Source organism: Oryza sativa, chromosome 5 (genome assembly GCF_034140825.1).
Source record: "Oryza sativa Japonica Group chromosome 5, ASM3414082v1".
In the NCBI taxonomy this organism is placed as follows: Eukaryota; Viridiplantae; Streptophyta; class Magnoliopsida; order Poales; family Poaceae; genus Oryza; species Oryza sativa.
This window is the reverse complement of record NC_089039.1, coordinates 5,923,902-5,994,490: the sequence shown is the minus strand read 5'-3', so window position 1 is coordinate 5,994,490 and position 70,589 is coordinate 5,923,902. Positions and strand designations below refer to the sequence as shown.

At 41.0% G+C, this 70,589-nt stretch overlaps 6 protein-coding genes, 1 long non-coding RNA gene and 1 pseudogene across 13 annotated transcripts in view; 3 read left to right on the top strand and 5 right to left on the bottom strand.

Moving 5' to 3' along the window:
• The window catches only part of LOC4338045 (diacylglycerol O-acyltransferase 1-1-like), a 6,800-nt gene extending 6,150 nt beyond the window's left edge, over window positions 1-650 (bottom strand). For 3 of the 4 annotated variants that reach the window (XR_010741206.1, XR_001546044.3, XR_010741205.1), the window contains exon 1: window positions 141-650. Coding sequence is in view for 1 of the 4 variants with exons in the window: in NM_001420252.1 (NP_001407181.1) it covers window positions 141-560 (420 nt within the window). In the remaining 3 variants the exon portion in view is untranslated. The remainder of the gene's footprint in view (window positions 1-140) is intronic. The other variant, NM_001420252.1, reaches the window with a different exon arrangement.
• Window positions 651-6,213: 5,563 nt separating this feature from the next.
• On the bottom strand, window positions 6,214-9,805 carry LOC4338044 (uncharacterized). 2 transcript variants are annotated; one of them, XM_015783918.3, is made up of 2 exons: window positions 9,524-9,805; window positions 6,214-7,490 (listed from the first exon to the last, which is right to left on the bottom strand). In XM_015783918.3, the coding sequence occupies exon 2, from the start codon at window positions 7,376-7,378 to the stop codon at window positions 6,371-6,373; it is 1,008 nt and encodes a 335-aa protein (XP_015639404.1). In that variant the 5' UTR covers window positions 7,379-7,490; window positions 9,524-9,805; the 3' UTR covers window positions 6,214-6,370. The 2 variants fall into 2 exon arrangements, with proteins under 2 accessions (XP_015639404.1, XP_015639405.1); XM_015783919.3 differs by lacking the exon at window positions 9,524-9,805 and adding an exon at window positions 7,626-7,750.
• Window positions 9,806-16,162: 6,357 nt separating this feature from the next.
• LOC107275928 (1-aminocyclopropane-1-carboxylate synthase 3-like) lies at window positions 16,163-18,426 on the top strand. Its single transcript, XM_015783917.3, has 4 exons — window positions 16,163-16,461; window positions 16,586-16,705; window positions 16,824-16,984; window positions 17,125-18,426. Exons 1-4 carry the CDS (start codon window positions 16,288-16,290, stop codon window positions 18,026-18,028), a joined length of 1,359 nt encoding a protein of 452 aa, XP_015639403.1. The 5' UTR covers window positions 16,163-16,287; the 3' UTR covers window positions 18,029-18,426.
• Window positions 18,427-25,724: 7,298 nt separating this feature from the next.
• LOC4338043 (lysine-specific demethylase JMJ703-like) lies at window positions 25,725-32,442 on the bottom strand. Its single transcript, NM_001420247.1, has 12 exons — window positions 32,221-32,442; window positions 31,490-31,818; window positions 31,308-31,388; window positions 31,146-31,223; window positions 30,573-31,040; window positions 29,997-30,221; window positions 29,711-29,872; window positions 28,793-29,161; window positions 27,273-28,713; window positions 26,962-27,065; window positions 26,686-26,883; window positions 25,725-26,388 (listed from the first exon to the last, which is right to left on the bottom strand). Exons 2-12 carry the CDS (start codon window positions 31,814-31,816, stop codon window positions 26,125-26,127), a joined length of 3,717 nt encoding a protein of 1,238 aa, NP_001407176.1. The 5' UTR covers window positions 31,817-31,818; window positions 32,221-32,442; the 3' UTR covers window positions 25,725-26,124.
• A 7,729-nt stretch (window positions 32,443-40,171) lies between these two features.
• LOC136356538 (protein FAR1-RELATED SEQUENCE 5-like) lies at window positions 40,172-42,913 on the bottom strand (annotated as a pseudogene).
• Window positions 42,914-43,606: 693 nt separating this feature from the next.
• Window positions 43,607-46,053, top strand: LOC4338042 (uncharacterized). Its single transcript, XR_001545692.2, has 4 exons — window positions 43,607-44,214; window positions 44,284-44,416; window positions 45,001-45,091; window positions 45,836-46,053. It is a non-coding gene; the product is annotated as an uncharacterized lncRNA (long non-coding RNA).
• A 10,580-nt stretch (window positions 46,054-56,633) lies between these two features.
• Window positions 56,634-59,522, top strand: LOC4338041 (protein NDL2). Of its 2 annotated transcripts, none has more exons than XM_015783959.3 (11): window positions 56,634-56,768; window positions 57,348-57,447; window positions 57,546-57,643; window positions 57,764-57,852; window positions 57,945-58,005; window positions 58,094-58,180; window positions 58,264-58,341; window positions 58,433-58,489; window positions 58,580-58,635; window positions 58,720-58,855; window positions 58,948-59,522. In XM_015783959.3, the coding sequence occupies exons 1-11, from the start codon at window positions 56,691-56,693 to the stop codon at window positions 59,167-59,169; spliced, it is 1,062 nt and encodes a 353-aa protein (XP_015639445.1). In that variant the 5' UTR covers window positions 56,634-56,690; the 3' UTR covers window positions 59,170-59,522. The 2 variants fall into 2 exon arrangements, with proteins under 2 accessions (XP_015639445.1, XP_015639444.1); XM_015783958.3 differs by having other exon boundaries at window positions 57,752-57,852.
• Window positions 59,489-65,668, bottom strand: LOC4338040 (ABC transporter C family member 8). Of its 2 annotated transcripts, none has more exons than XM_015783956.3 (12): window positions 65,549-65,668; window positions 63,335-65,337; window positions 62,912-63,232; window positions 62,737-62,823; window positions 62,061-62,663; window positions 61,800-61,964; window positions 61,409-61,703; window positions 61,110-61,324; window positions 60,718-61,023; window positions 60,381-60,444; window positions 60,021-60,260; window positions 59,489-59,888 (listed from the first exon to the last, which is right to left on the bottom strand). In XM_015783956.3, exons 1-12 carry the CDS (start codon window positions 65,613-65,615, stop codon window positions 59,791-59,793), a joined length of 4,464 nt encoding a protein of 1,487 aa, XP_015639442.1. In that variant the 5' UTR covers window positions 65,616-65,668; the 3' UTR covers window positions 59,489-59,790. The 2 variants fall into 2 exon arrangements, with proteins under 2 accessions (XP_015639442.1, XP_015639443.1); XM_015783957.3 differs by having other exon boundaries at window positions 65,552-65,668.
• Between the last annotated feature and the right edge of the window lie 4,921 nt (window positions 65,669-70,589).

Below are 70,589 nucleotides of genomic sequence, written 5' to 3'. Positions count from 1 at the left end.
AATCACATCGAAACGACTGGATTATCGTTATACGACAACCATAACGGATGATTAAATGGAATAAGAGGAAGGAAATCGAATTGCGCGTGCCCATTTCGACGGGGATTGGGGGGAGGGGTGGGAGAGCGGCGCGGGCTGACCTGCTTGAAGATGGCGTCGGAGCTGAGGGGGCTCTCCTTGGCCTTGCGGTGCACCGGCGCCGCCGCGCGGAACGTGAACGCGGAGAAGTCCCCACCGCCGCCACGGCCACCACCGCCCCCGGCGGCGGAGGACGCCTCCGCCCCGTTGGAGTCGCCGCCACGGCGGCGGGACGGGGACGAGGACGAGGACGAGGAGGGCTCCCCGGAGGCGGCCTCGTCCCCGGAGTCGCCCCCGAAGCTGGCCCGCGCGGCCGCCGCGGCCCCCGAGCGGATCCTGCGACGGAGCGCCGCCGCGAAGCCCTCGACGATGGCCCCGCTGCCTCCCCGCGGGCGCGGGGGCCGGCGGTGGTGGTGCGCGGGCGCCGCCGGCGCGTGTGCTTCCCCTCCGCCGCCGTCGCCGTCGCCATCGGAGCCCACCATTGGAGGGGTGGAGGGAGAAGGGGAGACGTCGCGAGGGAGACGAGAGGTGAGGAGAGACGCGGGACGACGCGGCGGTGGCGGTGACGAATCAGAGAGGAGGAGGAGGACGAGGCCTTTCTGGGCTCTGGCTCTGGGTGCGTGGGGCCCACGTGTCAGTGATGTGCGGGAGTGATTGGGGCCCACGCGTCGGTGAGTGTGGGATTCGATGTGCGGGGAATGATTCTCTGTGTTCGTGAGAGAGAGCAGAGCAGGTAGGGAAAGGTAGGAAGAAGGGAAGTATTAGTCGTAGTAGTACTTCACTTGCGTAAGTAAGCCGAGGTGACCGCTCATCTTTCTAGAGCGGTTGCGTTTGGTGTCTTTGTTACTATGGTACTGTATGTTGTTGTAGTACACGTTAACGGAGTCAACTAGATATAAATAACTCTGTTGAGTTACGTACCATTCCAATAAAAAATGGAAGTTACTAAAAAAGACGGACAATTCACTAATATATTTCAATACATCCAGTTACATGAGAAGGCTCCCTCATATCTCAGCCATGGTGTCGATGCTACTAATCGGCAATACAAGAAGGCATACTGCACGAGAGCTAAAGTAGATGGATTGAATTGCAAAAAAATTATAAAAGTTTAGGCCCTTGTCAATAGGTAACACCATTCTCATGTTTGAGATTTCTACTTGTCGGGTGTTGTTTGAGATTTCTACCTGTCGGGTGTTGTATTGATCTGATGATCTTAAGTGTGGTTATATCCTTAAGGGGGCCTACTACCCATCTTATATAGGTCAGGAAGGCAGGATTACATATAAAAGTTAACTAAATACAACATATATTTTACAATATTCTGAATCCAGGATTGTAGGCTGTTTCCTTTAATACTTAAGGAAACATAATGCCCAAGTCTTAATCCGTTACATATTATAGAGATATAAAATATCCCCTATAACCAGTCCGATAAACCAACTATGTGGGTATATAGTACTCATAATCTCCACACGTGGAATAGAAGTGGATTGTATTTTTTTTTGATTAATTGTGTGCCAACCTAGATTCATACTTGAGATATATGGTTCTGATACCGTATTGAGTGACATGCATCGATCAATTTCACACAAAATACTAAGCTAATAGAGAAAGACGAGCAATCAACTAGTTCCAATACTCTCACGTATTTTATATTCGGGTTTAAGTGCATTGTTTTAGGCTTCGTTCGACAAGGAAAATTAGCTTGGTTTTTCCGCAACACACAAAACGAAAACAATCGTTAACGTATGATTAATCGAGTAGTAACTATCATAAACTTGAGAAATGGATCTACTTGATTTTTAAAAACAAATTTCTATATAGAAAGTTTTGCATATCGTTTAGCAGTTCGGGAAGCGTGTTTATGGAAACGAGATACAAGCCAAACAAAAAAGTTGATTCATACTCAACCTTAGTATTTCTTTAATTTCTTTGTGGTTACACATGAGTCTATTTTGCAAAATTGAACTATCATGATACCAACATGTTTGGCATGATTCTAGTTCCATCGCTTTTGGAGTTAGAACCCAACCAAACGGTTTCAACTGCACTTGAAAACAGAATAAAGTGGGTTGTGTGGGCTGAAAAATAAATAAACGGGGTAGAGTGGGGTTCGAGCCGCTCAACAGTTACACTCCAGACTATGCTATAATTAGATTTAGAAGTTGGAGCTCTTTAAGACGTATATTGTAAAACTATAAATTTAATAACAAATCTATCATAAACCAAAAATTTAGAATAAGTTATTACAAAACTACAGATGCAATAACAAAGGGTTTGCTTGAATTGCATCCATTCTCAACCTTACCTAAAAAAGGGTAATGGTAATATTTTGCTAAACATTTGAAAATGCCAATATTTTGGAAAGGCTAAACAAAAGCTTTGTACTAACTTTACCAAAAAAAATTGACAACAAACCACAACCAACTTTATTAAATTTTTTGCTTTGCTTTGCTTTCTTTCTTTTTTTTTGCATGGTTGAGAATAGATGCAATCCAAGCTAGCTCAATGGTATCACAAAACTGTAGCTTTTATGGTTTAAATACTAATATTATCATTCTATTGGATTCATAGAATTTTAGAGTTTTATGATTGAATTAGTGCTAAATCTTAATGGTTCCTTTCAATTTAAGTCATTTCAAAGGAACTTTTAGAATTTCAATCATTGGAAAAATTTTCATTCGATCTTATTTAGGATCAAAGGAATATCATTGGTAAAATTATTATGAATTTGACTCCTAGTATGTCTTAATTCCATACGAATCTAAGCATGGATGCATACATCATGTTTTTATTTTTCTGTGAGAAGTCACATGCATTCTCCGCTATTCTCTCTTTCACAAAACAATTGTAAAATCAAAGTGTGTTTGATTCTTATTCTGTGATGAACAATTGGCAGCTGAGATTATTGGTTTTGATATTTGGAGATTATTAGTGAAGTGGTTTTGGACATGCTTGGATTTGCAGGTGATTTACAGGTGTTGCTAATTGTCGGGTCCAGTCAGATCGGGCACTAGTTGCCGGTCAGACCGGTGCTATGCGAGCGGTCTGACCGGCCAGCCCGCGGTCTGACCGGCCGACTCTGTGTCGGTTTCGGTTTCGGGTTGTTTCATTGGATATCCGTGGATGTTTCGTGTTTATGGCTTCTAGATGGATACTATGCGTATGTAATACTGTTGTTTGCTAACAATGAGTCAAGTTGGAGATAGTTTGGTCTCGGAATATGGTTTCTTTGTTTGATTCATGTGTAGGTGCCTTGATGCCTCAGGAGAGTATTTCCGGTGATGGATCGGGAGTCAACTTGGAGATAAGGTGACGTCCGGACGGTCAGATATCATGCGGGATACTTAGGCTAAAGATCAATGCACGTGGTTGGTGAAGATTCCATCTGGCATACGATGGAGATATTGTGTACGTATGGGATGCGGAGTCAAATTTGGAAGGAGTCCAAATTTGGTATGATTGAAGTTTGTAAAGTTGGTTTTTTATACGGAAAGGTTTCCTAGGTGAATTAGGACTTCTTGTATGAGTTTGGTTCGTGGCTTTAGGCTGCCTATCTCATGTATAAATAGAGAGGGAGCGTGAGGCTTCCCTGTATCGCTTTTGAGAGCATTGTGTTGAGAGATTAGTTAGGGTTTCGAGTTTAGTCGAGATTTTCGTGAGGAGTGTTGTTGTTGCACTTTGTAAACATAGATAGAAGTAATAAAGTTGCCATCTACATCAAGAGTTCTTCAATTTGTGTTTGCTCGGGTTCGGCGGTCTAACCGGCGAGACACCGGCGGTCAGACCGGCGGCATTGCGACGGTCAGACCGGTGGCATTGCGATGGTCAGACCGGCGAGTATACAATGATCAGACTGGCGACGGCGACAGAAGGCAGAGAAGACTCTAGGGCGGTCAGACCGGGTGACCTACATCGGTCAGACCGGCGGCACAAGCACGGTCAGACCGATGGGACAACTCCGGTCAGACTGATCTACATCGATTCGAGGGTAACTTATAATTCTGCTAAAAGTTTTGGTTTTTGGGTACTCCAACCATTCACCCCCCCTCTTGTTGGCTTAGTTCTTGTTGTTCGATCCTACAACAATTTCATCCAAAATTTCTATGTTTCATTTCATATAAACCATCCAAACACATCTAAAGGAATATTATGAAGTAAATTAATTGCAATCAGAGAAACTGAGAAAATTGAGGACCAAGCTAATAAATAGCATATAGTGGGTCGGTAGTGGATTGGTGCCTATGTAGTGGGTCACGCATAGGGGACACTAAGTTCCTGTAGAGGCATTTAATTATCACACATATTTGAGAGTATACATCATGAATAAATGAATAATGACATTATAAAACACTAACAAAGCAAGTAAGAAACAAACTAGTGATATATCAATACAGTATAACCTATAAGGATAAGTAGAGATTTAGTAGCACTTGAAAAGTTGGTGTCTTGTTCCAACATAAACTAAATTAAGAAGAAAACATGATATTCTACTTGTTAGATGTGACTACTCACAATAATACAATACTTTGGGAGACAAAACAACTAGCAAGCTCGTCATTTATTATGATTTAGTGGTTATATAAAATATGCTCACACTGTAACTGCTTGCTAAATCGAATCGTGACCACTATAGCAGCCCGCTAAATCAAAATAGTAGCCACTAAGTTCCAACATGCTATTTCCAGTCTGCTACATCATAGAGGTAGCGGTAGAGGCTACTACCACTATAGCGCCTGCCATGAACGCTATTTATTAGCTTGTTGAGGACTTAATAATAGTACAAATTGGTTGTTGCTTTGATTTTGGAGGAATAGGTGGCACAGAGCGTCTGAGAGCAACCGCCGATGATGTATATCAAGGAAGAGAAAAGGATAAAAAGGACAAGAGAATATCGTTAGATTAGTTTAGGCTGCCTCGCGTTATCCTACGTCCTGCGAACTAGAATTGGGCTTTTATGCAAAGGTTAAGACTTTGGGGTCTATATGCACATGTGCCCAATCCTATGCCCCTATTGAGTTGTGCCCAAGGCCATCACACCACATGCCATGCCCTAGAGCACAATCTTCAGCGCGAGACATCGCCTCATCGACTCGCCTCCTCGCCTCATGTAGCTAGAGAATTTAAATGAATGAATCAACTCTCTCATCGCCTCGTCACTTAGTGCTAGACTCTTCGTCTCCACTTCACGGGTACACAGTCAATCTTAGAAAAAAAAAGGCAAAATGATGCCAATTAAAGTCAAAGGTACTAGTACAACCAATCAGTACAGTTTCCGAACCAGATAACACGCACAAATCACAACACACAATGGACAACTCACACGGTCAATTGCCCAACCCATAGTAAAGCAGTCAACTATCAAATAGCAAATATGAAAAATAGGAAAAACTTTTATGTCTCTTTTTAATAGGTTTAAAAGCCAAGACGGGAAAACAAAATTTGATGACAAAAGAACTCTAAAATTGCGTTTAAAAATTTAAATTTTGGTTGTGGCTGGTAAGTCAAGATGATGCACCATCCATCGAAAATGAGTTGATTTCTGGTTATGCACCAATAAATCAACTTTTAATATAAAAATAGGGGGAGTTATTGCAAACCATTGGCGGTGTTCGTTAAAATGCAATTTGAAAACATAAACGTGTATTAGCAAGACCAGAAAACATAGATGTAAACCAGAAAGGAAGGGATAAATATAGAGAAGAGTAGAGAGCATGAACATCATCAGCCCATGATCACACTAACACATCGATCATGAGCAATGAAAACAAAGTAGACCAAATACCACAAACCATTGGTACTCGGTTTGTAAAAGCCGACCGGTATTAGCCGGATTTTGTATGGCATTAACGAAAGTTTATATTTTCGGTTTTTACCGGTTTTCGGTCGGTTTCCATAAAACGGTGGACAGTGTGGTTGGAAATTCCGGAAAAAATTTCGGACCCCTCCGATACGATATTATTTCGGCCGAAATTTTTAATTTTTTTAATTTTTCCATAAATTTTGGTAATATTTGTTCAAATTCAACTAAATTTTATTCAAAATTTTGGATTGAAATATTTCGGTGAGCACCGATCAAATCGGCTAAACTAAAGGTTTAACCCTGGTGGACAGCAGTGAATTGCACGGTTGTTTGTTTATCACCAAATATCTCTATAATAAAAACCTTGTCTACATACACGCAGATTCTGGTCGGTTCACTTCAACAACATCGCAACACATTCAAAACCAAGATCGCGTTCAAATCGCCCTACATTGGCGCGCAATGCCCCCAATCTCCCGCCAAATTTTAGCACCGGCAATTCTCGCCGCCGCAGCAGAACACGCCGCAGCCGCCGCCGCACCCGCATCGAGGCCACCACACCGACGGCGGCGACGGCCAGCAGCATCGGAACAGGCACCACCCTCCCTGCGCCGCCGCGTCCGGGCTCTTCGCCGCCTCCTTCCCTTCCGTCGCCGGCGCCGCCGCCTCCGTGGGGAAGACGGCGGAGGGGTTGGTGATCTCGCCGGAGACGATCTCGGCGTCGGGGGCGAACCGGACGGACTTCCTGTTCTTGCCGGCGGCGATGGTGGTGCACCTGGCGCAGGAGCCGCTCACGCAAAGGCCCCCGCCCCCGCCGCCGCCGCCGGCGGCGGCGGCGGCGGCGGCGGCCGAGGTAGAGGAGGGGATGCGGTGGAACCCTCCACCGGAGGCGTCGTAGAAGAGGTCGCCGCTGCTGCTGTGGTTGCTGCTGTTGTAGCGCGCGCTGAGGTCGCCGGAGTGGCGGAGGTTGATGCTGAACAGCGAGTCGTTGGAGGCGACGCTCCAGTCGCCGCCGCCGCCGCCGCCGCCGGAGCTCGTCGACCCCGTCCGGAAAATCGACGACGGGAGCCTCTTCGGATCATACCCTCCGCTGCCGCCGGCGACGGCGAGCTGCTGCTGCTCGTGCGACGCCATCATCGTCTGCACGGCCGGTGCCCGCGTCGCCGCCGCCGCCGCGGTGATGCGGTCGAGGTCGGCCGCCTCGAGCTGGATGAAGCTCTCGTAGGACGACGCCGAGGAGGAGAAGGACGACTGCTTGTCCATGATCTCCGGGATGCTCTCGCACGACAGCGACTTGCCGGACATCGCAGCGTGGTAGCTCCTCGACGACGTCGACGACGACGGCGACGACAGCGACGCGGCCGCCGACGAGAAGGAGCAGGAGGAGTGCGACAGCTCGCGCCCATGCATCGTCGTCAGCACCGCCGCCGGCGCCGGCGCCGCAGCCACCGCGAGCAGGCCAGCACCGCCGCCGCCATGATCCATGGACTCCATTGACACGTCCGGCAAGGTCGTCACCGATCGCTACCTCCTCTGTTCGCCGCCGCCGCCGCGCTGCCGTCCCTTGTTGATCACGATCGCAATCGGCGGCGATGACGCCGCTGATCTGAAAACAATTCACACAACAAAACCAATCAAATCAATATCAAAACGGACACGACAAATCAAAGAAAACATTAGCGTTAACACAAATTGGGAAAAAAAGAAACCAAATCTTTGCGCGAGATCAGCATCATCTTACCTGCGATCGATGAAGAAGAAGGTGGGCATGGGTACGGGGGGGGGGGGGGGGAATGGCCGGAGCTCGAGGATGAACAAGCCAAAGAAATGGAGCTCCGACAAGAGGCATTGGCGCGAGGGTGCTGTGCTTTTATATGCTGGGCGACGATCGGAGGAGGAAGAAGGCCGTTAATTGGAGGCAAAAAATGGGCGCTGCCGTCTTCGCTGGTGGCCGGACTACTTTTGGCATGGAAACCATGAAACGAAACAAGGAGGAAGAAAACCCAACAACAGCGTGTGCATGCCATCCTGGAACTCATTTGAGCTTCTCCCTTTCTATGGCCTAAATTTTGCTCAATTTTGTAGCCTTTAAAAACAAGGTGATTTGGAGGGAGAGATGTCCCTCCAAACATTCTTTTAAAGAAGAAATTTGAGCGTGTTGAGGATCGAAAACGGGATCTCAGGGTTAAAATTACACACCCTTACCACTGTCTTATCAAGTGCATCTCTATTTTTGTAGCCTTTGAATCGGTCGCATCAACAATTGCACAATTGAAATCTAATTATCTAAGTTTTTTCTTACTTCAGTTGGCTTTACTTTCTGAATGGATGAATGGATGGTGTTGCTATGTATGCTTTATCTTTGAGTAAATTTCACAAAATTACAAGTATTTTAGCTGAATTATCATAAAACTACATATTTAACATGATGTATCATGAAACTACATATTTAGCACTAAATTTGTCATAGAACTACATATTTAAGATGGTGTATCACAAAACTACAGATTTAATAACAAATTTATCACAAAACTACATGTTTAATATCAAGTTAATAACAAAACTTGGACATTAATAACTCAAACTTGGACATTTTTTGATAAATTTATTGTTAAATATGATGTGATAATTTAGTCAAAGTATCCGTAATTTTATAAAATTTATTCTTTGGTATTGGGGATGTTATTTCCCTTCAACTCTATTTATAATCCTCATAAATATAAATAAAATTATGAGTTTTTTTTTAAAAAAAAACTAATTCATGAGACGTCAGGTTCGCTCTTCCGGTGATCTTTCTTTATTATAGTCAAGTGGTGGAGCTACAGGACTTAAACTAGGATCCTAGCAATCTACCTCGAACTGAGATTGAAGTTCCAAAAAACAGAGTAATGCACACAAGGTGTTTGGTGCTGCGGTAAAGCGACTGCTTTTAGGTTTTTATCTTTGATTTGCTATTTTAAGAAGTAACAAAACGAGGTGGGCATGATGCCATGATCCCCACATCACACTCGAGTAGCGACAAATGCCACATCAGACGTCGCGAAACATGGTACACGACACGACACTAAAGAAAAAAAAATCCAACATTCTCCCCCCTGATCTTGTTGTCCTGTTTTCACCTCATCGACGCCGATCAACCTAGGCATCTCTTCAAACGTAGGGATTGATTTAGTGAAATGGGAGATGGAAGGACGCTGGGAAAAAAAAGAAAGAAGAAAGGAGGCAAGAAGCTAGGAGACATTGATGCGTAAATGATTATGACTTGGCAGTACTAGGCAAGATCAGAAGGGTCACTATGGCGGTGTCAAAGGATGGAGATCAGATTTAAGTAAAACTCAGTAGAAAAAAGATAGTCTTAATAAAGAAAGAGGAATATAGAGGAGGCATAACTTTTTTTTTATATACATAAATGATATAAATTGTATGAAGTATGCACTAATGTATGCCAAATTCTATTTTATAGGATTGTAGAGTCAAATAATAAGTACGGTTAAGTTTTATAGGTAGCCAAGTGAACCTACATTGTAGGATTGGTATCGGTTTTCGCTAAATCAATAAATCTTTGTTATAAAATGCTTATGAGATTTGTCAAACATCACTTTGACCAAAAGTTTAGAAAAGGAAAAAAACTATTCTAACCTTACTAAGTGTGTCAGATCTGTACTCCGGTGATGATTGTAGCCTCAGATTTTCTCCCAAGTCTAGAGGGATGGTTGCTTCGACGACCTTGAGATGTATGGTGAGGTGGTGATGGCGTTATTGAGGCCCCGCATGAGGAAGCTAATAGTGAGCAGGGTGACTTATGAGGTTCATGAGCAAATGTAGTTAGGAAAAACAACAAATCTAGTAGGGGGAGACATCGGAGATGAGGAAGGAGGACGAAGAGGGGATTCTTGCCAGTGTTGAAGAAGGGGAAATGGGGATAGGATATAGCAGAGGGTGCCAGCGCAAAAGAAAGAGGAAAGAAGAGGTAGGTAGAGGGTGGCGTGGCGTGCCTTTATTGTCTAGGTGCACGAGTGATACAATGGGCTAGTTTAGGATTACCCGTGGAAGAGGAGAAGATCACGGACCGTTTGATCAACATCAATGGCCCAAAGTTGATTGTTTTTTCTTTCTAAAATTATTTGTAGAATCAATAAATCTTTGTTCTAAAAGCTTATGGGATTTGTCAAACATTGCTTTGGACAAGAGTTAAAGAAAAAAGGGGTAAAAACTATTCTAACCTTACTAAATACGTTAGGTCTATACTCTGGTGATGATTGTAGCATCGGATCTCGTCGGGCCTAGAGGGATGGTTGCTCTGACGACCTTGAGATGCATGGTGAGGCAACAATGGCGTTGTTGAGGCCCCGCATGAGGAAACTGATAGTGAGTAGGGTCGCTTATGAAGTCTACGAGAAAAAGTAGTTATGAGACAACAACAAATCTAGTACTGGGAGATGTTGGGATGAGGAAGCAGGACCCATAGGGGATTTCTGCTAGCGTTGAAGAAAGCGAAATGGGGATAGGACATAGCGAGGGAGTCAACATGCAAGAAAGAGGAATGAAGAGGTAGGTAGAGAGTGGCGCGGCGCGCCTTTATTGTCTAGGGGCATGAGTGATACAATGAGCTACTCTAGGGTTACCCACGGAAGAGGAGAAGGTCATGGACCGTCTGATCAACATCAATGGTCCAAAATTTAATTGTTTTTTTTTCTGGAAACAAATTCATAGTTGGGTTGGCAGTCCATATATCTCCCTACAACTCAATTGATGGCCCACAGTGCAACCCAAACCAACAAACTGGTCTAAGCCCAATAAAGCATTGTTAACTAGTCTAATCTTTATAGAGCCCATAAAGTAACCATAAACATAGCCCCAATGCAACTTAGTACAATGATGGGCCCAAAATTTTCTCCTGGTGCTTCATGCAGGCTGGATCACTTGTAAGTTGTAACATAAACTAAGAGCATTTTTATGCCCTTTGGGCTTGAAGAGGTACATGGGTAACATCATATCGTTTTATCTCCCCAAGATGAAAGGCAATGACACCTTTGCTTCTGAAGGTGACAAACTCTCTACATTACGAGTGAAAAGAGAGCTTTTTCATGTAAGTTGTGACTTAGTATCCTGAACTCTCTCACTCAAAAGTAAAGATACAGTATTCTCATTGAAAGGATTTCAAATTTTTACATATAGACATTGCAATGTATATATCTAGTATTAGGCCTCCTTTGGAACACAACAAATTTTAAGGATTTTTTTTTGCAGTAACTGAAATGATACTTGTGAAAATCCTATTAAATTCCTTATGTTCCAAAGACGAACTCAGGTTAAACAATTTGCCTTTCTTTTTCATAATTTTCAGGCTATTTCTAGTTACTCGTATTAGTATGTTATAAAACCTATAGAAATATTGTTTCACCGTGATATAAAAAGATAATCCTCCGTTCCAAAATATAAATATTCAGATTCATTTTTAAAAACACGCAGAAGTCGTACTTATATTGGAACATAGATAGTAGGATTTAGTGGCCACGAAACATCACTGTTGTGACCAAGGAGAGACAGCAACAAATTAAACATGTACATTGATCAAACTATATATTTTTTTAATAGGACTATAAATTAGCATACATGCATATAGTCCTAATTGGGGTTTCTAGAAATGGTACAAAGCGGCTACATGCAGTTCATGAGTTCCAAGTCAAATTGAGCTAATTGGAAACCCTATCTACAGCTTGGATACAAAGAGATAACACACGGTATGCAAAGATATATAAATTTGCACGTTTGCCAACTCGAGACAACACGGATATTCTGGTCGGCATGGAGATAACATCATCATCAGCTGATAGCATGACAGAGCATACTAGCTTAATTAGTATGCAAGTCAATTAGCAAATGGAAGCTTCTAAAACACAGTTAAGCACACCCTTGCTTTGCTTCTAAAAAGGAAGTATTCACACACACACATTCCTTGATTATTACAGAAGCCTTGATAGATTTGACTCTATCTTGTGAGCTAAAGCTTTGAATATATTAGAAAATAATTTTCGAACTCAGCTGTAATTGTGTGTTGCCAACTGTTTGGTGTTCAAAACCGTGTGCTGTGTCAAGAGTAATAATCAATATGAAATAAAATACTCACAGATAACAAATAAAGCTTGCAAAAGAAAATGTTATAGATAAACCTATCCTAAATAGCATCAACTGTGTGTATCATGTAGGATCGTAAAGGGTCTTCCCCATTCCAGAAGCTAGCAATTAAGGTGAGGAGTTCTCCCACTTGTATATTAGGCCTCTCCCCCTTCACACATTGGTGCCCCTCAGCCCTTCGCGGCCACTTCACCGTTTCCCCATGGTTCCTCAGGTATACGAGCCCTGTAGGCCGCAGGCACTCACGGTCCATTAGGCCTTCACACACTACGTCCCTCGGGCCAGAGATATTGAATTAGCCAGACTCTGATACCAATTGTAGGATCGTAAAGGGTCTTCCCTATCCTAAAAGCTAGCCATTGAGGTGATGAGCTCCCCCACTTATATATCAGGTCCCTTGCCCTTACACAACTAATGTGGGACTATTCAACATATCATAATTCTACGATCTACTATTGAGTGGCGTATCTAGGATTTTTATATTGGTGACCCAACTTATATACCTTTTTAAAATCAATACCCTAAATATAATAAGGTTAGAAGTATAAATTATTCAAATATGCATCATATTAATAAGTTAGTTTTCTTTTTGGCAAAAATTTCTTTACACATTGTATATATGCATTTGGCTATGATATTTTGGATGGTCCTGAGACCACTGGGACCACCCTCTGGATTTGCCTATACCACTAACTTTATCAAGTTTGCGTTATACCATCGGTTTTACCTTACCTTACGTTCGCTACCACGAATTCCCGTTGCCAGTGTCAAATGGGCTTCATTAGCCTAAAATCAAACAAACGAAGGCGTTGGAGATGGTTGGCCCCTTAGTTGGAAAGACTACTGAATTCAAATTACTCATTCCATTTCGAAATGTTTGACACCGTTGACTTTTTAGCACATGTTTGACCGTTCGTCTTATTCAAAAACTTTTGTAAAATATGTAAAATTATATGCCTACATAAAAATATATTTAATAATGAATCAAATAATAGAAAAAAAATTAATAATTACTTAAATTTTTTGAATAAGACGAACGGTCAAACATGTTTAAAAAAGTCAACGGCGTCAAACATTTCGAAACGGAGGGAGTACTTTAGTAAGGATCATGTTCACTGGCCTGGTGGAAGTATTTAGGACATATCTTATCATGTTCAGACCGCGTGATATCAAGATGCATATCCTGCTTAATATAATTTAGCACCTAAAGTCTTAAATATTCAGCTTATTTAATTTCTGACCCAAAAATAGCAAACAAGTCAGTTTGCAGCAGTGAACACAAAAAAGGCACATCTGAAAAACACTCTGACCTTTTTCATGTAACAAAACAAGTATTATAAAGTCAAGAAAATTCCAGCTGCCCCCTCTTCTTATTTGACCGAATTACTCGGTTCTTTGAAGACTAAAAGTACTTCTTTTTAAGGATTATTCGATTATATATACATTTTCCAATAGGATATATAAGATACAAGCATTGAACATCGATCCAGAATATAAAATTATACCTCTATCGATCGTTAGCTGTGCACCTGTGTCTGAGAAATATGTATATACACACCTCTTGACTCCTCTGAAACCTATTATACGGTGAAATTAAAGCACCAACTAGGACAGTCGTCGCAAACCAACATTCAAGTCTATACAACAAATAAAACATATGGCAGGATAAGCGCAAGCGGCAAGCGTAATATAGTGGGTTAATTTGTGGACTCCTTAATTGCATTATGTTATTATACATATATATGTGGATGGGAGATAATTAAGAAAGAAGAAAAAAGTGAGTGTGATTTCAACTTCTCATGCAAGAACTAGCTAAGAGGGTAAATAGATAAGTTAGAGAGAGGGGGGGAATTGTTTAGTATAGCTCTACCTCCACCTCCACCTTTCTTAGAGTTGACGTTCAGCCAAACAGTTTCAACTCCACCTAAAATTGGAGTGGAGCTGGGTTGAACGCTCTCACAAAATAAACTAGAGATGTGGAGCTGGGTTTAGACTGCTCCACAACCTAACTCCTGGAGCTTAATTCAGGAGTTGGAGCTCTACCAAACAGGCGCAAAGTGTACAGCTTTAAGAGATAACCTTGTAACTAAATTATCTCAAGGTATATTGAACATTACTAATTGTTAGTAGTAGGCTCTATCATAGAACTTACTTTAAAGAAAACATGATTATAGTATATCAAGTTTGCTACCTGCGAGCAAAAACAACTTGATATGTACCCATAGAAAACGTTAAAAATGTAAGGTAATGATGTTTTTTATTAGGGATGAAAATTGATTGGATATTGTTTGATCCAATCTACCACCGAACCTGATTGGACGAGCATATATATGGTAAGAACTTTCTAAAATCCGTATGGATTCGAATGAGGATGTGGTATTTGAAGTATCCAAGCTAATGCGTTCTAACATGGTTTTGAATCTCCTGTTTTCTTTTTTAAAAGTTTCCATCATATTACTCTACTGATTTGGCTGGAACTGGTTTGTTTTATTTGGTTGCATAGATGGTCGATGATAATAATGGCAATATCAAAGAACTTTAGGCCCTATTTAGTTCCAAAAACTTTTCGCAAAAACATCACATCGAATCTTTGGATATATATATATATATGGAGCATTAAATATAGATTAAAGAAAAACTAATTGCACAGTTAGGGGGGAAATCGTGAGATGAATCTTTTGAGCCTAATTAGTCCATGATTAGCCATAAGTGCTACAGTAACTGACAAGTGCTAATGACGGCTTAATTAGGCTCAAAAGATTCGTCTCGCAGTTTCCAGGTGAGTTATGAAATTAGTTTTTTCATTCGTGTCCGAAAACCCCTTCTGACATCCGTGTGACACCTGAAAATTTTTATTTCACCAACTAAACAGGCCCTTAGCATGACAATGTGAACGCTTGTTCTCGTTGCAATGACATCATTTTTCCGCTTATTAAGTAAATTGAATTATTGCATTAGGACATAATTATTTTTACTACCTAGGCAGAGCACCATCACTATTAACGTAATTTAATATTTTATTTATTAGTATTTTTCTAAGTATAATACATTTTGCATCGAAATCTTAGATTGTTAGATACTGCTATGGATATATGACACCAATGGTAAAAGCTCAGCCGGGCACACTTGTCGTGCCATCGTCTGACGCCTCTGTCAAGTGTCAACGACAACACCTCACTGATCGAGCTCAAGGACGAAGACAGCCCATGCATGGTAAGCTTCATCATCTCTGTGATGCGGCAGTGACATGGCATCCCTTCTGGCTCTCAAGTGGTGGCCCACGCTAGCTCTAACCTCTAATAAGTAGTATTATCTTCGTTCCGAAATAAGTTTATTTTCACTCCTCTTATATATCTGAAAATAAGTTCATTTTAAAGTAATTGTTTTATTGGAGTTTGCAAAAGTAGAAAATAAATGCATTAGGAGTAGATAAAGTGATAAATAATTGCATTGAAATTTGATAAAGTAGGGGTATTCTAATCTTTTTGGTTTTGTATTGGTATGTGTGGGATGGATAAAAAGTAAACTTATTTTAGAGCGGAGGGCATACGTATGAGAATGTATCTCTAGTTTCTAAGGTAAATATCTAGCTGAACTTACATTTTGGATAGCTTTCACCAAGCTACTAATAATTAAATTCTCATAAGAATTGAAAAGGAAAAGATTAAGGGTTTGTTCATTTTTCTATCACATTCAACACTATTATTTTTTTATATTACTAAATTTTGATAGGATATATAATAAACTAAACATATCCTTGTCATTGTCACTCTACCAAAATTTGGTATTTCTGGAAGTTTCTTTTCATACGAACACTATTAAATGTTGGTAAGGCTACAAATTAAACACCAAAGTATGCCAAAATTTAGCATTGTCAAATTTTAGTAACGTTAATTTCGGCAATAAACTGAATACGCCCTAAAAACAAAAATATATAGTCAAATGAGCTAATCATTGACGCATATAGAAGTCCAACACAAACCACCTTACCATCAATCAATTTTTAATCATTTGAAAAGTAGAAGTCTTCAGCTGATGAATTCCTCATCCCCTCTTGCCTCTTGGCACTTTCACACACAACATATATATACAAACGTGCCTATATATACTAATCACAACCCCCAGTGCTCCTGCAACAGCCAGCATTTGTCCAATTGGCATTCTTAACTCCAAAAACCTGCAACCTTCTTGGAGAGCTTGACCATCATCAGCTAGTTCTCCCAAGTGCCAACCCTATCCTCTGATCACAATTCACAAAAACCCCCATGGTTGGCAGGATGCTTTCTTCCCCAGAGCCTACACTGTCAACCATGGCGATGTCGGCGGCTCACGGCGAGGACTCGCCGTACTTTGCAGGGTGGAGAGCCTATGATGAGGACCCCTATGACCCCATCACCAATCCTCAAGGTGTCATACAGATGGGCCTTGCAGAAAACCAGGTGATCTTAGTTGCTAAAATCTTAATTGTTCTTACTTCAAACTAATCGAAAACGCGTTAATGCGTTATATATATCATGTGTATCGATCGTTAAGACGCAAGAACTTTTACGTTTCCTGTGTTAGGTTTCCTTTGATCTTCTAGAGGAATACATGAGGGAGCACCCGGAGGCGTCGGATTGCGGCGCCGGGGTTCGAGAGAACGCCCTGTTCCAGGACTACCATGGCCTGAAATCATTCAGGAAGGTAAATTGATTGAGATCAAAGGCATGAAATCATGTGTTTGTGTCTTGGTTTTCTTGATCGTTGAGAATACTACATGTTGCTGAAGTTTGATGGTTGCTTGTGATGATGCATTGGGTAGGCAATGGCGAGCTTCATGGAGACGATAAGGGGAGGCAAGGCGAGGTTCGACCCGGACCGCGTCGTCCTCACCGCCGGCGCCACCGCCGCCAACGAGCTTCTCACCTTCATCCTCGCCGACCCCGGCGACGCCCTCCTCGTCCCTACCCCTTACTACCCAGGGTAATGCAAGTGTAGCTCGTGATGTACACAAGCTGTTCGATCGATCGATCGATCGATCGCCATGGCTAGCTGTAGCTTTGAGCTGTGTCGTGTCGTGTCGTGTCGTCGTCTTGACATGCGTTCATGTCGCGTTCGTGCAGGTTTGACAGGGACTTGAGGTGGAGGACCGGCGTGAACATCGTCCCGGTGAGCTGCGACAGCGCCGCCGGGTTCCAGGTCACCGCCGGCGCGCTCCGGGCCGCGTACGACGAGGCCGTGGCGGCGGGGACGCGCGTCCGCGGCGTGCTCATCACGAACCCGTCGAACCCGCTCGGCACGACGGCGGCGCGTGGCGTCCTCGAGGGCATCCTCGACTTCGTGGCGCGCCACGACATGCACCTCATCTCCGACGAGATCTACTCCGGCTCCGTGTTCGCCGCGCCGGACCTGGTCAGCGTCGCGGAGCTCGTCGACGAGCGCCGCCGCGCGCGCGGCGGCGCCGCCGACGCCGAGGACATCGCCCGGCGCGTCCACGTCGTGTACAGCCTCTCCAAGGACCTGGGCCTCCCGGGGTTCCGCGTCGGCGTGGTCTACTCCTACAACGACGCCGTGGTGGCCGCGGCGAGGCGCATGTCGAGCTTCACGCTGGTGTCGTCGCAGACGCAGCGGACGCTCGCCGCGATGCTGTCCGACGCGGCGTTCGCGGCGGCGTACGTGCGCTCCAACCGCGACCGCCTCCGGGAGCGGCACGCGCGCGCGGTGGCCGGGCTGCGGCGCGCCGGCGTGGCGTGCCTCCGAGGCGCCAACGCCGGGCTGTTCGTGTGGGTGGACATGCGCCGCCTGCTGGGCGACGGCGAGGCCACCGTCGCCGGCGAGCTGAGGCTGTGGCGGCGCGTGGTCGCCGAGGCGAAGCTGAACATCTCGCCGGGGTCGTCGTGCCATTGCCGGGAGCCGGGGTGGTTCAGGGTGTGCTTCGCCAACATGAGCTTGGAGACGCTGGACGTTGCACTCCATAGACTGGGCTGCTTCATCAAGAAATGGGAGCAAGAACAACATGAGAATTAATTTAATTAAAAAACATGCACAAGAAAAAAAAAGAGTTTATCATGGTTATTTTTTTGAGGATTGATTGATGGGGATGATGGTAACATCTCAATTTTGTTGTAATTCGTGACCTTTGTGTCCATGCAATTTTACTTTCTTTCGTCTCTATGTAATTTCTCTTGTGCTTCATGAATGTGCAAGTACATAAACATGCTCCCTCTATGGCTCCATCTTAAAATATAGCAACCTAGGTAAGGGTGTAAGTCGAAGTATTTGTATTATAAATTGGTTCGCGGGTCGGCCCGCTAGTTTGCACCCTTAAATCTAGGACCAGATGTAACTCCTTATAATACTATGAAAATAGACAGAGATGGGATCGGATGGAATATATCATAGTACTGTGAATCTAAACAAACTTATATCCCAGATTCGTAGTACTGTCTCATCCGTTTCTAGTTTGTTATATTTTACTATGGCGGGAGTAATGGAGATGAGTTATACCCACTTAATAGTTATTTTTTTTTATTTCCGTTTGTTGTGGAACTATTGTAATAATGTGATGTTGGGCTTTCTGCATTTTTATGCCATGGCCAGGTTATCCATTATCTAAAAATATATCCCACTTTATGCTGTAGCGAATGTCTATAATTTTCTAAAAGTAAAAGCCATACCCTAAAATTATTTTTATTGCCTCGTATAATTTTCTACAGCTTATCAGCCTTGCCTTTGTTACTACTAGCCATTATTTGCTTGTTTAGGGAGAGTTGACATAGCTTTGATTGAAACAAATTAAGTTGCAATTTGTCATGTTTGAAAGTAGTGCATGTGTTGATCCTTCTGCAGCTATTTAGTGGAAAGTGTGAATGGTCCTTCACTTCCTAGATGCTATACCAGACATGGATTCGTTTGAAAAATTGATATTGCACACATTTCTTTTTGTTAATGGCTATAATCACGTTGGTTAATGGCTATAAACATGTTCTCTAGGTTTTATTCAGACGAAGTATGTTTTAGATTGTTGCATTATATACTACTGCCTACAGTAAAGAAATATACTAAGTTTATTTTCTTTGGGTCTTTGAGGTGTGGCGTTCACAATAATTGTTCACTATAACAGGTTTATAAAAATCTAATAAGTGAGATTATGATAGTTCTTTTCAAGAAAAATCTGCATATATCATTTTTATTTTTTCACATTAAATACTTTAAAATTTATTGATAGCCAAATATTCAAAAGTATAACTGAAGAGAACCTAACGTCATATATTTTTCACCAGCTCCACTTACAATTAGAGATTTTAGTATTTGCATTTTTGTCAAACTTACTTTGTAGTTCGTGATGATCATTAATTCTAATGTTATAAATGTATTTTATGATGGCACCTCTCGCTAGTTGCTACCTTCGTAACTCGTAAGATTATTCAAATCTAATACTATGTTTATTTTCTTAATTTGGGTCTTTGAGGTGTGATGTTGATAATAATTGTTCATTGGAATAGGTTCATAAAAAAATCTAATAAGTGAGATTATGAGTTCTTTTCAAGACAAATCTACATATATCATTTTTATACTATGTTTATTTTCTTTGTGTCTTTGAGGTGTGACATTAACGATAATTGTTCTTTGGAATAAGTTCATAAAAAATATGATAATTGAGATTAAGACAGTTCTTTTCAAGACAAATCTACATGTACCATTTTTGTAGTTTTAAATTAAAATTTATTTATAGTCAAAGATTTAAAAGTATAACTGGAAGAAAACTAGATGTCATATTTTTCAACATGGGGAGTGCACATTTGTCAAATAATTTTCAGTTCCCCTTACAATAGAGGTTGTAGTTTCAGCATATTCGTCGAACTTACTTTGTAGTTCCTGATGATCAATTAATTCTAACGTCATAAATGTGTAGCGCACAATAATGTTGGACGATGCATATCAATATAAAACCATACAAAGTCACTATAATGCGCAAAAAAACATTTTGTATTGGCAAATCTCGCTATCTTCCTAAGAATATTAAAATATGATCCATCCATCAATTTAGGACAGAGCTTGTAGAATGCACTCTACATTGTAAGAAAAGTTCTTGACTACATTGTTCCCCAAAAAAAAACTTTTCACTTTATATAATTTTTGTTACAACTAAATTACTAAACTAAAATTCTGCAAAGTCTTGTGTGGAACTAATTCTGAAGTACATACAAAAATTGTTTTTCTTCCTCTGGGTAATACCATATATGGCTTGGTTTGATATGGTTAAGTAGAAAAAAAATATTTCCATGTAAAAGAGTCAATCACAATGGTTGGAAGTGAGCTAAAAGTCTACCAAACTAAAATGATATTGACAGTGTTGGAGGATGCTCATGCTGACCATATATTAGAATAAATTAATGTCTATGTACATGGTGGTCAATGGTCTTCTGAAAGAAGACAAATGAACTGCTACTATTCAATATTCTTGGAGCCCCAAGAAAGCCTGAAAAATCAAGGGCTGATTGGCCCTAACCAATTAACTATATATAATCTTGTGTGCATGTCAGCATTGGGAGTTAGCTAGCTTGGCATAACAAGAAGCCATTCTGTCTGCCCAACAGCCACACACATGCACCAAATCATGTTGATTCAGTTGCTTAACTTAAGATTTCTTACTCTGTGTGAAACTTTGGCAAAGGAATTAAGAAAGCAACAGAGACCAAATTTTCGTTGATTATTTGAATCATGTATATTGCACGCATCGATCATCTGAAGGATATGGATGGTTTTGGTTGGGAGAGAGGTATGAACAAATCTAAAAAGGATATTTGGAGTGTACTAGAGCCCATAATTAAGTTTGTAAAGTGTGACATAAGGTATGCATGATAATGCATACGTGTGGATGTGTATGCACTGTTGGCAAATGTGTGTGAACAGGGAGACATATCTGCTGTTCATGCATAGGTTGTGTGCTTGCATTGCAATTAATGGATATAATATAAATTAAAATGAATTAATACCAAACAGGTTCCAACTGGACCCAACACTTCTAGGAATCCAACCTGGCCATACATAATTTATTATATATTTAGAGAGAGAGAGAGAGAAAGAGAGATTTGAGTGATAAATGCAATAACATTTTCAGAGGAAATGCTAAACTGATGTAATCATAGCTCTGTTTACTTCCCTAATAATCATAGCACCGATTGTGTGCTGAAACACAGTTGGACTGAAATGATATATTTAACATATAGAAAGTAGTTACACTAATATCAATATTTTTTTGAGGGTACACTAATATCAATATTGACAGGCTTGTGCATACACGTCAAAATCCTGATCTTTTTCCCCCTTTAGCCTACCACTTTAGAATCAAAACGGTCAAATTAACCTAAAAAATATCGGTATAATTTACAATTGAAGCTGTCTACATTATTGGCCATATATAAAGTTAACCATTTTTTTCTAGAAGTACTTTCATGTTATTATAATTTTTAATATGTACAGACTAATAAGAATCTATATTTTTCACACTTAATTGATTGTATAAAAATAAAATATCAGTTAGGCAAACTTTCAGAACAAATATGAATACGTATGTATATTTGTCAACATGGGTCAAGCACTCACAACATACGCATGCTCACTCCTATGAACATCGTCTACCACTGAAAAAATAATTATCCATAAATACAAGCATTCATGATAAATCTAGGATTTGAACTCGGTTATGTTTGGTTCTACCCCAAAGAACATATACAGTTGAGCTACGCTCACTTCATGTCAATACTTCCGCTAAGGGTCTAATTGATAATTCCGTGGTTTATAATCCAAAGCTGATTTTGAACTTCAAAAAATTCCAAATCCTTTTGCATAGTTACTGTACCATAAAATGCCAGGCTTAAGTCAAATGCCATAACATATATGCATCGACGTAGCTACCCTGCTGCATGTGATCGATTGTATCATCCCAGATGCTTTAAATTTGCGAGGGTCAAAGAAGAAAACCTCCCCTCGTGGGATTGTGCTGAGGTCATGCGCGATACACGCTTGGATTATATACTTCTTTTATATGTAAGGTTAGGCCATTTGCAGTAGTGTTAACACGTTCGATTCTTTGTACTTTTTTTTTATGACTGATCACCATTCTGCACTGTCCTTTGGAATTAAGCGATCCATACATGCATATATAAGTATAGTAGGTATAGTATGAGTTCGTTAATTATGATATCTTGTATTCGAAATGCTTATATTTTAGAACAGATAAAGTATATCATTAATAGTTTCTAGTTTGACTTTGAGCACATAAATTGGAAAAGTGAGAATAAATTTTTATTATTGAAAAAAGTACTCTATCGGCCCTAGCTAAAATGTAACCTAGATTTAGCTATGTCCAGATTTACAGTTATAGCTTAAATTTTAGAATGAACGGAGTACTTTCTGAAGTTAGGTGTGTACGTACGCGTGCTTGCAAATATTTTTCTTAAGAACTATTCGCAGTGGCCTCTCCTTTCGATCATATTTTAATTTATGAAAGTGCTCCAGATGAGTTGCATCATTTATTTTAGGCTGTGTTCTTAAGTCCATGTTCCTAACCTCGCTCTCTCGTTTACCGCGTGTATATTTTTCAAACTGCTAAATGGTACGTGTTTTGCAAAAGTTTTCTATAGAAAAGTTGCTTTAAAAAATCATATTAATCCATTTTAAAGTTTTTTAAAGCTAATAGTTAATTAATCACACATTAATCTATTGCTTCGTTTTTCGTGTCACCTAAAACACAGCCTAGTCGAATTTATTGACAATTGGGTTAAGGCCGAGTTTCGTGGATTCATTCAATTCCTCCTGGCCTTGTCCACGAGAAAAACGGCCTTCGTTGTCTGACTTTCAAGGAGCAGACTTTCACCCACAGACGACATGAGAAAAACAACTTTCTAGGATCATGCTGGTCTTTAATTAGAAACACATATATCTGCTTCACACGTGGCACAACTTACATTTGACATATGTAGCCAAGAACCACTTTTTTATTTAACTAATCCATAATATCGTAACGGAATAAGTAATAAATATTGGATTCAATTAATTTGATAGAGGGTGTACTGGTTGCGATAAAGGTTATTAGTATCGGAATCCTGTTGTATTGTTTTGTTTAAAGAAGTATCGTATCGTAGTATCGGGATACTGTCAGATTTTTTTTAAGTATAATTAATACTTGTATTAATTACACATAGCCATTCTATATAAAAAATATAGTAATAATATATGTCACATAAATAAAGACATTTATCAAGAGAAACCATATTAGTTTTTTTATATATTTAACTGATTTTTTATATAAACTTGTGCATATTTATTTACTTTATTTTCAAACCATCTTATTTTAAATAATATTTTGTAGAATCTTAAGGATCATAGAACTGGGATACTATCTAAGATTTCGTAAGATCTTATGCTAATGAATAATAGGGTCGACATACTATGAAAACAAACTAGATGAATACCCCGCCGCGTTGCTACGGAAAATTAAGTTGTATAATATTTACAAACAAAATGTGATTTGATTATCAAAAATAAAACAATTTGATACAATTTTGAGCTAACAATAATTGAGATTACATGTTTTTATGAGAGAAGAAAGAAGAGACAATTTAGACCATAGATCTATCATCTATTGGGATGATGTAGCTTAATGAGAGAAGAGAGAAATAACATTAACTACACTTAGTAGGGATGAACCATATAAGTATATAGGAAAATTAGGATACTATATGGGATCGGTATCGTTTCGGTTTGGTAGTAAGATACTACCATACGGATCGGGATACTGAAAAGTGAAAACCTTGGTTGCGATTGCTTTGTTGATGTGTTTAATGTTGAAACCATAATCAACAGAGCCATGAACCACCCCTGTGACACTGAATCACTGACAGTGACATATTAAGCTATTTAATTTGAAGTAGAAGGCACGGCCCATTAATAAGTTCAGCTGTGATCCTTTATAAGAGTTGGGCCTCCAACATGAAAAATGTAACAACGAATTAGCACAACTTTATCTTTATTTTTTTTTTGCCCATGGATTTTCGTACTATCGTCCTGCGCGATTTTTGATTCCAATTCCCTCCCGTATATAGCGCGATTGTTGCGATTTTTTAACCCGATTCCCTCCACGTGTAGTGTGCATTTTTTCTGTCCGATTCCTCTTTATAGCTCCATGATTTCCTATTCCCCTTCTAGATCTGTTCAGGCCCATGTCACGTTTCCATGGTCTGTCCCTCCTCCCCTCTCGCGCGTCTGTGCACGGTTTTTGAAGAGAAACGGACTCAGACTAAAAAACTAGGGTTTCGCTTCCGACATCTATACGACATGGTTTTGCTTTGATTCTTAGAAAAACGGAAAGAGTAGAAGATAAGAATCAAAACCCCTTAGTTAATTTCATATTATCTCCAAGGACGTGGCAGGATTTTACGGAGAAAAAATGGGGGAGGCTGATACTTGTAGTGCCTTGCTGGGCCGGATGCGTACTTGCGGGCTGAGGCGGAGGGGATGAGAAGGGAGAAAAGTGGGCCAGCTAGGCTACGGGCCGAGGAAGGAAACGGGCTGAAAATGGCCCAGAAAGAAAGGAGGGTTTTTATTTAGATTTTTTAAAATAAATACTGAAATGATAGCAACTGAGCTCTAAGAAAATTCCAGAGAGTGTAATTAATCATGGAAAACTTCATAAAAATTAAATCCAGCCATATCCTTTTATTTTCACACTTACTTTACTTTTAAATTAATTTAAACACCTACCTACTTAAAAAATATCAATTATTCCAGGAAATTTGTATGTATGTTAATTACATAATGTAAATATTTCTCAACTTCTCCTTAATTTTCTCATCTTTTCTTCCCGTTGCAACGCACGGGTATTTTTTTTAAGTAATTAATTAAGCATAAAATGTCCCAAAAATGTGATCGTTTCAGCTCTGTAGGCCATCTGGTTTTCCCCTTGATTGTTTTGGTCCACTCATTTGAATTGAGTGCATGCTCATTAATTCTAACAGCAGCAAATAAATAGAGGGTAGATTAGTAATGTTGGTAATTTACACTATAAGCTAAGTTGTCTCATAATATGGAACATCTTTCTGGGATGGAGGAAGTATTAGCTTAAAAAAAAACTTTTTCTATATAAACTTTTTGCAAAGAAAACAAACCGCTTAACAGTTCGGAAAACATACATGTGAAAAGTAAAATTTGGGAAAGGCAACAAAAGAGCACACCTTTTAGAGGGCTTCAGCGCAGTCTAACATCCCTAACAAAATTAAAAAGAGGACAAAAATATTTAAATAAAAAAATAGTCAATTTTAATCTGAAAATAGAAAGCGATGATTTTAAAAGTAAACAGTAAAATCAAGTACTACGAATACCTTTTGTGATACTACCTTCTCCTAACAGAGGGAATTCCTCTCAGCAAAGAGCAAACATGAGTAATGATGTACTGAACAAACAGCCTAAAAGGCTTTCGAGTGAATGTGGATACTTCATAGCCATAACAAGTAACCTACTCTCTCCGTTCCAAAATATAAAAAATTTTAGAGGATGTGGTATTTTATAGGACTATGAATCTGGCCTACTCTCTCCGTCCCAAAATATAAGAGATTTTAGAGGATGTGGTATTTTATAGGACTATGAATCTGGACATGTATGAAATGTCACATCCTCCAAAATCCCTTATATTATAGGATGGAGTGAGTACGAAGGAATAGAAAACTCGAGTGCCTGCTAGCAGCAGCACAAAATCACTGTTAGACTGGAAAGTAATAACATAGCAGATACATCTGGCATGGACATTTTGACTGTCCAAAGATCTCTGAACTAGAAGCAACCCTACTTAACTGGACAGCTGAACACAACATGAGTTTTACAGGAAAGATGAGGCAGCTGGCTAGCATTTAGGAACACAACACATCTGTATGTACACAAGTCAGTCAATGAAACAACAGTCACCTGAAGCATAAATCTTATGGTATGGGCTCAAGAATGGAAAGAATGGGCATGAAAGGCAAGGGGAGAAGCAAGCCTCGGTTTTAGATCTGCTTAACCCTGTCGGAAAAAAAAATATTCATGCCATCTAAAGTACAACAGCCAGCCGGTATTTACCCTTCTCAGCACAATTGCTTCGCAATCTCCTCTTCGATAATGTGCGCGGCCTGTTGCCTGGAGCTATCATCCAAATTGTTGCTGTTCGTCATCAAACTCCGCAGGACTTGCAATTCATCCCGGTTAGCCCTTTGGATGAGACCCCTCAGGGCAAGGAGAGGTGGACCCTGAGATAACATATGCCGATTGTTTGGATCCTCAATGAGAACATGGGGCCTTGATCTCCAGTACTCTGTACAGATGTGATCTCTGTCCCGCGCCCAAATTGCCTGTTTAAGTTGCAGTGTCAAAGATTGGCTCCAACAAATCAACTTGACAGACCAAAGCTACAGGTAATCAACTACATGCTTAATTAACAAGCTTAGCATGTAAGCCTGCAGCAGGGCTAGTTACTCCAGTCATTCATGCCATCTTAAGGAATCTTAAAAGAGATGAAATACTTCGAAATACTAATATATATTTCCTTTCACTTATAAGTGCATAAATCACTATTATAAAAAGGGCCTCGCAATGCCAATACAGGCCTTAGAGATCAATCATGAGGATACCAGACATTAATGTCTCACCTGAACTATTGGTGGTGATAATAAACCAAACATTTCAAGACCATCAACTGATCCTGGAGGCTGCAATGTAGGAAGATTTGATTTTCCCATATTAAGTTGCCTCCTTATTTCCATGTTCAGCCTTTCACGGACCATGTTCCAACACTTGGTTGGAGATAAGTTAATGAAAACTTCACCTGGACAGTTCTCTAATTTTACCTGCAAAAATGAAATGAGCAATAATATGTACAGATGCTAAGACAGATACATAAAGACAGCTGAGAAACTTAAATTTACCATAAACAGAGGCCCCTGCATCCCAGCATCCAGTATTTCCGATATGTAGTATGCCATTTGGATTGGATCCACAATGCTGAAGTATTTCACTCTGCTTCTAAACCCTGCATTTACAAAGAGAGTGTAACATTTGTGAGTACAGCCATTCAGAAAACAACAGCAGAATTACTATAGAGTATAACTACCATAGATCAAAGACAGCAAAATTCATGGATGCAAAGACATAACACTAAGCTCCCGGATAACAGAAATTCTTTGACCTAAACACTAAATTTATTGAGGTACTGCCAATGATCTGTCAAAATGCAAACCTTTCGGGAAGATTGCTTGGCTTGAAGACCACAGCCTCCCTGATAGCACAACACCAATTTCGAGAGGTTCAACAGAGCACTTGAAACGATGCACAACATTGGCTATGCGAGGACCCTTCTGTGCACCTCCATTCCTGCTGTGAATTTCTAGTGCAGGCTGTGCCGTGACAGTTGGATGTCCCCTAGCTCTAGCTTCCACACCTGGTAGAGATTCAGATGTTCTTTGAAGACGCCCATCATTTGGTTGCTGATTACTGAAACTTGGAGGTCCAGGATGGGCACTGCCTTGAGTAAAACCCCCATACAGATTTTTCATGGCAGGGGGATCTAAAGAAGGCTTCAAAGCAGAGGTACTAGGTGATGATGCTTCATGAGAAGCACTTTGTGTCCATGGGCCAGTTCTGACAAACTGCTGACTTGACGCACTATGGACCTGGCTGCTATCTTTCAGAGTCACTACTGAGGCATTAGTCCCTGGTGTTACTAATACCTGATCCTTGGATGAATGACACGGAGTTGCATTATAGTCAGATGCAATCAACCTGCAAGAATTGTTTGAGCTTTCCAAACTGGACTTCATGTTGGTTCCATCATGAATCATTGCCGGTGATCTGTTATGATGCTCACCAAGCAATGATCTACTGTCTCCAGTTCGAGAGGAAGCTTGTATACAACTTTTAGATGCCACCAAGCCTTGCACAATTTTCATGGATACACTTGAAGTACTAATGGGCCTTGTTGCAACGTTGGAAGAAAATGATGGGCTAGAAGAAACTGGCAAGCCTGGTGCAGATCCTTTATGGCCTCCAAGTCCTCCATTATATTGCAATCCGTTACTATCAGAATTTGTTGTACATGACAACTCATTCCTTACACATGGCTCCTTCAATGGTGAAATATTCTCTGATTTCCTTTGCTCGACAGAAGGGCACACATTATTTGTCTGTGGGCTAGCTATCTTCATGATCTTATTTCCTTCATCTTTCTGTTCATTGGAAGTAGAAGAAGAAACCAAGGATACTGCTGATGCCTGTGACATGTAAGACCTTCTTGGACCATCAGTTAATCTGCGAACAGTCTTGGAATCTTGGACCTTTTCTCGTTTGACACATGAACTCAAACTTAATCCAAGATCAGAGACGCCCCATCTATGAATGGCACTTAATTTCCCCCCTAAAGCATCAGCTAAGATATTTAGCTCATTGACATCATAGCGGAATAGGAAAAACCTTTTGTCCCAGTCACATGAGCAAAGTTGCTTTGCATGTACAAGGCAAGCATATTTCTCTGGGCAGCATGGACAGCCAGAAGCAGAAAGATGTAAATCATAGTAGCACAAGGCACATTCCCTATCAATGGAATCGAATTCAGCATCCATTTTCCTTGATTGAGCTGGAACACCTAGAGTTTTCCTTTGCACCAACTCTGTCTCAATTCGTGCCTAAACAGAGAATTTTAAGTATGAGCTTCCATTGAGTTCTTAAACAAACAATACAACACATATTTTAATTGGACTTTACCTTAAGAGCCTTGAATATAGTGCTATCAGCTCCGCATATACTCTTCCACCTCATATTATCAGCAGTATTCCTCTTGAGGAATAGGATATCCCACTGAGCTCTTATTGCTTCTCTTGCAGCCCCCAACAACAACTTATCATGAGAAATGGTTATTTTCCTAGCTTGCTCACGATAAAGCTCTACAGCATTATGTCCAATCGGTAACCAATCAATAGGAGCCACATTAACAGCTTCGGCACAATTGAAGCCACAATTGAAACCAGCATGGTACGCCCTTGGGAATGTCAAGACAAACTCGCCCTCATGCTGAACACAACGGTATACATGTACTCCTTCAGATTTCAGCAGCGATGGTGAAAACTGGGTAACCTGCGGTAGAGGTTGTCATAACAAAACACATAAAAATGCTGCTCATACACATCATAGCAAACACAACCCATATATAAGTGCTCACATCATTTTTTTTAAAAATCTTATGTCTAAATTCAAAGAATAGAACATAATGCTTTAGACACTCAGACAAACCATTTCTTTACTACCACATGAATAGTTAATGTGTTGGTGCTGTTTTACACATGGTGAGCTCTTGCTGAGTCTTGCGTTATAAAGATGTCTAAAGTTAGATGATTTAGTAGTGATTGGAAAATAGAGAGAATTGAAAAGTTATTGGTTGCTGGCATACTACCATAACAATAATGCAGTAGGAAAATGATGTTACAAAAATATACCTTCTTTTGTACAGAAGGTTAGAAAATTATCTATTTCTTATAACTTCCAAAAATGCATTTCATGTGGCATGATTATAAGTAGCTCCCAGTATTCACTGCTATCACAGAGTCTATCGAGCATTAGTTGTTACTAGATACAAAAGGCTTCCTTCCTGGGCACAAACAGAAAACTGCCAATCAAGATACTCACAAGGTTGTGTAGCAAATCAGGTTGCTCCTCAAATAATTCAGGTAGATGTTTCCTCATTGCAGATTCCAAATTCACAGCATCCTTTCCTGGAACTCCATACCACAACTTTGGGGCACCCCAATGCATGTAGTTTAGTGAGTATAAATGATGGTCTTCAACATGCTGTTAGTAGACATAACACAATTGAGTGTAACAAATCTCAGGTTGGATAGTTTCGGGAAAAAAAAGAATCAAGAAGCACAACTAGAACAGAAAGTCATGACAAGCAATATCACAAGCATCTTACCCAGCAGAATGATGAAAAACACATGCCAACATACACCCAAGGCACTAGAACACCAGAAATGTCACCGCCCTCGAAAGAAAGAACTGAACCTTGTAGTCTAGGCAAGTTATTTAGATTCCAACCAGATTGTGCATATTTATCCTCAGCATCAGATTTTGTCTCAGGAGATAATTTTGGAAAACCACTGCCGAAAGTTCCAGTCTCCAGATCAGCACCATATATCACCTACATAATATATCACATCTTCTGATAAGTACGGAAAAACAACAGTAGTTGTACGGAAACTATCCTACATGATACAACATTTATGCAGTTACAGCAATACAGTTAGGCCTAAAATGTCTCATCTACAAATGATATGGCTATGTAAAAGTAGCACTAATTTTTGGAGGTCATGATAGCATATACAGCAAGGCAATCCATAACTTATTTAGAAACTCTCCAGCAGGGCCATAATCCGAGACCAGAGACCACATATCCAAAAATTAGGAATTGATAAAATTTTCAAAGTTCAACTGAGGTATAAATTGCAAGCACGTCAGTATAATTTGTTGAGAGTCAACAGAAGCTCAGTACCTCTATCTCTTCTGTGGGAACCTCAACGATGCGCCAGTACTCACCTTCAATATCTTCCACTGATGGTACTGAATCCATCGATGTATCTTTCCTAAAGTACTGCTTACTGAAATCATCTGCATATTTCTGAAATGTCTGTAACGTGAACTCTGGCCCAGGTTCAAATCCAAATCTCTCTGGACTTTGCTGCATCCCTGTCTGAGTGTGAGCAGTGGCACTGTTCTCCTCTGACTCTGCAAGCTTTCTCCTCTTCATCATTCCACCTCTTCTGCCCTTTTTTGATGATTTACGGTTTTGGAGCTTGTCAACCTTTTGTACCCGAGTAGAGAATTTTGATCCTTCCCATATGCTTTTATCTTTAAGAAGGCATGGAGGCTTCCAAGAAGATGGTGGGACAATACGGCAAATACCATATGGTTCCGCCATTGGCCGTATACTCTCAATGTATTTTAGAGTGTCTTCAAATTCCTGATCCATGAGACAATATCACAAATCTGGGGATATGACGATAAATACAGAAAGATCACAGTACTAAATACAATACAGTACAACAGTTAGCAAGGGGAAAGGTACCTCCTCTGTTGGATAGAAAACAGGAGCCTCATCAAGAACAGGCCTGCGTGCACCAGCTGGATTCCATTTTGCGATAACCTGAATAATATGTAGTCAAATAAGCAAGCAAGGCAACAGTATCATCAAGGAAGTAGCATAGCAATTTGGCAATAGATTTGAAACCTTTTGACAGTCACTGCATTCTGCACATCCTCGAAGTACTCCTTTCGGTAGCTGTTGTCTGCGTCTCGTTGAACTTACATCCTGTGTCCAAAGAATAGAGCAATACCATGGCAAGCATTAACATCATGTATAAATGTCAGGTAAATGTTGACAAAAGAGTGGCGGCTTTCATGAGTACCAACCTTTTCCACTATTTCGACATCAGAATCTTCATCCGATATATGTTCAAAGCGGCTATAGTCTATTGGGGGTCTGTTACGCAGTGATTTTCTGCATGTCTGGGTTCCGGAAGTGCTGCAAGGTGTATCACTCCGAGACACAGCCGCACTGGGTTGGCATTCTTCGCTGTCTTTTCTAATGCTTTGCAATGCTTGAACAGGAGTAGAATGAGTAACAGCAGGTTTGGCATCATTGTGGATTCCCCATAACGGAAGGGTAGCAAAAGGTCCAAATCCAGGTGGAATAGAGGGTTCAGTGTCCTCGTTGAGCGTGGTGGTAACCCCCATCATTACTGCATCAGAAGAAAAATTAGTTTCACCATGATAGCTAACAAATTTTGCTTATGGTTCAATCTGTCAAGTTCATTGCATTTCACGGCTTAGGCCATGATCCTGATCCACAACCTTGAGAAAAAAAATCACAACACATCTTGAAGAAATGGATCTACCATTGGAATCAACTCACAACGAAATCGTTCCAAAGCAGGCAGGCACATCAGGGGCACAGATCTAAACATGAGACATGGGGGGTTCAGCTCAGTTCAACCCCCCAATTTTTTTTTACTATTTTATTATTTTTTGCTATTAGTATTATCAAGGTTAAGGGCAAATTAAGAGGAAAAAGGGCTTCCAGTTCCAGGTCTCTCTACAACTACAAATTCGTGGCAAAAAGCGCGTGGGTAGGGGATGCTCACCGGGATAGATGCGATGCGGGGCGGCGGGAGAAGCAGCAGAAGCGGCGGCGGCGGCGGCGGCGGCGAGCCTAACCCCCCTCTGCTCCGGTCGCCGTCGCCGGGGAGGGATGGATGGGGGGTCGGCGGTGGCGCAGGCGAGCGAGCTGACGACGAGGGGAAATTTTGCTCTCCTCTTGTTGGGCACAAGCACAGGCACAGGCACAGGCACAGGCACAGACGCACAGTTTACGCAGGGACACGCTGGGAATATCAGATATGGGGTTATCTTTTCCTAACTTTTTCCCCTTTTTTTTGATATTTTGTTTTGTTTTGTTTTTGAACTTATTATATTTTTTGAATGAAATGTTCCTACCATTTCGAAATATATGGATTTCTAGGGTTCAAATTTTGTACCGTCATATGAACATTTTTGCACGGGTTTATATGAGTAATATTATTTTAACAATAGTTTTGGAGCCAGTCGGATGTTTAGAGATGGAATCTAAGCAAATCGAAGTTCGAAAATTAACAAGTAAAGTGACTTAAAAAGGAGTCTCTTGAACTGATCTTGGTATTTATTAAACAACCTAAAAATCTTTATACTACCTCCGTTTCATATTATAAGACTTTCTAGCATTGCACATATTTCATGCATATGTTAATGAATCTAGACATATATATATATTTATATATATATATATGCCTAGATTCATTAACAAATATATAAATGTGAGCGATGCTAGAAAGTCTTATAACCTGAAACGGATGGAGTATTTTAGAATAGAGGAAGTAAATAATTTTTTATCTAGTTCCTATATAGTGAACATTGAAAAATTTTGTTATATGATACAAAATCGTAGTATAAATATGCATAATTTAAATTGTAAGATAGTTGAAACTTACAGTATAACATTTGATTTTTTTTCGAAAATATATGTTACCATAAATATAAATCGTTCTGGTAAATATTAGTTACTTATGCAAATGGACGACCATAAAAAAAATCTAATTAAATTGTTTTTTATTCGATTCAAACCGAGACATTTGTCAACTAAACTTTGAGAGAAGATAATAAAGAGAGGAAGTTAGTCACCAACCCCGCATATGAGGGAATAAATTGCTCACATGTATTATATGATATACTTCCATTCACCAATAATTTATTAACACTATTAAAATTTTATAATTTTAATTACAAATTTATCCATATTCTTCCACTATTTCATTTTCTTCTTATCTTGTTTTTCTTTTATCTATTTTCAATGATGATATTTCTACTCCTAACCGCTAAACCTTTGTGGCTGAACATTGCCGGCTAGAAGTTTGTATACTCATGCTCTATAATATATACTATTCATAAAAATAACTTGATTTTTTTAAATGAATTAATTATATTATTTATATTCACGCTCCTGAGGCGGACTGATCCCATCACTTCAAACTGTTCCATTCAATTGATAGTTCTGTGTTCAACTCATCATCCTCACCACCATCCTTAACCTGGAGTAGCAACAATTTTCCGCAGGTCAGGCCAGGCCAAGCCAAAGCCAATCTGACCTAAGCTCTAGCTTGACAGTGGCCACCTCCTCCTATAACATGTCAGGTCAGGAAGCTGCACCAGTGGTAGTAGTACAGGCAGGCGGAGTTGGGCAGAAGAGTGGATTTTGGTTTGGAGATAGTGGGTTGCAAAGAAAATCCCGTGGGTTGGGTTAGATGGTTTCTTTTTCCTTAAAATCAGAAGTTGTTTAAAATCGTTATAATCACAACATATTTTTAGCTATGAATATAAAAATTAATTTAGACGCAGAGAGGTAGTATTTAAATAGCGATGATATAAATCGCTATTAAGATAAATGAATTACCGTATAAAGGTACCAATATAAAATAACATGTAACTTTGTAGCTATATTAGTGGCTTGAAAATGAAATAGCAACTTAAATAATAATAATTTGTCAAGCGAAATAACGACCATAATTTTATATAAAAGTATGAAGTTCCAAATTAGTAGCTTGAACCTATATTGTTGTATCGACTCTTATTGATTAATTGTTTAAATATTGATACCTATGCCAAAAGTAAGATTTAAATATCAACTATCTAATAAATTAATATAACATTTTGTGCATACATTAATGCACCACTTGTCTTTTTTTTAATTTGATACGATGTCTTATAGATTTATTTATTGTTTATCGTACTAAAACAGTTGTATCTGATATATACTCCTACATGATTAATCTAAAGCAAATTTTTACCAATACAAGAATATAGCGTCGTACCTGCTTTATACATCGCCATTGCTCTTAAGCCACCTACTAGTATTTAGTACTCATACTGTCCTAAACTACAGTCACTTTCACCTATCTATTATTTTTTCACATATTTTCTCATTACAACCAATCAATCATCTTTTATTTAATTTTACGTGGTTTCTTAATCCTCAACCTATAATTTTTTAAAAAAAAATAAAACAAAGAGAGTAGTAGTATTAAGTATAGTACTGTAGTACCCTAGGTTAGAGTAAGTATTATAAGTTCTTAATCACTACCTAAGATAGCATATAAACTCATGTGAAACTATTTTTAGCTTACATGAATAAAACTAGAGGTTAGCGTGGTAAATAAAACAGAGTAAGCTTGGAGGAATAAAAAAGGGTTTGGATGGTGTTTTGATCCATGTACTAGTCCCTATTATATCGGATGTTTGACACTAATTAGAAGTATTAAATGTAGACTAACAATAAAACTAATTACATAAATGAGAGCTAATTCGCGAGACAATTTTTTTAAGCCTAATTAATTTATAATTAGTATATGTTTACTGTAGCATCACATGGCTAATCATCGGTTCGTCTCGCGAATTAGTTTAGGGTTGTTAAATGAATTTTATTATTAATTTACGTTTAATACTTCTAATTATGCGGGAGAGAATAAAATAGTCCTGGATCAAACACCGCATTAGTCCTTGGACCAAAACCTTGGGCGTGTTTGTCCTTTGGTTGGGGGTTATTTTAGTCGCTAGGCACATTGATTAGTCGGTGGCGCAAGCGGATCACAGAGAATAACAATTAAGGGAGATAGATGGCAGGTAGAGGAAGGAGTAAAAGAGTGGCATGGTGGGGCCCACCGGTCAGCTTTCATGCTCTGCTCTGTTGAAAGGGCAAAAAAGTGTGACGTGCAAGTATAGCAAAAGTATAGCAAATGATCCTTCCCTGTGAATCCCAGGAATATAGCATCAGTTTATTTTATTTTCTTTTAGAGCCATAAACAGTAGGACACTGCAGCCTTGTTCAGTATACTTGAGTGATCTTTCTGAAAAATGTTATGCGGAATTTTATTTGTGCTTATATATTCTTATTACATCGTTTGATTTTTTTTACTAGTTAAATTTGGTTTATAGAAATATAGTAGTGTTATCAAAATATATTCAATGTTAGATTTAATAAAACTAATTTAATATTTTAGATGATGCTATTTTTTTTTTAAAAAAAGCTTGATTAAACTTAAAGTTTGACTAAACAAAGTCAAATGTAATATGAAATGAAGGGAGTAATTAAAAAAAGCGCGGGTGAGAAAATAAAGGAAAAATGAAATTGTTCTTTTTACGGGGAAAATGGAAATGTCGGATACGGTAGGTGTCGTAGTTATCCACCGGCCTCCGTCAGCCATGCTGCTTGCTTGCACGATAAGCTTTCCAACCGCGTTGAACTGGTTCGTGGGCCCACATCAGTAGTGAAATTTTGGGCCTAATTTGGGCTTAGATATACACTAGTCCAACACAAAGGCCCATATACAGCTAATTGAAGCCCACTAAAATCAGATCTGTTCGGCATCTGGTAATGGGCTAAGAATTTGTAGTGAAATTCAGGCCCATCAATGGAGACAGGCTTCTGGGGAATTGGGTTACCCAAACAAGGTTTGGTTCTACTCCTATGTGTATAGCTAGCTAAACCACATCTGACATGAAAAGTGATGAAAGTTAAAATGGTTATATGGTTGCATAATTAGTTGAAAAAGTCAAAGCAAAAAAAGTGTGTTCATCTCATAAAGTATAGCCAGATTGGTTTGGTGTACAGGTCATTACTAAATTTTAGTAGGGTAGTTTTAATGAGAACAGATGTAGTTAAGTGAAAATAAGCGATTAAAAAAAAAGAGCAATGCCTAAATCAGGGTAGAGTCAATTTTTTTTATGGCGTGTTTTGTTTCCAACCCTCAAAAATTTTGTCTGACATATTTTAGTTTGGTAGCAAATCAAACTATATATGGCGCTATAAACTGCCCTGTTAGGGTATGTACAATGGTGTTTAATAGCGGGTTCTTTTCGTTGTCATGGAAGTAAATTTGATTACGTGGAGGAAAGAGAGGGAAGAAATGAGAAACATCGTTGCTACGCATGACAACGGCTCAGAGTCAACTCTTAGCATTTATTAACGGAAAGTTTGTTGCATGAGGGTATAGAAAAGGAAAGAAGTATAATAAAAAAAATATTTAGTGCATTAATGGTATATAAATCTTATTGTCTCTACTATGGTAGGAGGATAGTCTCTAGTGACATTAATTAATACAGAGAGCTCATATTAGACTCTATATTTGTACATGCCCTTACTAGTTGTATAATCACATATGTTATTATTGGATTTTTTAAGCGGATACATATGGTAATACAGCTAAAGGTTTGAATATCACACACTTAATTAGTTAAAACCACTACCAAAGTACCGAACTGATATAAGTTGTCCGTTCATAATACTCCCTCTGTTTTTTTTTAATTTTCTTAATAGATAACACTGGTGACTTTTATAAACACGTTTGATAATTTATAAGATATAAATCATACTTAAAAGTACTTAAACAACTTACAACGCGAAGTGAGAGTAGCTCTACTGGTTAGGTTCTTTATGGTGGAACCAGCCCACCCGAGTTTAGATGTTCGCATTTACGGCTAATTATTTTTTCAGTGGTAGATGACGTACCCAGCAATAGCGATGCGTCCGTGATAACTTCGTCAATCTTAAGATATGGTGGTTCAGTCTTTCGGAAGTACTCATAGGGGTAGGTGTGCATATGTATGTTCATATGGGTGACTGCACGCGCGCTTTGAGTATCTGCTTTTGTACCGTGTTTCTAAAAAAACAGCTTACAACAAAATAAAATGATAATTACATAAGTTTTTAAATAAAACGAAACATCTATCTAAAAGTTGAAAGTGTTATCTATTAAAACATGGAGGTAGGATGAATGATTGAGATAAGTATTGTGTGGGCTTTAAGCTTTGAACTTCAATGTAAAATTGAGATAGGTTATGTGGGCTTTCATGGTCCACTTTGGTGCAGGCTTGGATTTGTTTCTTTGCAAGTTGTAGGGGGCAAATAGGCCAGGCTGCCATTGGTTTTGGGCATCCTCCATCACATGTGAATTTGACCGGTTTTGGTCAATTTTCAGTAAACACAGGCAAGTTCAATTCCATCTTTGCATACATTGAGTATGAGTAACAGAAATGCCAGCATTTGTTTGACTCCTAAAGCTAAAGTTACTCAACATGTTGATCTTGCCCTAACATAGGAGCAACAATCTGTCAGCTAAGTAGACACTACAAGAATCTATTTAATCTGTGACGAAATTTGACGAAATTTTTCGTGATGTTTTTAGAGATCATCACGGATATGCAACTATGGATATAAGGCCCATAATACCATGACAGTTTATTGATTTCATCATAAACCGGCCCAAAACCTATGATGTTATAGCAATTTCGTCACGATTTAAATACTTCAAAACCATATAAGAGATATGTAATTTTTGTGAACAATGTTACTATCACTTTATCGGATGAAGAAATGACCAAAATAAACGTTATAGATATTGATGAGTTATACAACTTTGATGTTGAAGACTTTTTCAGTTGAAATAATTTATATTTGAAAATGTTGTTTGAACTTGTCATAATTTGAAATTCAAATTCAAATTATTGAAACAGAGTCATATACCAAAATGACCAAAACAAAAGTTGTAGATATTGATGATTTATACAACTTTGTTGTTGATGACTTTTTTAGCTGAAATCATTTAGTATTTGAAAATGTTGTTTGAAGTTGTCATAATTTGAAATTCAAATTCAAATTCAAATTATTGAAACAGAGTCATATAGCAAAATGACCAAAACAAAAGTTGTAGATATTGATGATTTATATAACTTTGTTGTTGATGACTTTTTCAGTTGAAATCATTTAGTATTTGAAAATATTGTTTGAAGTTGTTATAATTTAAAATTCAAATTCAAATTATTGAAACAGAGTCATATAGCAAAATGACCAAAACAAATGTTGTAGATATTGATGAATTATATAACTTTGTTGTTGATGACTTTTTCAGTTGAAATCATTTAGTATTTGAAAATATTGTTTAAAGTTGTCATAATTTGAAATTCAAATTCAAATTATTGAAACAGAGTCATATAGAAAAATGACCAAAAAAAATTTGTAAATATTGATGATTTATATAATTTTGTTGTTCATGACTTTTTAAGTTGAAATCGTTTAGTATTTGAAAATATTGTTTGAACTTGTCATAATTTGAAATTCAAATTTTATATAGGTCACTTAAACTCAGATGGAGAAATAACTAAAATAAGATAGGTAGATCTCAATAATTTATACAACTTTGTTTTTGACAACTTTTCCACATAAGTTTATTTAGTATGATAAAATTCGATTCGAAGGTTTAATATTTTGAAATTAATTGAACAGAGGGAGGAAAAATGGACTTCTCGGCGATGGAGGAGCAAAAGGCCTGTTACGGGCCTTTTATGAGCAAAAGGGCTGGCCCGTAACAGGCCTTTTGCTCCTCCATCGCCGAGAAGTCCATTTTTTCTCCCTCCTTTCAATTAATTTCAAAATATTAAACCTTCGAATCGAATTTTGTCATAGTAAATGAACTTATGTGAAAAAGTTATCAAAAACAAAGTTGTATAACTTATTGAGATCTACTAATCTTATTTTGGTTATTTCTCCATCTGAGTTTTATTGACTTATACAAAATTTGAATTTCAAATTATGACAAATTCTAATAACATTTTTAAATAATAAATGATTTCAACTAAAAAAGTCATAAACAACAAAGTTGTATAACTCATCAATATCTACAACTTTTGTTTTGGTCATTTTGCTATATGACTTTGTTTCAATAATTTGAGTTTAAATTTCAAATTATGACAACTTCAAACAACATTTTCAAATACTAAATGATTTTAACTGAAAATGTCATCAACAACAAAGTTGTATAACTTATCAATGTCTATAACTTTTATTTTGGTCATTTCTTCATTCGGTAAAGTGATAATAACATTGTTTACAAAATTTACATATCTCTCTTATAGTTTATAAACTATATAAGATATATGTACATTTTATGAACAATGTTACAAATCACATTGTCGGATGAAGAAATGATCCAAATAAAAATTGTAGATCTTGATGAGTTATACCACTTTGTTATTGATGACCTTTTCAGTTCAAATCATCTAGTACTTGTAAATGCTGTTTGAATTTGTCATAATTTGAAATTCAAATTCATACTGTTCAAACAAAGTCATATAAAAAAATGACCAATACTAAAGTTGTAGACCTTGATAAGTTATACAACTTTGTTGCTGATGACTTTCCCATTTGAAGTCATTTACTACCCAAAAAATTATTTGAATTGCTTATATTTTTAAATTTCAAATTTTATATAGTACAATCAAACTCAGATGGAAAAATAACCAAAAGAAAATTGGTAGATCTCAATGAGTTCTACAACTTTATTTTTGATAGTTTTTTGATATGAGTTCATTTAATATGATAAAATTTGATTCGAAGTTTTAATATTTTGAAATTAATATTTTTCCCTCCTCCTCCCTTCAATTTTTTTTCATCTCCTCTTCTCTCTCCCATTCTCTCCTGGGAACCGGCTCATCTGACGTTGTGGAGGAATGTCACAGCGTAACGTAGCCGAGGCAATCCACCGTCCAATCTAATCCAACGCCTCTCTGCCCACTGCTCTGTTTGTTAAGTGCAAGTTGGTAGTTGTCAGAGACACTCTGTTATAATTAACTGCTGATGATCATGCTAATTAACTGATTAACAGCAAAGCTAGCGGCTTCATTCATCTACTAGGCATCTAGGACACTGAAACCTCTCCTCAAATAATTTAGCTCAAAAAATTTAGATTGATCGTATCCATTTTGTAACACAACTGAGTCTGCAAATATGTGATAGAACTGAATAAATGAAATTCTAATAATAGCTTGGATCTTTAAGCAGCAAGTCTTACAAAGTCGTGTAATGATAAAAAATCTCACACTGGAACCCTGCATTGTTAAGAGAATAAGTTAGCATAGGACAACAAATTGTTTCTAAAATTTCTTAAAATACAAGATAATTGGAATTGTACAAAGAAGTCTACCGTCAGTAGTTCAGTGTAGCTACTGATGAACTCATATCCCTGAAAATCGTTCTCATTTCTTCTACAACAATTCTCTGCAGCTAATTGAGTTTGTGCTTCTTGTTCCTGGGTAACATAATAGTGTGAAGGTCTACAAGAAATATGATATATTTTCACAATAAGAAAAAACTAAGGCAAGAAAATCAATCTATATGATAAAGAAACATACGGTAGGAGATTGATGTGCATCAGTAACTTTAGCCGGTGCTTTTTTGTTTTTCTTGTGCTGTTTATCGGTCCAATTTCGTTGTCTCTTTGAGCTTTTATTCTGAACAGGTTTCTTCTTCAGCCGTGCAGCTCTTAGATGTTCTTTTGGTGCTTCTGGGATCATTTGCTCATCACATTCAGCATCATGATTACTTTGGCATGCATTCATTCGGCCTTTAACTTGCTTGCTAAAGCTATCGAGTGTATTCTCAATAAGAATACAACATTCTTCAGAGTTGGCTGCTTCAGTAGCCAAATTGACAAATTTATGAGAAAGAACTTTGTAACTAAGTATTGCAGCCAACTTTGGATTTTCAATAATATTCCTTCCTCTACAATCCTGAATAGTTCCATACCGTGCTTCTTGAGTCCATCGTTTCAAAATGTAATGAGGTGGTAGTAACTTAATATTCATCAAATCAAGGACCTTCAAAGCATGGGCACATAATATCCCTATTCTCTCAAACTGACCACAGCTGCATGAAGCTGTCTCTGTAGAAATATTGCCAATAACATTGTATTCCTCTTCAAATATTGGATCATAAGAAAGAGTACCAATTGCTACTGCGAACTGGTAGTTCTCATCTAATACTTTAGTGCATGCCGCGGTAGATCTCTCATATTCTGTTTGGAAACATTCAAATATCACAGGAGTATAAATCTTATTTGCTTGGAGCAACATGGGTGACCTCATCTTGATTCTAGATAGTTTTTCCCTGGATTCATATTCTGATTTCAGTTTATTGTCCCTCTTGCCTTTCACAACCCTTTCAAAATGATTGAAAAATCGAATAATATCAAGACTCGATTTCAAGTGAATTTTCAGGTCATTGTTCAGGCTCTCACTTAATTGTGTGCTTCGCATGCCCAATGTAAAAACATTTCTCATGTAGCATTCTGCCCACTTCTCCCTTACTTTATATATGCTATCAAGCCATGTTTGTTTTTGTACTTTCTTTCTCATAGCATCAAAAGCTTCTTCAAACTTCACTTTATCACCATGGTCATACATGCAAGAACTGAATTCTGTAAGCAGATTTGTTTCACTGTTCCTATTACTAGGTAAATGCTTGGTGGCATTTTGCATTATATGAAAAGTGCATATTCCATGCCATGCTTCTGTAAATACATGCTCAATTGCCTTTCCCATTGCAATATCTTGGTCTGTGTATATAGTTCTAGGTTGCTTCTGATTATGTGTTGCCAGAAAAGTATCAAAAAGTTATTTGAATGACTCAAATGTCTCATCATATAAGAGGGCAGCACCAAAAATAACAGTTTCTCTAAAATTATTGAATCCAGTGAATACACCAAATGGCCTATACTCCTTGTTTGTTCCAAAAGTAGTGTCAAAAGTTATAACATCATCAAAATGAGCATAGTCGATAATCATTTTAGCATCAGCCCAAAATATATTTATGATTTGCTCTTCACAATCCAATTGTACGGCATAATGGAAAGATGGATTTTCAGTGACTTTGTCCTAAAAGTATTTTAACATATTACCTGCTTCACCGTACATTAGCTCTCTTTGGCGCTTAGTGCGCAAATAATTTTTGTGATCCTAACGAGTATAACTGAGATTGCAAGATCCACCAACATGTCTACTAGCTAATTCATGAGCAGCTTTGGGTCCAATACCTGAATCATCGGCCATTTCAATTTCGAAAGCCTGGACTTCAGAAATCTTTCGTTGTGATGGCATAAGGTGGCATGTTTCCTTCAAGTGGAGCATGTGATTGTGCTCAAGAACAAGATCAAATATATCATAGTTTCCTGTTTCTCAATCTATTGTAAGGCCTATTCGGACTTGGTAATCAGTCCTAGTTTCAGCTCGCGATTGCTTAGTACTGTGATCTCTTTTATCAGCTACCCGGTGACCCTCCTTGCTACAAACATATCTGCAGGAAGTAATTTTCCCATCAAATTTACTTGGGTTTGAGTACCTCTTTCTGACACTAAACCCAATCTGACCTCCATAGTACTCCCAGAATTTTCAAGCCTCATCTAAGGTGCTGAACTTCATGCCTATTTGAGGTATCCAACTAGGTATGGGATTTGCTCTGCGAAAACACACAGAAAAAAAAACTATTGATGCATAATAATTTTCAATGATACGTTTATTGTATGACTATTGACTAGTATATATGTTGCACTTCACTGCTGGTTCATGCTCTCTGAACCCATGCTCCAAATAATATGTTGTTCAGAGTATATACCATTATGATTTTATCTACCGGATCATTTTGATCTTTATTATACGAGTAAACAGGTGATGAAATCAATATTATTGTGAAGCATAATCGAACTAGTCACTTACTCATTTGATTCTCTGTTAGTCTGATTTCCCTCCTGGTTTGAATCAGCATTGATCTGGTTTTCCATCGGAATTTGCAGCTTGTCTCCACCAATCAGGATTGCAGGATATGAATGAGGCGAGATGTTATGGGCTTGTGGCAGAGATGCAGAGTAATGATTAGAACCAAACCTCGTCAATTCAAGGTTCTGTTAGGAGGAGCACATAAGAGAAGAGAAAGCGATATGTGATTTTGGCGGCAAACATAGTTATCATGTTTATTTTTCCTCCAAAACACTAATTAAGTTAACAAATAGAGCAACGAGCGGAGAGGCGTTGGATTAGATTGGACGGTGGATTGCCTCGACTACGTTACACTGTCACGTTCCTCCACAACGTCTGATGAGCCGGTTCCTCCCTCCTGATATTTTCACTTCCCCCGTCCTTATCCTCTCCTCTCCTCTCTCTCTCTCTCTCACCGACGGCAGCGGCGGGCTCGGCACCGGCGGCGGCGGCCTCGACCGCCGATCGCCGACGCCCCGCGCCGCCTCCTCGCTCATCAGGATGGGCTCGGCGGTGTGTGCCGGTGCCGGCGTGCTCGGTGCGCCAGACCCGCGACGTCGCCTTCGAGGCCGAGGACGCGCTCGACGACTTCCTCCGGCGGCAGTCCACTTTGGTCGCGGTCGCGGCGACGTCCCCAACCTCCATGACGTCGTCGCCTCGGCTACTCCGGAGCCCACTGCCCCTGGCCGGATTTGGAAGCCAGCTACACAACGACGGGCGCCGGCCTGCCGTTCTTCGCCCTCGGCCTCCACCGGCTTCCCTTCCGACGTCGCCGCCTTGAGCTCCTCCTCACGCCCTCCCCGCCGGCCCTTCCCGATCTGCTCCACCCAAGCCACCACGACGACCAGATCCAGGAAGTCTCTCCATCGCTCTAGTCCTGACAGTGGCTGGAGGACCCCGGCCGGTTGCAGCAATTCATCCCCGCAAAAATATCAAAGTTGACATCGTCAGCCTCCTCATTTGGATAAGTAAGCCCCTTCTTCACCCTGATTTGTGCGCTAATGCTGATCTTAATCGGTGAATGGTTGTGTTGCCAGGAATTTGTGAATCAGGATGTTCCATCTAATTTGGTTTTGCTCGGGTTGTCAAATGCTCAATGGATATGTACCTGCGCATGTGCATCAGGTTGGTGTGCTTCGGCATGTGGTGGGTTGATTTACTTCAGCCAAGGTTGTGCTCATCTCTTGTATCCTCAAACACTAAGATACTGATGTTCTTTTCCTCTTCTCGCCATTCCCTTGCATGCCATTTTTTTCAGGTAACCAGGTTCAATGAAGAATGGGAGAATTATGTTTACTGATAATGTGCATTTTTATTTACTGTGCCTTATTAGTTCATTTGGCATGGACGCCCTTACTTTTGCATCAGCTCAGGCTTAGCAAGAAAGATTCTCATCCTGTTTTAATTGCTGACCCATGAATGATTAATCTTGATCCCCCACCCTCAAGCAACTCTGTTGCTTTTCGCTTGCGAGAACGCAGTTCTGTAATCTAGCTTAACTCAGACCGATTCCTTATTTTATTGATAATCTCATCTATTTGTCATGTGAGTAATTTAAGTGGCGCTTAAACAACAATGAAACAATTGTCCAGATGTGGTTGGAACAAAACCATATCCACTTGCCGTCAAAAAAAAAGAAAAGAAAAATAAGTGCAAATTTGTTATTTCTTGTTCTTCGTATGGTTAAAGATGGTCTTCCTCGTATGGTCGAAGATGGTCTTGTTTCTCACTATGAATTATTCTTGTGCTTGCAGATGGATGATACTCTGACAACTGGAAGCATCAGGAGTACACAGGGGAAAAGAGACGTTTAGCAGAGGCTTCACTTGCCTACAACTGTGAGAGGTAATTCCATCATCCATCTATTTAGGTTTGTGGGAAATGATAAAGCTCTTGCAAGCATGTATTGTTAGGGAGTAACATACTTGCCATAAAAGAAACAGCTCAATTTTCAGTCCGAATGCTCTTCCCAAGCGTAATGAATTATGTTAGATGGGTGACATTTATTACTTGTGCTGATGTGTAATATGATGCCATCAATCCTTCCCTGTTTGAAGCCATGGGACACTAACAAGCTTACTTTGTTCTTGTTTCCAAAATGTGTTAATATTGCGACTGGGTCTTAATTCCAAAATGACAATGGAGAAGTGGGCACTGAAAAGAACAGTTGATCATGCTCTCTATGTTATTTTTATGCCTCCATTTTCTTTTCTTCCCCTTCCGTTGTTGTTCTTCTCTTCTTTGCTTAACATGTATCTGTTTTGCACTTTCTGCACCATCATCCACATATTAACGTGCGCAGCGTGAAGCCACGCTTGTTCTTCTAGTAACATCCAATGGCCAATGCTATCTAGAGAATATTCATCAAGAGCAGTTAAGTATGCAAATTATTCAGGAGTTGAATAGTTCCAAAAAGTTGGTATAGAGCATGCTATCTAGTAATTCCTTGATGACATGCACATCATTTTAGAACACTTAGTCTTTACTTGGATTTTGAATATTTCTGTTGAAATGTGAACACTGACTTTCGACATGGTCACTACCTCAAATGAATCATTAATATACCTTGCCTGATTTTTGTTTTTGCAGGATATAGAAGACTAAAGGATTTACAGATTACAGATGAAAAGAGAAACGGCCAATGAATCAGTTCTACATGTAGAAAGCTGTAGATAGCTTTAATTAGTGAGACAATTGTGTGAACTTCAGTTTTTTTTTGCCATTGCACCTTTTTTTTTAAATGTACCGTTGAGCTGTAACTTCGATGATTTATCCAATATAAATAAAAATAGTTATGTTCATATAAATTTTACAGTTAAATAATGGGCCGTCATTAAATAATTAATGGACCAATGTAAAAAAATAATAGGTTGTTTAAAAATCAATGGGTCGTATAAAAAACATTGCTGATGTCAGCTGCCACGTCATCAGTGACACATCATCACACATGTGTCAAGACAACCACGTCACCTGCCATGTTGGCCGCCACGTGGCAATCATCTGTGCCGTTTAATTTCGTCACAAAGGTTGGGCTTGGCTGTACTACATGAGCCTATAAGCGTTTTATGACGGTTAAAAACGTCATAGATTGTGCTGACCCGTGACGATTTTGGAGAAAACGTCGGCAGATTTAATCTGTGACGCTCAATAGATGACGATAAGTATAATCGTCACAGACAAATTCCTGTGACGAATTTTCAGTGATCCATGACGATTTTTTTCGTCATAGATTAAATATATTCTTGTAGTGAGAGTTATAGATGGCCAAAAGGCTTGAGGCCCGACGGCCCGGCCCACGGCACGGCGTTTTGGCCTGGCCTAAGCACGGCACAGCCCGTCAAGGGTCGAGCTCGTGCCGACCCGGCCCGACCACCGGGCCGTGCCTAGGCCTCTCCGCTGGCACGTTGGGCCGGCACGGCACGATGGGCCGCATGCCAGGCCCGACACATAAACAATAGGGAGTAAAAATAGACATATTATATGCCACGGTCGAAAGAATAGGGACATAAAATAGACTTATTTTACCTATATATATGTCATCCTAAAGAAAAGGGACGAAAAATAGACTTATTTTCACTATATATATGTCACAGCCCAAAGTGGAGGGATGGAAAATAGACTTATTTTCGCTATATTATGTCACAGCCCAAAGAGGAGGGATTAAAATTAGACTTATTTAAAAAAGGCACGATGGGCCACCCGCGCCTTCGGGCTGGCCCGGCATGGCCCGACAGCTGGTGGGCCGTGCCTGGGCGGGAGGCGCAGCCCATGGGCCGGCACGGCCCGGCACGAAGTGCCGATCGGGCCGTGCTGGCCCGATGGCTGGTGGGTTTCATAAACCTGGTCTGTCAGTTGACATCTGAACTTCAGAATGACAGAAAAGGAAGAAGAGGGTGCCAAGATTAGCTCTCACACAAGTCGATCTACACTAGATTGCAATCGAGAGGAGAGAAGATCAAGCAGTAGTAGGTCGGCATCAAGCATTTCATGGCCTGTTGGCCATGGACCTAACAATGTTGTTTCTTTCTTTTTCCTTGGACAGAGATGGAGTGATGGACCTAACAACATTGACAATCCATCCCTGAAGAAACGGGAAGGGCACAGCCTCAATTAATCTGAACCCTCAAGTGCCCCTCTCAAACTGCACAATAACAACGACATCTCTCATCTATGTCTCTTACCATTGCCGACAAAACATGAACTAATCACCCTTAATTTCTTTACGTGTAAACTAATATAAATTACAGTGTGACAAATTCACCACAAGTCGAGTTCTCTCTGACATGAAAATTTCTGTACCTGAAGAAAAAGATGCAGAACGTCCAAGGAGGGATGGTACCAGAACATGCAAGCTCTGCAAGATGCCAACTCCATTGTCAAAGCTGCAACGACTTCTCTGTGTGTTTGCTGCTGGACCAAACAAATCCTAACTCGGAGAAACTACGAGACATGGTCGCTGGGGCCAAGCCATCATCGATCGATCAAACGTCGCCAACTTTTTTTTTCTTTGGTTGGTACTGGTGCTGTAATCCGGTACCATGCCAACTAACGGATTTGTTACGGCTGCATTAGTATGTGTCAGGTTCCTGTGCTATCGTTGTCACAGTGTGTTGTGCTGTGTTAATAGGGAATTCAGAGACTAATTGATTGATTGCATATTTGCATGGTGCAGATCAAATTGTGAATTGTATTTGGCCGTAGGTGTAGACATTTTTCCAAGTATCTAAGAAATGACGTGACTTGTACGTGTGTAGGTAGATGGTGAGGCACAATTAAGCTATTTTAGTATGTTACTCATTACCAAATTTATTTATATTTCTGGAATATTTAAAGCTCGTTTGAAAACACAGGAATTGCATGCGCTCTATTTAAATACTCCCTCCATCCCTAAATATTTGACGCTCTCCATCCCTAAATATTTAACGCTGTTGACTTTTTTAAACATGTTTGACCACTCGTCTTATTCAAAAAATTTAAGTAATTATTAATTTTTTTCCTATCATTTAATTTATTGTTAAATATACTACTACTCCTCAAGTTTTTGAATAATATTAACAAAAGTTGTTGAATAAGACGAACGGTAAAAAAATTTAAAAAGTCAACATCGTTAAATATTTAGGGACGGAGGGGAGTATATAGGAATCAGTTTGATTTGTACAGAAATTTCACTAAAATTTACCGATAATACCCTTTCAGGTTATTCACCGGATTATTGAAAACGGATTATTTGTTATAACAGTTGAAAAAAATATGTTTTCAGTTTCCTCTACTGCGCATTCCTTTGTGAAGCTTCAATTCGGTCCTCTCATGTCGCCCCTCCCCCACGGGCGACCGGGAGGCGACGACCTCACCGGCGCTCGTCTCTCCTTCCCTCCTCCTCTGCCTCGCCGCCGCCCGAGCGGCGGCCACAAGGACGGCGGCGGCGGGGCTTCGTCCTCACGCTCGGGCATGGGGGGGGACCTGCTCGGGGGCGGCGGAACCAGCCAGATCCATGCCACCCGGCCGGATCTGGCGGTGGAGCAGCTGGTGGCGGGGCTGAGCGGTGCGGCGGTGGTGTCTGGTGGTGGTGGCAGTGGCGTCGAGGCATTGGCGGCGACGGAGGAAACCGCCAGATCCGCGCCTGGATCTGGCGGGACAACGGTCGGTGGTGGCATCTGGTGGCGGAGATGGCGACGGTGGCAAGGGCGGCGAGGGGATGGCATCGGTAAGGTGAACCTGGCCGACGGTGGTGGCGACGAGTTCGCGGTGACAGCGGCGCGGGCTACCACGGCGGGCTGTTTGCGCCGTGTGTCGTCGGAGCTCGACGACGGTGACAAGGTGCGGGAGGATGACGAGATGGCGCCGGGGATGGAAGGGCTGCAGCGGCTGCGGTGGTGGCGGCGGAGGTGGCGAGGGGATGGCGTAAGTGAGGCGAACCTGGCCACGCCGGCAGCAGATCTAGTGCCGGAGGAGTCTGGTGGTCACGGCGATGGTGGCGACGAGTTCGCGGCGACGACGGCGCGGGCTACCACGGTGGGCGGTCTGCGGCGTGTGCCATTGGAGCTCGACGACGGCGAGAAAGGGTGAGAGGATGGTGAAATGGCGGCGGGGATGGAAGGGCAGCAGTGGCTGCGGTGGTGGTGACCGTCACCACGGTAGGGGGAGGCATGGCAATCTCGGACGGCTAGCCGGGGGCGTGGCAGACGGCCACATCCGGCCGGCGCGGCAGTGTTTGGAGGAGGGGTCGGAGGCCGGCTTGGCGCAGAGAGGCGCAGTCGATGGCAGCGGAGGCCGGCTCGGCGCAAGAGGCGCGAGCGGCGGAGATGGAGGCCGGATTGGCGCGAGAGGCGCGTCCGGTGGAGGAGCTGGCTTGGCGCGAGAGGCGCGGCCGGCGGTGGAGGAGGCGACCTCGGCGCGAGGGAGGAGCTGCCGGTGGACGTGGGTGGTCTTTGGCGCACGAAGGCTGGCCGCCGGGGGGGGGGGCACCGGTGCAGTGATCCCATATGGCGACAGATGTTGAGTGGTTGTGGATTGTTGGTCTAGCGGCGGTCGGTCACGCTTAGCGGCGGCCGGTCCGATGCTAGCCTTCTCCCGGGCTTGTGTGTGGCGCTGTCGGTGTGTGGGTGGTGGTATATTTTTTCTTTTTTCTGGTTACGACCCTCCAGGGTTGTAATCTTATAATTTTTTCCTGCTCTATTAATAGTACTTCGCACCGTATCGTGCGAGTCGTTCAAAAAAAATTTCCTCTACTGCATTGCCTGAACCACTTGTTTTAAAGTATTTGTTAAGTTTATTTCTTAAAATATTTAATCCATCTTCTATAGTCAAGTAGATAATTTATAACAATAATCTACTACTTCAATAATGTAAATTTAACGAAGCTTGCAAGTTGTCTAGGATACTGCATTTTGTCTGAAGAGTTTTATGACCGGTATGGTGGTGTCCCGTTTTGTGGGCAGAGAGTCGGGTGGCATCGCACGATCTTGGACGCGTAGTTTGAGGTTTGGTTTGTCATCATCTCCTTCTTCAGTTTCTGGCAGCTGGTCAAAGGGCCACACTGGAGAATCCAATTTAAAGTATAGACAAAAGACTTTTATCTCTTCAGAAACGGTGCCAATTCTTTAGCCATGTATCAAGGAGAAGTATATTGTTTTTAATTTCACTTTGATTTGGAGCTTAGCGTATATTCTGCAAAGGTACGTAAAGAGGGGGATTAATAATAATTAGTGTCTTAGCAGTGAATTAAACTGATTGATTTTTTTGTTACTTGGGACCTACTCCTACACGGCTACACGCCTACACCACGTTGTGGTGAAACACCAGGCCTGTTCGGCTGCCATTTTTCGGCAGCGCTGCAGCTGTGCAGGCAGCTAGCTGCAAAAAATAGCAGCCGAACAGGTCCACCGTTTTATGTTTTGTAAAATAAATATATCAAATGTAACCCTTCTAGAGGAACAAGAAGAAAAATATCCTTACATATATACCATGAGCATCGCTTAACTAATTAGATTGGTTGAAGTGAGCATTCTAAACTTAACATAGGTACTCGCTTTACGGCTTATAGCAAAGTATCCTTCCAGTGATAGATGATGCATCTATTGATAACGGGACGTCTATAATGACCTCGTAAATATTAAAATATATTGGACCAGTCTTACATATTAGAAAAATAATACTAATTGATTTAAACAATTCTTACACTTTTCTGTGGTTTTTTATATAAAAAATTCAACTTAGTAGACTGTAGCCACCATAGCCACCTATTCAGCCTCGGTTGATTGTCGTTCATCCCTTTTCCCATCTCAGCAATGTCGCCATCGCACCTTGGACAACCATAGTCTCTCTCCGTAGATTAAATCCATGACGACGTCTCCGACTTTGAACAATCGAAGGTTTTCTGTTTTTTTGAAGAAATTACAGAAAAAAATGCTTAAAATTGATTGTGAGCTTCAAGGACAGCAGATAGTTAAAACTCCATAACTTTTTCAGCAACTTGGTCTTCCTTTTTTTGACCATCAGTTTCTGTTTCGTCCAAAAGCGGTCAGTGAAGGCGGTAGGAACAGGATAAGCCTGAACTTGTTGAATCCTCCGATCGATCGCGCGCGTCCCAACATGCAAAGAACAGTGAAATAATTGCTTCATATGATATCATAAACGCAACAGCCTCTCTCAAAATGTGCACACAAAGTATAAATGCTCTTGTTTTCTTCATTTATTTGGAGCTACAATGACTCATGCCATGTCATGCTGTATATGCTATCCTTTTGCCAGCTTGCTGGTCAGTAGGAGAGTCATGGTAGTAAAAAGATGAAGTACCAAGTTCTCAGTACGCACTCACAAACATTTTACTGCATTTTTTTTGGGTAATTCAGTCCTCGTCTAAACAAACATGGTAAATATCCAATCTGATCCTTCAGTAAAAATAAAAATAAAACCCTTAGAGTCCACCTCGCGAATCCCTGCATTCTATGTAGGGCAACGAATATTAAAGCGTAACTGTAGTGGGTAAGAAGGAATATATAATAATCAAACCTTTTTTTATGAGAAATTAATTCAAGGGTTAATTGGATCCATGCCACATTAGAAAAGTATCCTATTGAAAATCTGCTAGAACGCAAGCTGATCGTTGTCGTTGATATTTTTGTACAATTTAACCCGTGCCATTATATACGTCCCAGACACTCTTAAGCTATCTGTATTTATACAATACTTTTATATGAACCAAAATACACCTGGCTAAGTTGGAGAAGGGAGAGGTTGTTGGGGCTGGCAGCTCTCTGAACGACGGTGACAGGCTGCCAACCCGAACGACTTACAGAGAGGTATCCAGGACCGGTAGCTTGCGAACATTGTCGCTCCGTCGAGTCTCCTCTCATCAATTGGCCACCAGCCTCGATCCTTGCCTCCTCCATGCATTCGCCAGGCTATCACCATGACAACAGGGATGGTGGTGGAAGATTGAGAGGGGCATCCTAGGACAACAATAACTGCTGCAGAGGCGTCGACAATAGTGACTTCCGCGGATCAAGGTGGGCGAGGGTGTGGCCGTTCGCGCTGCACTAGATCTTGACCGCATAATCATTGCCGAAAAGCAACTCATCAGCTCTGATTTTTCCCCCCTTCCATCGATTAATTGATGCCGCCGCCAATACCTACTCCTCTCCCTTCCCATGTGTCCCCACCTCATCAATGGGCTCCTCCACCTAGCTGATTTGACGCCTCCTTGCCCGAAGATGTCCATGGGACCGGCAAAGAGCAGCTCAACAATGCCAATGAGGTCGGCATGAAGCTCGGTGACGCTTGTTGTAGAGCAAATCGGCGGTGTCCTCTATCTCTCTCCCAGCTCAGGTAGCAGCATTTTAGTCCATAGGAAAATATGATATGAAGAAGGATGGTTCAAGGATGTCTGAGTCTTTGAGATGTATGTAATGGCACAATTTAAATTTTATAAAATATTGTCATCCACCATGTTTCAGTTGTTGTAATGGCAATTTTTTATTAGGCACTTTCCTAATGGCGTAATCCAGTTAACCGTTAATTGTATAACAAATTGATGTACACTTTTAGTGCACATAAAAATATCTTGATAAAGCAATTAAATAGTATGCACGTACGCATGTTTCTATGTGTGGGAGAATTAATGTAAAGTATTTGTCATGCGTGTTGAACAAGAACAACTCTATCTAGTACGCTCTATAGCATCAAGTGGATACCAATCAATCTAATCCAATCAACATATGGCAAGCAGCACTGAAGAACAAAGAATTGAATTAGGAGGATAACTCTAATAGTGACATTTCCTGGATAGTGCACAAGTGTCGCTCTTGTGCCAACACCACTACTCATAGAATCATAGTAGACTCATATAGCTGTGGTTGTGTTCTTGTAGATTACTGGTTTATATCATCCATCCATATTAGGTCCAGACCGACCAACAAAAGCAGTGTCTCTCCTTCCCTTCACATTCTTATCTATTAGGATTATGTCATATATATCCACAAGCCATATGCCATAAGAGTATTGTTAGAGAGTGCCATATTTTCTGCATATATGATTTTGTATAATTGTGATGGGAAAATGACCTTTGATCAAGACATTTTTGTGCCTTTCTATTTTTGGGATTCTTATTTATGATATACGTGTATTTACGATATGTGCATCGTTTATTTCTTTTTGTATTTGTTATAAAAGAAGGTTGTTTCTGTTCATTCACAAGAGATAGAAATTAACATATTACTTCGGAGAAAAAAAGGGAAAATCTAGTAGATCCTAGAATATAATTATGTAATTTGAACAGATATACAGACTAATGTCCAAAGTCCTAAGCTCTGCAATTCCGCAGGAAATTCAACAAGTTTTCATTAATATAATCCATGAAATTTCATTACTTCTTCAGAATTCTTCTCTTTACCATTGAAGAATTTCTCGCGAAGGTGAAGTGTAAGGTGTAACACATTACTCCCTTTGACACATGATCCCACACGGTACGACCAATCGGATTATTGAGTGAAATTGTCGCTACGAATTATCTACTTGATTGTAGTAATAAATTATATATTTTGATAAATGAACTTAACAAATACTAACTTAAAACAAGTGGTTTGGCTTAAGTAATACAAAAGAACAATTTTTTTTTTGAGAAAATATATTTTTTTAAGCATGGAGCAAATAATCCGTTTCAACAATTGAAAAATAATCTGAAAATAACTCAAGCCCATGACTTGTATCTTACTAATCCCTTGCTGCTGATATGGGGGACCACATCTGGCTCATGTGGACATCATGATGCCAATAAGTTCTGAGCTGGCATAGAGATATGCACAGGTAAGCAGCCTCCAGACAGATCATCTCAAATGGCATCACAATGACATGTGGGCCCATGCCTTCAAATATTGCTAGATGCACCAGGAAGGAATGCTTTGAGCTTTTCCACTACTCCAGTCTGAGTTCATAACTATGATTAAAAGATGCTCATTGTTTTGTATAATAGAGTTTCGTCTTGTGATTAACAATGTTTCTATTTTGTATAATTGATTGGAAAAACTGAAGAAGAAAATTCTCCGTACAGAATTTTCAATGAAATAAATAATTGTTGCCTTTGAAAGGTTTTACACATATAAGTATCCAATATAAGGGTATAGTCTAGCATGTGATATATGATCTTACATCCTCCTCTGTCTCAAGAAAGTATGCGTGCTCCTGCTGTTTTTATGGAATAATTACTATAAGAAGATAAACCATTTCTCAAGTGAAATTATGTTGGACTAAAACAAAACGATGCCCCACCTCTGCCATTTACCAATCATCCTTGGAACCCGCGTTTGTCCCGTGTCTGTGCTCGTGTGCACGTAGCGAAACAACTCCTCCGCTACCTTGAGCCATATTCGTTACTCTGAAGCCTTTACTTAGAGCAAGTTTAATAATATAGCTTACTACTAACTCTCACTACTGGAGAAATCATGTTTGGTCGGTCAACCAAATTCCACAATAGTACCAGTTACAATAAAAATCGGGACTAAAGATTATCTTCCCGGTTCAAAAGGTTAGAGCTATCGAGACTAAAGATCATTTTTAGTCCCGATTCAAAGAACAACAGACGGTGTCAAACTCTCTTGTTATCTTTAGTCACCAACCGGAACTAAAGATCTATTTCTAATCCCGGTTGGTGTTACCAACCGGAAAAAAGATCGGCATGCGCGGCGGAGAGGACGAGGCGTGCGCGAGATCGAGGAGGAGGAGGCGGGATCAGTTAATAAGTTCTATCTCCTCCTCCCTCACCGTATCTCTTCCTCCTCTTCACCCCATCTCTTTCTCTTCCTCCTCCTCTCCTCATTCTCTTCCTCCCCTCTCCTCCCCATTCTCAGGCAGCCGGGCGGCGGCAGATCCGGGAGGGGAGGCGGCCGGCCGCCACTGGATCCGAAGGGGGAGGCGGCCGGGCGGCGGCCTCGCGCGGAGGGCCGCACCTGGCGGCGGTTGGCGCAAAGGCCAGTGCGGCAGCAAGCGGTGGAGGCCGGCGCTACTGCGTGGAGTTTTTTTTTCTTTTTTTTTTCTTAATATGTGATTCGATCTGTGTTGTTGTTGTGAATGATTTGGGGATGAAGTATTGTGTGAATGATTTGGGGATTAACTATTATGTGAATGATTTGGGATGAACTATTGCTGTGAATGATTTGGGATGAACTATATCGCTGTGAATGATTTGCTGTGAATATTTGATCTGAGATGATTTGGGCAAATTGCAAAACAACAGTGAAAAAGAATGAGAGAAGAAAAAAAAAACCCTCCAGCCGGGACCACATCTTTAGTCCCGGATGGTATCGATCTTATACTTTATCATTAATGCATAATCTACCCATATCTCTCACATAGTTTATTGGAGCTTGTGCTGCAACTCCCGCTTTTGTTCTCTCTCCTCTCATCTCTCCTCCAGATAAGTACAAATCTGATGTGGCGACTTGTATAGCCCGCTTATGTCACATTAGTGTACTCGCTCTTAATTTTCGTCTCTTATTTAATTTTTTTTTACACTATCACTTATTTACTCCCTTTTCATTACTGTGGGAGAGGTATTTTTTAAATATATTTTCACATTGATCCTAAACTCACCTGCATATAAACTTAGTGGGTGATCAATAACCGACTTTGCATTACCAGAAACCCAACTCCCATGGTTTTGGAGAGTAGCCAATCCTTGACTACTCATGTTCGTGTGCACATAGCAAAACAACTTCTCCCTACTTATATTATTCCCTCTAATTACATAACGTTTTTTTACAATAACATAATTTTCAAAATATATTATGTTTTTCTATTATAATTCATATAATAAAAATATACATGTTATCATAGTATTTTATAAGATAAATCTATATATATGTTATTTTAATACCTTTAAATTAGATTTCTTAGCATGTGTTCGTTATGTGTGGTTGGAGATTTTCTCCCACACGGAAAACGAGGCAGCTCAGAACATAATTAATTTAGTATTAGCTTAAAAAACTCAAAAAATAGATTAATATGATTTTTTTATAATAATTTTCTGTACAATTGTACGCCATTTAATAGTTAAGAAATCATGCGCACGGAAAATCAGAGCTTAAAATTCGGAAGAGTTGAGAAAAGAACACAACGTTAGTCAACCTTTATCCAAAAGAACGTGGACAAACGGGAGTAAGCACACGGCGGCGAACGAAGCCTACCCGAAACAGTGGATGACAAGGTGGGCCCACACGAAAGGCGAGTGCGTGTACACCTGAACTAATCCACAAACACTCCTCTCTTCCGCGGCCACGGTGTGCGCTGACCTCCCGGTGAGTTTGACCCCCCAACACCGTCTGTCCGTCTCGTCGGTGAGCCGCCCGCGACCTCCGCCGTATAAATTCCTCGGCGCGTGCGCGAGCGGAAGCCCAGCCACAGCCAGCCGAAGCAGCCGAAGAGAAGAGGGAAGGAGGGAGGGAGGGAGGCAATGGGGGACTCGAGCGGGTCGGGTTCGGGTTCCGGGTCTGTGTCGGTGGACGTCGAGCGGATTTCCTTCGGCGGCAAGGTCTGTCCGTGCTCCTCCGTTTCTTGCTTCTCTTCTTCTGCTTCATTTGGGGATTTTTTGTTCTGGGCTGAGGACCAGGAGGAGGAGGAGTTCCATGGGCGCTTTGGAATTTCTCTTCTTCTTCTTCTTCTCTTTTTAGGGAGGTTATGGTTTGAGTTTGGTTCTTGGGAAGATATAAGTCTTTGTTTCTGAATGCTTGGTTTCTGGAAATGCGATTGCTGGTTTCTGTTTTTTTTTTTACCATGATAAAATCCTCTTTTTTTGTTTTTGTTTTTTTTATTTTTGGGTGTGTAATGTTTTCACACAGCGGGGCTGTCTCGTTTTCAGTTCTAGCCATCAATCTTGTCACAGTTGCAGTGATCTTTTTTATGTTTTTTGTTTTTGGACAAGCAAAGCAATTGTATCTTGCTTGCAACGAGGACTAGTTTATTCTGGCACTTCGAATCAGTGGACACAAGCATACGCTTCCACCAAATTTAGTATACTGTTTAATTTGCTCGTAATTCTTCAGACTTATGCGTTGTTTCACTTCCAAGCCGTTCTCATTTCGAAGTGATTATCACTGCATGATTTCTCCAGGAGCATCAAGTGAGGACGAGATGCGGTTCATTATCCGTCGCGATATACGGAGACGAGGACAAGCCGGCGCTCATCACGTACCCGGACATCGCGTTGAACCGTGAGTAACAACCACATCTCGTGAGATTCTTGGAAGACATGGTAGAATTGGGAATTCATCGATCATATATGATTACCCATTTCTTGATTTGCATGCAGACATGTCCTGCTTCCAAGGATTGCTGTTTTGCCCCGAGGTGGCGTCGCTGCTGCTCCACAATTTCTGCATATACCACATAAATCCTCAGGGGCACGAGGTCTGTAGCCTGTGTGATATTGTTCAGACATGTCCACTGCCACTGCGTGATGCTTGAGTTTCTGTTGGTTGGGTTGCTCACATGATCATTCTCATGACATTTGTTAAGATTTCAATGCAGCTAGGAGCGGCTCCAATTCCATCCGATGTGCCGGTGCCATCTGTAGAGGATCTCGCCGATCAGGTTGCGGATGTGCTCGATTTCTTCGGGTACAGTTTCGCATCGTAGTCCGAGTTCGTTGTACTCTTTTTCAGCTAGTGGCATGTGACATCAATATATGAGAGCTTTTTCATTTTTTCAGATTAGGATCTGTGATGTGCCTGGGTGTTACAGCTGGTGCCTATGTCCTCACTCTGTTTGCAGTGAGTGTTCCTGTACATTGTGAATTCAGGAGAAAATCTTACTCTTAGACTGTGCTAATGACAATCTTCATTTTCTCAATTGTCGCAGACGAAATACCGGGAGAGGGTAATAGGCTTGATGTTGGTTTCCCCTCTATGCAGAGCCCCATCATGGAGTGAATGGTTGTATAATAAGGTAACTTCATGTTTCAGTAAGACTGATCATTTTCACTCATGCCAAGTAATGCCAATGATTAAGTGTAGCATTTGATGCACCAGGTATTATTAAATTTGATCTACTATTACGGGACTCGAGGCTTGGTCAAGGAATGCTTGCTTCAGCGGTACTTCAGCAAGGTGACTTCAGAAGTCACTATTCTCAGCTTGTCTTCTTCCAATTTTATACATTATGGCTTTATTCACTGTCTTACTGATGCATTTTCTGCAGAAAGTGTGTGGCAGTGGTCACTATCTTGAATCAGACATTGTACAAGCTTGTAGAAATGTTAGTTCCTTATTGCCAAACCATGAAATTCCTTTATATCTTGTTGTTTCAAATCATAAACTGAAGGCGTTATTTATTTTTATTGTGCAGTTGCTTGATGAGAGGCAGGGTGAAAATATCTGGCGGTTTCTTCACTCGATAAATGAGTACGCGTTACCTCCTTTAATTTTGTTTCCTAGTCAATGGGAATACTTCATATCTTGGAGCTCATATAAACTACACTCCATCAGGAGGCATGACTTAACAGATGCATTGAGGAAGCTGCAGTGTCGAACACTGATTTTCGTAGGAGAAAACTCGCAATTCCATGAGGATGCCATCCACATGACCACAAAGTTGGACAAGAGATATTGTGCTCTAGTTGAGGTAACATATGGATCCAACCTGTGCCGTTAACAATCAAGACAAACTTGAAGAAAAAAAATTGTACTCAGGGTTGCTTCATGGGGTAATTGCAGGTTCAGGGTTGTGGCTCCCTTGTAACCGAGGAGCAGCCACATGCTATGCTGATGCCGATGGAGTACTTCCTCATGGGATACGGGCTTTACAGACCGTACCAGATGAACAGCAGCCCTCGCAGTCCGCTAAGTCCATGTTGTATATCACCGGAGTTGCTATCTCCTGAGAGCATGGGAGTGAAGCTGAAGCCGATCAAGACTCGAATAGCCGTGGATTACTAACGCAGGCAAGATTTCAGCAATCAGAATGAACTGCTTTGCTTACAGCTCAGAGAACTGAAGATAGTCCTGGGCTGGTTGAAATGTTACCGTAGAGACGCAAAGTTTGTTCATGTGTTTGAGTATGTACCCTGGCAAAAAAAGCCTCCTTTTGTTGTATATATAGCCTTATAATCAGGAAAGTTCTACATCAGTAAGACAGAAAAGAGGGAAATCTGTAGTGGGGGATGTGTTCAGGGTGGTTCTTTGTTCAATTTGTTTTTGTAGTCAGCAGTCAGCAGCACAAAAATGTACATCTCGGAATAGTTTTGGGACAGATAAATAAGAATCAATCACCCCAGGTTTCAGATTTTTAACCATGGTATTACCAACAAAGTTTATTATATCCTGTCTGCTGCTCTGTCTTGTTGGGAGAAGGCTTGCAATTTCATTGCATGAACCCCTGGTTTTGAATGAGCTCCCCTCATACATACTTTCCAGATCATTAGTGCATCATATATGTCCATCTGGATGATCATTGGCCAGCAATGCAATGTCCCAGTTTCCAGTTCCACTTATTCACTGAAGAATAAAGCAGTGAAGGTCTTCTGCATTTGATGTTCCTGACCGTTTTTCTTGGCAGATTCAGCTATAGTTGGACCAGTACTCAGCTACAAGCTTACAGAAGGCAGAGTCCTCATTCTCCATCAGCCTTGATGGCCTATCATACTCTATGAGTTTCCCTGAAATACCAGACAAAGATCACACAGAATTCATTCAAAAGAAGAGAGTATTCATGATCCATTTGCTGCATCACTTCAAGGTAAGCATTTCTCTGAAGAATGATAGTGATTCTTTCAGGGCCAGTTGCTTACCGTATGAAAGAACCATGACCATGTCACTGTCAGTGACAGTGGGAACCCTGTGAGCTATGGTGATCACAGTGCACCCTGAGAACTCCTGCTTGATGACTCTCTGCAGGACGGCGTCGGTGGCCGAGTCGATGGACGCCGTCGCCTCGTCGAGGACCAGGATCTTGTTCCTGCGGAGGAGGACCCGGGCCAGGCAGAAGAGCTGCCGTTGTCCGGCGCTCCAGTTCTCGCCGTCGTCGCTCACTGGAGATTGAAAGATGGCCAGAAATGAGGATTTTTTCTTTTCAGTGCAACCACACTTGTCTGACAAACTTCTGAATATATTGAGAAGGTATGCACTAGGGAATCTGAATCAGGGCTCACCTGGTGATTCAAGAAGGCCAGGAAGGGCACTGATTGTCTTCTTCAACTGACACTTATTTAAAGCCTGGCATAGAAAACAAGATTGACACATGTGGGTCAGGCCCAAGACTATGCCAGTTTTGCTATTTGTTTGTTGTTCGATCTTTTCTTATCTGTCAGTCATCTAAACTCGCATAAGAATAGCCTGAACTTGCAGTATATAAAATAGTGCACCCTTTTGTTTACTTTGTTTTTATTTCCTAGATTAATCTATATGCATTTTTATGCTTAGATATATCAAATTTTTTTTTGGTAGTATCATATTAGTATCATTTTTAATTTTTTTTGTTTTGCTTACCTCCCAAATGTCTTCATCAGTGTGCAGACCCAGAGGATCAACATTGCTCCTTACACTGCCTCTGAAAAGTGTTGGCTCCTGAGGGATGATGCTGAGCTTCATCCTCAGGTCTTTCAACCCTATGGTGCAAATGTCAAGATCATCGATGAGAATTCTCCCGCTGTACGGGTCGATAAGGCGGAACAATGTGCTCAGAAGAGTCGTCTTCCCGCTCCCGGTTCTTCCAACAACTCCAATCTTATGTCCTGCTGCAAATGTGCAGGTAATCCCGCGTAATACCGTAGGCGCATTTCGGCGGTACTTGACCTTACAAACAATGACATAGTAATATAAGAATTGCACAATATCAGAGAAAATATTTAATTGATTCTTATAAGATTTCATTTGATTACTCTTAAGTTCTCCAATTCTATCCTTCCTGCAGATGGCCATGAAGGGGGAGGCCTTCTGTCAGTAATAACAGCAGGAGGCTCAGCTGGCAGATGCATGAACTGTTTGATTCTCTCCACAGATATGATGTAGTTTTCCAGGTTTGAGTAAAATCTTGTCACAAACACTTGGGCTGAAGAAAGCATTAACGCATACGAGAGACACAGGCCAAGAAATCCTGCAAAGATTACCAAGAACACCTCAGACATAAGTAGTCTGCACTTCGTTGCAAATCAGTCTGCTCAGTAACTGAATTATGTACCTGGAGCAACTGCTCCCTCCGGAAGCAAGACGAGGAGGATGGATGATGCAACAATAACCAAGATCTGTAGAGCCTCGACGCGCAAAAGAACCCATTCCAGTGCTGCGTTTGTGTAGAAGAACAGTGTCGCATCTGTGTCGATGAGCTGAAGATTTGTCTGAATAAACCTCTTTGTCTCAGCAAAGGCTCTTATGGTGATCACTCCCAGCATCGACTCCGCTGCGTAGTTCATGACCGGTGCCTTTGTAGTTCCATTGATCCTCACCAGCTCCCTTGCTGAGGCAATGTAGTATCTCTGCAGCATTACCATTGTTTTCGTTGCTTTTGACAATTATGCAGAGGGGGAACACCAATGATGAGTTCAGAACTAAAAAGACATGATCATGCTCACCTGGATGTACAGAAGTGCAACTATGACAGGAATAGCAACCAGTACAAGCTGCCATGTAACCAAGATCATGATAGCTATGGTTGTTGCTATTTCGATCGAGCCGGAGATCACGAAAGTCATTGCAAACGGGATGTCAAAGTCTAAGATGCTCAAATCTGATGAAGCCTGCAGAATTCAGAGAGAAAACATTTGTCTGAAGATTACAACAATGTCTGAAGAAATGCCATTGACAGATTGAAGGTGGTGGAACATTTCCTTTACCCTGGTCATGATTCTCCCTGTGGGAGTGGAATCAAAGAACACCATGGGTGCCTTAAACACCGAATCCATGAACCTGGAGAAGAACTCCCTTGATGCTTTCAGTCCAAAATGCGCGGCAATGAGGCTCCTAACATATGCAAACAAGCAGCTTACAGTTGCCATCACCGCATAGACTCCAATCACAACCCCAGCACTGAATTGTTGGTTCTGAATTGCTACTGCAAGCCAGTAGGTTGCCAGGCATTGCAGGCCGAAGAACGCGCACTGCGTGACTAGTATCATGGAAAGGAGGAACCAGCCCTTGGATACCGAGACATAATCCTTGTATGGCTTCAGCCCAATGTCTCCTAGCTCCCTCCTCTCCTCTTCTGTCAGCTGGACTGATTTCAGGTTACCGGTTGAGATCTCTGCCTCACTGTTCTGCTGTATCAGTGGTACCTGGTACTGAAACGCGCCGAGTTCTTTTGCTCCTTCTCGGCGATCATCGGTGTCTAGTATTGTTTTTGAGTCCTTGTGCGCATTCACAAGCTGTTCGAATGCCGTGCCGGATTGCAGAAGCTCACTGTAAGTTCCCTCCTGAGTTATCTCCCCATTTTCCATGACCTGAAAGAGAGCATTTTTAGCATTATTCAGTGCTATCTAATTGCTTGCAATGTGATTTTGTAGACATGCTTACCAGGATCTTGTCAACCTTGGAGAGGAACTCAACTTGATGTGTGACAAGAATGACCGTCTTGTTCTCAAGAGCTGCCATGACACAATCCTACAGAGGAAAAGGTAACACATCTATAAATAGAATGATCCTGAGAATATGACAGTGGCCTCTGAAACTGAGATGAAAAATTTCTTACATTGAACAGTGTCGCAGCGGTATGCGCATCGACGGCGCTGAAAGGATCGTCAAGGAGGTAGACGTCGGCGCCATTGTAGACGGCTCTCGCAAGCTGAATCCTCTGCTTCTGCCCTCCACTCATGTTCAGGCCTCGTTGCCCGATCTCCGTCAGGTCGCCATGGGGGAAATTCTCCATGTCCTTGTCCAATGCACAGCACCTGATGGCCCTGTCATACTCCTCATTGTTCATCGGCTTCCCGAATAGGATGTTGTCGCGCACCGTGCCGCTCTGGATCCATGGCGTCTGCGGGACATAGGCGATCGAGCCGGACATAGCTACCTGAAGAAGAGAATTCAGAAGAGGAAACACAGTTCATCAATGTGAGAATTTCCACACATTTTGGCAGAGTTTTTCAGAAATGTGCATCTTGGTACAACATACTGATCCAGACATTCTTGGTATTTCTCCGAGCATTGCGCAGAGCAATGACGATTTCCCCGCGCCAACCGGACCGCAGACGGCGATCTTCTCGCCCTGCATTGCTGCGATGCTGATGGATTTCAGTGTTGCAATGGCCTTGCTAGGCTCCCAGCTGAAGACGCCATTGTTGATGGCCATGGTGATCATGTCGGAGCTTGGCATTGGTAATGGCAGGACGGCGTCGTCCCGGAACTCCTCCTCCATGAGGAACTTGCCGATGCGGTCCAGCGACACCTTGATCTGGATCATGATGGACAGCACCTCCGGCAGCATCCTCATCGGCTCCGAGATGACGCGGAGCGTGGCGAGGATGGTGAACACGACGGCGGCGTCCAGCGGCGCGCTCCGGAGCGCCGCCGTGCCGGCGAAGATCACCGCGGAGATGATGGTCGGCGACATCCAGTATAGCGAGCTGCCGTACGCCTTGCTGACCTGCGCGTCGGCCAGCCACCGCACCTCGGCGTCGCGCAGCCGCTGCACGTTCCCCCTGAAGAATTCCTCCCACGACTGGAGCTTCACCACCTTCATGGCGCCGAGCGCCTCCGCCGTGGCGCGCTGCCGCTCGTCCTGCGCCGCCATGAACCTCGACTGGTAGCGCTGCAGCAGCTTGGCGAAGGGGACGTTGAGCACGCCGCAGGCGGCGACGGGGACGAGGCCCGGGAGCGCGCCGGCGCCGACGGTCCAGAAGAGGAGCGCGACGGCGAGGGCGAGCTGAACCGGCATGCTCCACGCGAGGTGGAGCCAGTACGGGAACTCGCCGAGGCGGTACGCGTCGACGGCGATGTAGTTGACGATCTCGCCGGCGGAGTTCCGCCGCCGCGCCTCGCCCGACAGCCGCAGCTGCTTCTCGAACACGGCCGCCATGGCCGCGGAGCGCATGCGCATGCCGAGGCGGCGCGACCCGAAGAACCAGTGCCGCTGCGACAGCGACTCCACCAGCTTCATCACCACCAGCGCGGCGATGAGCGCCATGCCGGCGGCGAGCCCACGCTCCCGCCGCCGGTAGGAGTAGGACACCAGGGAGTAGAGCATCACCGGCATGGCGCCGAACGCCGCCGTCCGGAGCAGCGTGTAGAGCGCCGTCAGGAGGAGGTCCTTCTTGTAGCACGCGGCGAGCACCGCGAACACCAGCCTGCTCGCCGCCTTCTCCTCGCCGCCGCCGCCCGGCGTCGCGCTCCGCCGCCGGTGCCATTCTCGCAGGAACGTGTCGCACGCCTGCGCCGCCTCGTCGTCGGCGTCAAGCGGCGGGACGTCGCCGAGGCCGAGCGGCTTGGAGTAACCCAGCCGCAGCAACGGGTTCATCCACGTGAACAGCAACCTGCTCAGGAACCCAGCCTCGCCGAACGCCGACGACCGCTCGCCGCCGCCTCTCGCCGACAGCAACGGCTCGGTCGACGTCTCGCCGTCGCCGCCACCGGCGACATCATCACGGCGGCCGGCTCGACCAACCACGAACACGCACAGGAGCAGCACCAAGCTGACCCCCCATGCCGCGACATCAAGAACCGGCAGCGAGCCACCCCTCGCCACCACCTCTACGCCGTACGCCGTCCTCATCGCCGCCATCGCCGCCCACCACGCCATGGCCACGGCGCTCGACAACCTCGTCGGCCGAACCACCACGGACACCGCGACGAACACCCACACAACCCCTCTCACCACCGCCACCGCCGCCGCCGCCGACGCCGACGACGACGACGACCTCAGCGCTCCCAAGCACACGCAAGCGACGCCAAGAACAGCGCAGCAAGGAGAAGCAACGAGGCACAGCCATGGCGGCCGCAGCCGCAGGCCGCCCCACCTCGCCGCAACCAAGAATCGCTTCTCGCATCCGGCGATCACCAGCGTCGCGAGGTAGACGACGAGGAGAAGAATGTTGGCGAGATCGATCAGGTTAGCCTGGAAACACAGAGAATCCTCCTCCTGCTGCTGCTCGCATGCCGATGCAATCGACCAACCTAATCCTGCAAAAAACACAGAGAAAAATTCAGAGATTTGGTACAACTGCACCGGGTAATAAATTGGCAGTGATATGCCAAGAAGACAAGAACAAGATTTGCATTAAACAGAAAAAAACAGATGCATGGGAGCAAAGCTTGAGGAGAAGATCATTGTTCATTGGCCAAGAGAAAACAAAAGATTTTGATGGTGATGGATGGCTAATACTACTACTGCTACCTTGCATGATGCCAAGATGAGAAGCCATTGATGATTTGATCTGTCCTTGTGTGAGGTTGCTCATCAGTGATGCACTACTAGCATCGATCTCGGAATGGTTTCTTTTGTGGAGCTCGCAGGTTAGGATCTGTGTCCACTCTATTTATTATTGTTTCTTTTTCCACCTTTTAGCATACTGACTCTTTGTCGTTTCTGAGTGAATATCGTGGAGCACAAATTCAAGAGGAACACAACTTGGAAAATTCAACCTGAATGGTTTCTAATGTTATCGCGTAAAAGAAGAAATGAACATGCCATTGGTAATTATTGCCATCAAATTTGTCATTCCTAAGGGTGAAATTTACAGCTTTGTCCATTCATATATGTCCCTTTTGTTTGAGCACTTTTACTGTATAATTTACTGGTAGTATATAATGTCAGTATAAACAAGGACACATCAGTAATTCACCATATAAAAAAAGGTATTTTAATAATTTTTGGGTTTAGTGCCTCGCAGGCCACGGTCATTCAGTTGTACAGTAGTTGGCAGTGACAGCACGGCACACATGAACTCGCGGTGGCTGGTGAAAGATGATGGGGAATGAGCGAGCTATGGGATCGAGCGGGAAAAAGTTTAGCGCGGTTTACACTCTGAATTTACGGAATTGCCCCCCACCCAATAGTATAGGAAGATAATTTTACCCCTTTTAATTTTACTGAGAGGACAAAACAATCTAAACCTTTTAATCAATTATATCAGCAAAATGTAATGTAAGTTCTCTTTTATTTTATTACAATGCGTTTTTACTACAGAAGTCCTACTCTTATCCATTGTAAAATCTCCCAATTTTAAAAATGCAGAATATATTTATTTATATTAGTTTCCTTGATTTTTGGGGTATTCCTCAAAAAGAATCACCAGTTAGAAAAGTATACCTCATAATTTCAAGCAAGCAGCAATTGATCTTAGAAGCTAAATGGAATATTTTGAAAATGTGAAAGCATTTTTGTGCATTTGTAAATAGTCATAAGTGCCTCCCTGACTTTGTTATGTAAATTATGGATTTAATTTGATATGTTTTTAATACTAGAGCGGATGCATAATGGTTTTTGACCTTTTTTTTAAAGGTATACGTAGGGATACCGGCCGCTTATCTCTTTGACTTGTATACTAATTAATTTATACTAGATCACTAACAGCTAGCTGATATAGAATCGAATTGCGTGCAAATCTATTTGTTAATTTCTCTCTTATTTTTATTCTGAATTATGGTGATTCTATATTGCATCAGAGGCGACTGTAAGATCATTCTGATGATCATAGTTTTATTCTGAATAATATTCTCTTTTCTTAAAATAACACGCGTGGATTTGAATTCTTAAGAAAAGTAAACATTTATCTTTTATTGTAAGGGTGCCCATCATGCACATTATCTATTACAGCAATTTGGCGCAGCAAATTATGCATGTTAAGAAAGCTAGATGCGCATATGGAGTTGTGGGTGCATATCTTCACATATTACTCCCTCTGGTTCCTTGATGTTTTAGTTAATGATACGGTCTCCAAGATATATATATTTGACTATTTTTTTCTATGATAATATATACAATAAAGAAGTTTTTTTATTTTTATTATAGTACTTTCTAAGACAAATCTATATATGTTGTTATGACTTTAAACTAAATATTTTTAAAATAACTGATAGTCAAAATTATAAAAGTCTGACTTTAACTTTATCTAAAACCGATCGAAGGAAGTAGGTTTAATCCTGGTGCTACAATTTAATGATTGTATACATGTATCATAGTTAGTGCACAGATGGAAATTTCTTCCATTATAAAAAATATTTTTATGGTTTTAAACGCTTATTAAATTTGCTATTTTTCAGTCAGGTAAAATTACAAATTGTTAATCCTGATATTACAGGTCTATGCAATGTGTAACTTTTTTTCATTTTAAAAGCAGTTTTGTCATTCATGTAAAAAAACCAGTTTTGTCATTATATATGGTTTTATTATATTTTATTTGAAGTTTGAATACTTTTTAGATATCATTGTTATTTTTTACGAATTCTAGATTTATTTTATTTTTAGGTTACTAACCTCTATCGATGAAACAAAGGATTATGTCTTTTGGTTTTGGCTATTTAAGATGGAAGTAGTAATTAACAGTGGGAGTGGTGATAACCAGGGACGAGAAAAGTGACTAAATTTTTTAAAAACTTCATCACCTACACACTCCAAAAGAAATACCAGTATTGACGTAAGTGAAGAGGGGCGGCTCCCCAGAGCACGCAGCGAGGATGCCAGTCCGGCCGAAACCCGGTGGTGCAGGAGTGGGGGAGCGGTCTCTCCTTGTCGGCTGCTGGGTTGCCAATGGTGAAGGTGGTGGAGGAGCAGTTGGTGGTGGCAGGGTGACGACGAGCGGAGCCGGTGGCGACTCCATCGATCTCCAGCGGGAGGGAGCACGGCTCGTCGGTGAGCGCGGTCCATCCATGGTGCGTATAAAACTGTACCCTCTGGACTTGAATGCGGCGGGACACCCCGGTGACCGGTGAGGCAGGGGCCAGCATAGCGGGGACCGGCGGGGCAGCGACCGGTGAAGCGGCAGCCATGCGACGGTGAGGGGTGCTGGCAGCCACTAACCCTAGACCGACTGCTGTGGTGGGCAACGCGAGATCTCCTTGAGTGGCGAAGAAGGTGATGAAGACGGCGAGCGTGTTGGTGGCGAGGGTGGCCGAGAACGGCGTTCATGATCACACCAAAGATAGGCATTTCGTACCTTTGCTGTTGATTCCTTTATGTTTCTCCTCTTTCTCTTTCTCTTTCTTCTTCGTGAGAGCGAAAGTACTGATAATGTATTGCGAGTAGAAAGTGCAAGAGAGATTGAGCGAGAGAGAATTGATTTCATTGATCATCTGGGGTTACAATATATAAGGGGAAAAAGGTGGCAACTGTGGGTGCGATGGCTGGGGAACCATCGCGCCCGTTGCTAGGAGCGCCACGAGGGCGAGAAGGCGTGGGGCACGACACAACCACTGTGCCTAAGCCGTTGGTTGCCAATCCATCCAATATATATGGATGAGATCACATATCTTGTTGTATAACAGTAAGTAGCCTTCTTTCCAGGATGGTCACCACCACCAATCATTTTGATTGAAATGATGGTGGAGAAACTCATAGCTCCTATTTAATCTCTTTGCCGATTTAACCTCTCTCATTAGATCCTATGACCATTTGAGATAGATTATTGATCGAATAATTGCCACGGATCAATACTTAATAACACGTATAAATTTAATATTAGTTTAATAAGTAAACTTAATAAATATTTTATAACAAGTAGAATAAAGCTTTTAAAACAACATATTTCTATAGACCTCGTGGTGATAGAATAAATATAATCTATAATAATAGTTCGATGAAGTGGCTGAAAAGGACCGGTGTCAGATCAAAGCCATTGTGAACCATAAGAGCTGTTAGTAAATTTTACCACAAGGAGGTGTCATACAATGAAGAGGCAGTGATGACTATGTATTGCGATGTACAAAATGACGACATGTACGACGATGCGATGTTTCAACTGATCAAATACCATGTACACACGCAGAAACAAAAAGGGACAGTACAGACAATTCATGCTCTCTATAGCTACAAAACGTGCATCTTAATTACTGTTGCATAAACATTTTCTAGAAAATATTTTCTTGTGCAAATTGAATTCCAGTTGGCTACTTTTGCATAATGGCACAGATCGATCATCATCATTGTGTCGCACACAGTTAATAATTAATTCCAAATGTTTTTCATATAATTTGTTTGTACTTTGGCACTGTACTATACTGTTGTAGCATCTCTTTTTCTCACCGAGATATCAAATCTCTGTCGAAATACACAGCAAGATACCATCAAATCTCTGTGGATATATATATAGACACACAGTTAATTCCAAATGTTAGTCATATAATTTGTTTGTACTTTGGCACTGTACTATACTACTGTTGTAGCATCTTTTTTTCTGACCGAGATATCAAATCTCTGTCGAAATACACAGCAACATACCACCAAATCTCTGTGGATATATATATAATGTTTGGTGCTCCATGGTGTCCGGGCACCATTGTTGAAATTGAGTATATACCCAATTCAAATGAGTATGAAACTTTTTCAAATATTTAGTTATTAACATTAACTACTTTATTAATTAGTTCAAAGCAAGTTTGAACTGAATTTGAACTTATTTTTGTTAGATTTTGATTCTAGGTATATAGCATCCAAACATATAATTAGTTAGGTATGTAATCATGGATTGTGAAATAAAGTTAAACTTAAGTTTGTTTTGTTGATAGGTATAGATATGAATCGAATTCTTATAACTAGGTATATACTCACAATTTGAAAATTTTAAGTGATTTTGTGCATTTGATACCATGGTGTCCGGGCACCACACACACCTCCTCGTCGATATCTGGGTTTGATGTAGAATATTAATTATTACTCTGGAAAGATTGCGATTGATGCATGACTTTCTCCATAGATGGAGATGTGGTTGGACGATTCAACTGCCTTTTAATAAGAAAGCATATCGACTAAGGCGTGGTCTAACCCGTACGAAAATCGATTTATTTCTCTACAGATAAGTACTGCAACTGTTTTTTAAAAATTACGCAATTGGGAGTGGATGTTGAGATCTTTTTGGAACTAATACTATGCATATTGAGCTGCAAATACTAATTACTAGTGCTATATAAGTCCGTATTTTACAATGGGATTGGTACTTTGGTTGTAGTATGGACAAATGGTTTTATGCATTTAGTTTTATCTATCCAGTTTTATAAGTGGTTTGATTTTCGTGTGGGTTTTCTTTCTGGGTGGGGTGTTTTTCTCTAAGGTACTTCATCTGTTTTATATTATAAGACTTTCTAATATTGCCCACATTCATAAAGATATTAATGAATCTAGACACATATGTATGTCTAGATACATTATATCTATATGAATGTGTACAATACTAGAAAGTCTTATAATATGAAACGGATAGAGTACTTTTTTTAATATG

Coding starts and splice junctions, on each gene's coding strand:
- LOC107275928 (XM_015783917.3), top strand. CDS start 16,288: ATGGTTGGCAGGATGCTTTCTTCCCCAGAGCCTACACTGTCAACCATG. Junction 16,462..16,585: donor TGGGCCTTGCAGAAAACCAG/GTGATCTTAGTT, acceptor TTCCTGTGTTAG/GTTTCCTTTGATCTTCTAGA. Junction 16,706..16,823: donor GCCTGAAATCATTCAGGAAG/GTAAATTGATTG, acceptor TGCATTGGGTAG/GCAATGGCGAGCTTCATGGA.
- LOC4338044 (XM_015783918.3), bottom strand. CDS start 7,378: ATGGAGTCCATGGATCATGGCGGCGGCGGTGCTGGCCTGCTCGCGGTG.
- LOC4338041 (XM_015783958.3), top strand. CDS start 56,691: ATGGGGGACTCGAGCGGGTCGGGTTCGGGTTCCGGGTCTGTGTCGGTG. Junction 58,006..58,093: donor ATGTCCTCACTCTGTTTGCA/GTGAGTGTTCCT, acceptor CAATTGTCGCAG/ACGAAATACCGGGAGAGGGT. Junction 58,342..58,432: donor TTCAGCGGTACTTCAGCAAG/GTGACTTCAGAA, acceptor CATTTTCTGCAG/AAAGTGTGTGGCAGTGGTCA.
- LOC4338043 (NM_001420247.1), bottom strand. CDS start 31,816: ATGATGGGGGTTACCACCACGCTCAACGAGGACACTGAACCCTCTATT. Junction 31,224..31,307: donor AATGCAGTGACTGTCAAAAG/GTTTCAAATCTA, acceptor CATATTATTCAG/GTTATCGCAAAATGGAATCC. Junction 26,389..26,685: donor TATCACCACCAATAGTTCAG/GTGAGACATTAA, acceptor CAACTTAAACAG/GCAATTTGGGCGCGGGACAG.
- LOC4338040 (XM_015783956.3), bottom strand. CDS start 65,615: ATGAGCAACCTCACACAAGGACAGATCAAATCATCAATGGCTTCTCAT. Junction 62,664..62,736: donor CCAAGGTTGACAAGATCCTG/GTAAGCATGTCT, acceptor GCTCTCTTTCAG/GTCATGGAAAATGGGGAGAT. Junction 61,024..61,109: donor TAGAATTGGAGAACTTAAGA/GTAATCAAATGA, acceptor ATTGTTTGTAAG/GTCAAGTACCGCCGAAATGC.